General features: G+C 44.7%; 3 protein-coding genes across 6 annotated transcripts; 1 reads left to right on the top strand and 2 right to left on the bottom strand.

Annotated features, from left to right (window-relative positions):
* The first annotated feature begins 42,838 nt into the window (after positions 1 to 42,838).
* LOC109751215 (uncharacterized) lies at positions 42,839 to 46,833 on the top strand. 4 transcript variants are annotated; one of them, XM_020310105.4, is made up of 4 exons: positions 42,839 to 43,084; positions 43,539 to 43,620; positions 45,264 to 46,407; positions 46,492 to 46,833. In XM_020310105.4, exon 3 carries the CDS (start codon positions 45,270 to 45,272, stop codon positions 46,389 to 46,391), a length of 1,122 nt encoding a protein of 373 aa, XP_020165694.1. In that variant the 5' UTR covers positions 42,839 to 43,084; positions 43,539 to 43,620; positions 45,264 to 45,269; the 3' UTR covers positions 46,392 to 46,407; positions 46,492 to 46,833. The 4 variants fall into 4 exon arrangements, with proteins under 4 accessions (XP_020165694.1, XP_020165693.1, XP_040257218.1 ...); XM_020310104.4 differs by having other exon boundaries at positions 42,842 to 43,084; positions 45,269 to 46,407; XM_040401284.3 differs by having other exon boundaries at positions 42,875 to 43,231; positions 45,269 to 46,407.
* Positions 46,834 to 48,799: 1,966 nt separating this feature from the next.
* LOC109751221 (uncharacterized) lies at positions 48,800 to 55,923 on the bottom strand. The gene is made up of 8 exons (XM_020310110.4): positions 55,583 to 55,923; positions 54,587 to 54,725; positions 54,427 to 54,494; positions 53,506 to 53,913; positions 52,305 to 53,366; positions 50,922 to 51,134; positions 49,759 to 49,947; positions 48,800 to 49,207 (listed from the first exon to the last, which is right to left on the bottom strand). Exons 2-8 carry the CDS (start codon positions 54,723 to 54,725, stop codon positions 49,154 to 49,156), a joined length of 2,133 nt encoding a protein of 710 aa, XP_020165699.1. The 5' UTR covers positions 55,583 to 55,923; the 3' UTR covers positions 48,800 to 49,153.
* Positions 55,924 to 68,269: 12,346 nt separating this feature from the next.
* LOC109751227 (probable indole-3-pyruvate monooxygenase YUCCA9) lies at positions 68,270 to 70,279 on the bottom strand. The gene has a single exon (XM_020310115.4). The coding sequence runs from the start codon at positions 69,986 to 69,988 to the stop codon at positions 68,723 to 68,725; it is 1,266 nt and encodes a 421-aa protein (XP_020165704.3). The 5' UTR covers positions 69,989 to 70,279; the 3' UTR covers positions 68,270 to 68,722.
* Positions 70,280 to 72,089: the final 1,810 nt, after the last annotated feature.

Here is a 72,089-nt window from a genome sequence, read left to right as displayed (position 1 = left end):
TAGCTCATAAAGATTTAAGTGAAGCATAGAGAGCAATTCTAACAAGTCATGGCATAATTTTGGCTCTCTCAAATAGGTGTGTCCAGCAAGGATTCAAGACTTAAAATAAAAAGCAAAACAAGCAAAGACTCATATCATACAAGACGCTCCAAGTGAAACTCACAGTATGTGACGAATAAAAATATAGTTCCGAGTAAAATACTGATGGTCGTTAGAAGAAAGAGGGGATGCCACTTGGGCATCCCCAAGATTAGTTGCTTGCATCTCTTTGGATAATATCTTGGGATGCTATGGGCATCCCCAAACTTAGGCTCTTCTTACTCCTTATTCCTTCATCCATAGTAACATCACCCAAAACTTGAAAACTTCAATCACAAAAAACTCAACAAAACCTTCGTGAGATCCGTTAGTATAAGAAAGCAAATCACTACTATAAGTATTGTAGAAAAACAATTCATATTTTATTATTGCATTATATATACTATATTCCAACTTTTCTATGGCAAAAACTCTTCAAAGAAAACCAAAGAATAATCAAAACAAGCACAAAATGCAAAGAAAACAGAATCTGTCAAAAACAGAACAGTCTGTAGCAATCTGGATATTTCGAATACTTCTGTAACTCCGAAAATTCTGAAAAATTAGGAACACGTGAACAATTTGTATATTAATCTTCTGCAAAAAGAGTTGGTATTTTATCACGCTCCTGTTAAAAATGAGAATTATTTTCGTGAGTGCAAAAGTTTCTGTTTTTCAGCAAGATCAAATCAACAATCACCCAAAATGATCCTAAAGGCTTTGCTTGGCACAAACACTAACTAAAACGCAAAAAACACAATCATAACAGTATCATAATTGTGCAAACACTCAAGACTAGAAAGCAAAAGACAAAAATAAATTTTATTCATTGGGTTGCCTCCCAACAAGCGCTATCGTTTTACGCCCTTAGCTAGGCATAAAGCAAGGATCTAAGTATTGTCATCTTTGTTTCTAGATCCATAAGATGCCCTCATGATTGATTCATATGGTGGACTAGTTCTTGTTCTAGGGAAGTGTTACATACCCTTAGTGGAAATTGAAACTTAATGTTGCCTTCTTTCATATCAATCACGGCACCAATATAACGTAAAAATGGTCTACCAAGAATAATTGGACAAGACAGATTGCAATCAATATCAAGAACAATAAAATCTATGGGCACATAATTCCTATTTGCAAGAATAAGAACATCATTAATTCTTCCCATAGGCTTTTTAATAGTAGAATCTACCAAGTGAAAATTTAAAGAACATTCTTCGATATCGGTAAGACCAAGCACATCACAAAGAGATTTCGGAATTGTAGAAACACTAGCACCCAAGTCACATAAAGCAAATTTAATCTTGACTTTGATAGTAGGTTCCCACTCATCATGTAATTTTCTAGGAATTGAAACTTCTAATTCCAATTCCTCTTTCAAAGCTTTCATCATAGCCTCAACAATATATACAATAAGTTTTCGTATATCTATCCGGCGCTACTAGCTACATATATAAAATATAAGATCTCTTACAATCCCTAACATCTGAAGTCAAGTTCCACATGGTATTCTCTGGCTGGATTGATGACGTGGTCAGGAAAGAATCCCGCCAATTCCTCTTGAATTGCTCGTATCCGATCTTTTGGTAGGAGTTCATCCCGCATCTGCCAGATCTAAATTGAAGAAGAGGGTCAATACATGTGTATAAATGAAACTCAACACAAATGATGGTAATAAAATAAAATTGTGAATATTTTTGCTTACGCACTTCATATTGTTTTACAGAGTAGCCCCGCTTATTAGAGGCCGTCGCGTTGTAGATGAACTCGCAAACATAGTATCCACAGATATCATTCCCGGCTTCCTACAACAAGCACTTTACGAGAAATAGAGGTCAATCAAACTGATAAGCAAGCATGCTAAATGGTATTGATGAAACTAGCTAGAATCAATGGGAGATGCGCGGAACTAGGTAGTACTTACTTTCGGGTGTTTAAATCGCAGCTCGGTCGGCAGTCCCGAAGAAATTGCGGTGAACTCTTTCCAAACCCTGCCAGACAAAGAAAATAATTACTTGATATCAGGAAATGAACAAAGTTGTCGATATGGTGCGATAATGATCGATTAAACTTACTTCTGGAGCATTCGAGTCATGTCCGCATAGTCCTCGGGATCTTTTCGTCTCGTGTCTAAGACGGTTACTTCTCCCCGCTCAAGCTTAATCTCTAGGAGAATAAAGTGGAACCTGCGCACGCATGCATAACTCATCAGTTACATTACTATAACCTTGAGCAATAAGGGAAACCGAATATGCACAAGACAGTAACACTCACTTGAAGTTGTAAGGAAAGAGTATTTTATCTTTGCTTTGATTTTTGAGCAACGATTGTAGCAAGTTGTCCTCGGTTTCTGAGACATTGCGTTTAACCATCCATTCATGTATGACATTTGGGTTAATGAACCCAATGTCATAGATTTGTGCTTTTTTGCATTCAACGATCTTCAATCTGCATAATATAGTGAGGATAACTACAATGAAAGTGCTGAGCTATATATAGAGACTTAATTACAGAAGTAGTACTTACAGACAGTAGCAAGCCACGAGTGATTTGTCGATGGCCTTTTGATTGTAGAACTAGAAAAACTCATCAAAATCAACAGTAATTAGATCTTGTCCAACGAAGTCATGCTCCTCTTTAATTCTCATTGTCAAAGCATCCTTCCCAGACTTGCTGCAGGTTTCCATGTACCATTCATGGAATATTCGCATCATTGTTATTAGAGCAGGACTTCCATCTTTGACAAGAGGCTTCCCGTACTGGTATCTGAATTGGTCCACTTCCATTGTATCAAAATGTACATCATCGCCCAGGTAATCACCAGGATTGGTACCGGGCACCATCCCCGGCAAATTTGCGACAATATCGCTAGACACCTTGAGCGGGGGGCACGATTGGTTCGCCTGTTCGCCGAGCTGGGGAATTTTTTTCCCACTTCTTCGTTCTGCTAACCTTTTGTCACTTGAAGTAATTCCCGACTGGCGCGCATCTTCTAATGTCTTTTTAAGAGCGCGGACATGGTTGTCATCCGGTGAAGGCGGTGGTGGTCGCTTCAGGGCATCGATAGTGCGCTTCGCTTTCACCGGATCTATCGTCTCCTTCGGTGATGGAGGTTTCTTTGCAAAAAAGTCCCTCACACTACTGGAATCAGCTAATTTGCCATCTGCCAGATCTTTGCCGTCTGCTAGCTGACGGCAAAGAAGCTCTTTGCCATCAGCTACACATAAACAGACGGCAAAGAAAAGGCTGACGGCAAACACACTCTTTGCCATCTGCCTGGTCTTTGCCGTCTGCCAGCGGACGGCAAATAATCTTTGCCGTCCGCTGGCGGACGGCAAAGAGTGTGGTGGCCCCACCCCCCGCTCGTTTGAAAAAATCCTAACGGCCCACCTCTTTGCCGTCCGCTAGCGGACGGCAAAGAGGCAGAAAGGCGGACGGCAAAGGCTGGCGGACGGCAAAGAGGGCACTTGCCTAACGGCAGGTACCCCCCGCCCGTTACTCACTTCGTCCTCGCCTCGCCCTTCTCCTCCCACCCCGCCGCCGCCGCCGCCGCCCGCCGCGCGCCGCCGCCCCGTCGCCCCCGCCGCCCCGTCGCCCCGCCGCCCCGGCTCCCCGCCGCCCCACCGCCCCGTGGCCCCCCCCCCCCGCCCTTGCCCCCCGCCGCCCCGCGCCCCACCGCCGCCCCGCGCCCCACCGCCGCCACGGCCCCCCGCCGCCTCCTCCACTGCCCCGCCCCGGCCCCCCGCCCCCCATCCCCCCGCCGCCCCGGCCTCCCGCCGGCCGGGCCCCCGCCGCCCCGCCTCCTCCACCGCCCCGCCCCGGCCCCCCGCCGGCCGGGCCCCCGCCGCCCCGCCCCGGCCCTCCGTCGCCGGTCCCGCCCCGGCCCTCCCCCACAGTGAGCCCCTCCTCCCTTTTTTTCTGTTTTTTTGTTTTTTTTTCTGTTTTTTTGTTTTTTTTCTGTTTAAGTTTAGGTTTCATTAGTTTAAATAGTTTAGTTTTAATTAGTTTAGGTTTTTAGTTTAGGTTAGTTTAGGTTTAGGTTAAGTAGAAGGGGGAAGAAGAAGAAGAAGAAGAAGAGGAGGAGGAGGAGGAGGAGGAGGAGGAGAAGAAGAAGAAGAAGAAGAAGAAGAAGAAGAAGAAGAAGAAGAAGAAGAAGAAGAAGAAGAAGAAGAAGAAGAAGAAGAAGAAGAAGAAGAAGAAGAAGAAGAAGAAGAAGAAGAGGAGGAGGAGGAGGAGGAGGAGGAGGAGGAGAAAGAAGAAGAAGAAGAAGAAGAAGAAGAAGAAGAAGAAGAAGAAGAAGAAGAAGAAGAAGAAGAAGAAGAAGAAGAAGAAGAAGAAGAAGAAGAAGAAGAAGAAGAAGAAGAAGAAGAGGAGGAGGAGGAGGAGGAGGAGGAGGAGACACCCCGAAGCCCCGACCCCGAAACAGCACCCCGACCCCGACACGGCACCCCGACACCGACACGGCACCCCGACACCTACACGACACCCCGACCCCCGACACGACACCCCCGACACCCCGACCCCGAGAACCCGACCCCGACCCCGACCCCGACCCCGACACCCCAACCCCGAGCCTGACCCGACACCCCGACCCCGACACCGACACGGCACCCCGACCCCGACCCGGCACCCCGACCCCCGACACCGACACGACACCCCGACCCCCGACACGACACCCCCGACACCCCGACCCCGAGACCCCAACCCCGACCCCGACCCCGACACCCCGACCCCGAGCCTGACCCGACACCCCGACCCCGACCTCGACACCGACACCCCGACCCCGAGCCTGACCCGACACCCCGACCCCGACACCGACACGGCACCCCGACCCCGACCCGGCACCCCGACCCGACACCCCGACCCCGAGACCCCGACCCTGAAAAGGTGTTCTTTGGCCTTCCAGAAGCCGATGGGGTCATATATTTGTGAATTATTAGTTAGGTCATATATCTTTCGATTTTGTTATGAAAAACATCATATATAATTGTGTTGATCGGGTAGTTTTAAATGTGCAGTTGTTTCATCGCTGCGAGGTTTGGTGTTCGACGACCTCGCCGTGCGTTTGACGAGCTCTGCCCCTTCGTTCGTGGGTGAGCACAAATGACATGTCCTCCTCCCCCATTAATTATTTGATCTATTCCGATGAAACTTGATAGCTAGATATATATGTGTCTTGAATCATCAGTATGCGTAACCAATATGTGTCTCCCGTTCGAAAGCGTCATAGTTATAAATATGCATGCATTTGCATATTTATAACCTTGATTCTTTCGAATTGTCCAACGCTATCCATGGACAGCCCGAGTATGTTTAGATTGGGTTCGTTTTCCCATATGCTTTGCTCCGGATCCGACGCATAAATTTCGTCAGTGCCTCCCCTGTTGTTCTCCGGGTACACATCCTCTCTGTTTATTGCAGAGACGTGTATCAGGAGAACAGCGGGGAGGTGCTGCCGAAATTTTGCGTAGGATCCGGGGCATAGCATGGGAAAACGAACCCAATCTAAACATACTCGGGTGGGATTAGGACCTATCATTACCTATTAGAGTGTAGGTTGCATGGACGTAATAAAATTGACAAAGTAGATCAACTGATGAATACATACATGGTGAATTATATATATATATATTTGTTGTGTGTCTAGTAGCTCTGAAAGTCAAGATGAGTGATCGTGCGTGGATGTACACCGGTCACACTGGTCAGAACAAATGGAGCACTGAATGGTTCACAAAAACCAAGGGGTTTGTGCGAGCCGCATTTGCAAATGGCCAGAGGAAAACCTGGTGCCCCTGTTTACGGTGCGGCAATTGGGAAAAGAGGACAGAGGCTGAAATGGGCAAACACCTGCAGAAGAGTGGTTTTACGCCCGATTATACGGTGTGGACATTTCATGGTGAGTCTGCCCAACGTGACCGAGCTGAGGTGGATCGTCGTCGCACCGACGAGCATGGTACCGGTATGGAAAACATGGTGCAAGACTTTGATGATGCTCAGGATTCGGACGAGGAGATGGAGGAATCTGCAAAGGCCTTCAATGAAATGTTGGAGTCTTCAAAACGTCCGCTCCATGAGCACACTGAGCTTTGTCAGTTGGATGCCATCTCACAAGTAATGGCTCTGAAGGCTCAGTTCAACTTGGGCAGAGAATGCTACGATGCAATGATGACAGTATTTGGACGCTTTCTACCCAAAGGCCATGTAATGCCTGCAAACCTGTACCAGTCGGACAAAATCCTCCGTGCACTGAAGATGCCCTATGATAAGATACATGCCTGTGAGAAAGGATGTGTCTTGTTTAGGCTTGACTATGCGGACTTGAACTGTTGTCCCATTTGCAAGTCTTCCAGGTATGTTGTGGTAGACAACGGTATGGGTGAGAAGACACAGACCAAAATCCCCGTTAGTGTTCTTCGGTATATGCCAATCGTACCAAGACTTCAACGTCTTTTCATGGTCGAAGAGACGGCCAGACAGATGACATGGCACAAAACGGGCAAAAGAACCGAACTAGATGCAGATGGGAATCTGATGATTGTACACACATCTGATGGTGTTGCGTGGAAAAAGTTTGATGAATTACATGGTGACAAAGCGGCAGATCCGAGGCATCCTCGAGTCGGCATCAGCACGGATGGGTTCAGTGTGTTTGGTATGACGGCAGCCCAATACAGTTGTTGGCCCGTATTTGTCTTTCCACTCAATCTCCCCCCCGGACAGATTATGCAAAGAAAGAACATTTTCCTGACGTTGATAATTCCAGGGCCCAACTATCCGGGGAAAAATATGAATGTGTACATGCAACCGCTTAAGGACGAATTGCAAGAAGCCTGGGATAATGGGTTCAAGACATACGATGCCTACAGCAAACGGAACTTCATAATGCGTGTCTGGTACATGTACTCGACGCATGACTTGCCGGCGTATGCGCTATTCGTTGGCTGGTGTGTGCATGGAAGGTTCCCGTGCCCCACATGCAAGGGAGCTCTTGAGTTTCGTTGGCTTCAGGCCGGTCGCAAGTTTTCTTGCTTCGACATGCATAGAGAGTTCCTGAATCCTCGCCATAAGTTCAGGAAAGACAAGAAGAACTTCATCAGAGGTAGAGTTGTCAAAAACTCTGCACCACATGCATTGACAGGCCAACAGACCCTGGATCAGTTAAACGCTCTCGAGCCAGATCCCGAGCGTCCAGGGTACTTCAAGGGGTATAATTCTCAGCACGCCTGGACTCACAAAACATGCTTATGGGATCTGCCTTACTTCAAAGACCTCCTTTGCCCACACAACATCGACGTGATGCACACTGAGAAGAATATCGCCGAGGCACTTTTTGGTACATTGTTCGGCATAGATGGGAAGTCAAAGGATAATACTAAGGCTAGAGTCGATCTGGAGGCGCTATGTGATAGGCCGTTACAAAACATGAAAGAACCGAAAGGAAAGCAGAACTGGACGAAGCCAAAGGCATGGTTCAATCTTGGAAGGCCGGCTATGAGGGAAATTATCTTGTGGGTGAAAATGCAGTTGATGTTCCCCGATGGGTATGCAGCGAATCTACAGAGGGGAGCCAGTCTTGATAAATTGAAGATATTTGGTCTCAAGAGTCATGATTGGCACATATGGATTGAGCGGGTAATGCCGGTGATGTTGCGTGGCTTCATCCCTGAGGATGAATGGCTAGTACTGGCAGAACTCAGCTATTTCTTCCGTGTTCTTTGTGCGAAAGAACTATCGCCTAGCGTGCTAGAAGAAATGGAAGAGTTGGCGCCGGAGTTGATCTGCAAGTTAGAGAAGATCTTTCCACCGGGCTTCTTTAATCCAATGCAACATTTGATTTTGCATCTCCCGACCGAGGCAAGATTGGGGGGGCCCGTGCAAAATCGTTGGTGCTACCCAACTGAGAGGATGCAGAAGACGCTTCGACAAAAATGTAAAAATAAACGTAGAATTGAAGCATCGATGGCTGAGGCATTCATCACTGAGGAGGCGGCAAACTTCGTGACAGCACACTACGAAGCCAAAAATCGTCATTTGCATAATCCGAAGCCTCGGTACAATGCTGACGACCCTAAAAAGGGTGGATCCAACCTCAGCCTATTCAAAGGGAATCTCGCACCAGCCAGTGTTTCAAATCCAGTATCTTTGGATAACGAACAATGGCGGACCATTTCGTTGTATATCTTCAACAACCTGATAGAAGTGCGGCCGTACATCGAGTAAGTTCTCGGTACATAGTTTCGCAACTTCTATTTCCTTTGAACTGCTCTTATTCCTGGATATTTCATACAGTCGATACGTCGCCTTATTCTCGTATGGAGCGGTGATCCAAAAGGATTCTGTCGAAGAGTATGAGCTTCTCGCAAAGCAAGGTGGCGGCTATCCCGGTTTCATCTCTTGGTTCAAACAAACGGTAATTTCTATTAGACTTGTAGGCTAATTTGTAGGCGGCTATCCCGGTTTCATTCGCTAATTTGTGTGTAATGCAACAATCCTTTCATATTAAACTTGTAGGCTAATTCAGAGTCTATGGACGCCGAATTGAGACAAGTCGCTAATGGTTTTGACTATAAGGTCCGTTCATTTGACAAATACGACATCAACGGGTATCGCTTTCGTACCTATGGCAAAGAGCTATCTATGGCCGACCGAAAGTCTACAAATTGTTGTGTACCTGCTATCGGCGAAGGAGGTACCGAGTATTATGGGAGAGTTGAAGCAATTTATGAACTTCTATTCTATGGTGAAAACCCACCGAATGTCGTAGTCTTCAAATGTTATTGGTTTCAGCCGAAGGAGACTAGAAGAACTCATGAACATATAGGGCTAGTTGAAATCAACCAAAGCACCCATTTAGATGTTCCTGATGTCTATATTACGGCTCAACAGGCGACCCAAGTATTCTATCTACCGTGGGCCTGCCAAACTAATCCAAATCTGAAAGGTTGGGAAGTCGTTTATGAAGTGCCGCCACGTGCTAGACTATCTCCCCCAAAGGAAGAGGATTATGAACCTCACATTAACCCAGACACATATGAAGGAGAATTCTTCCAAGAGACACGTCTTTCCAAAAAGCGTTTCAAGAACCGCTATACTTCACCCCAAAACATTGAAGTAGACAGTGACAGTGAATCCGACATCACCCCAGAGGAGGAACAAGAAGAGCCGGAACAAGAAGAGGTTACTGCTGCGGATGACCTGTCATTGCTTGACCGATTACGTCAAGGTGGCCTTGCATATGTTGATGCCACTGAACCCTATGAGCCCGTCATTGATTATAGTGATGATGATGATTATGCATTTATTGATGATACTGATCGAGATTATTAGTAGTGTCAGGTATTAATTTTTTTAATGTTGTACTTGATGATGATACACTTAAGTGATACACATATTATTATTCATGTCGGTCTTTTTTTTATGTTGTACTAATTTCGTTTACTGTTTGTCATGGCAGGTGTTGAAAGATGGTGGGCGCTGGTCGGGAGCGCGCCAAGGCCCCTTCTTCCTCGGCGCGTGGTCTGAGGTCTTCGATTCCAGACGTACCTCTTCGCCGAGCGTTGCTGGACAGTATGTCCACACCGCCGGGCCCTTCTTCGTCCACCGCGGTGCCCAGCAGGGGACGAGGTAGGAAGAGAGGAGGTGGGGCACGTGGTCGCGGGAGAGGAGGTAGGGTGACTGCTAGGGAGCCTTCCTCGCCGCCACCCCCAGCTGTTTCACCCGAGCACGTGACTGCTAGGGTGGACTCGTCCGAGGAGGAGGCTACACGGACTCCGGTCCACGAGCCTCCGGTCCACGGGTCTTGGGCCCACGAGCCTCGGGTCGACTGGCCTTCGGCCCACGAGAGTTCGGCCCACGAGACCCCGGAGGAGCACACGTCCGGATGGGGTACCTGGCCGGATCAGCCCGAGGAGCCGAGTGGCCATGCTGATGATGGCGGGGAGCCGACTGATCTTGAGGAGGAGGGTGGCACCGTCTACCAGCGTGGTGCTACACGACTCCCGTCCGTGCCGGCGACTCGCGAGCAGAGGTGGTTGATCTTCCCTGATGGGGAGAGGTACGTAAGTGCATTTAATATTTTTGTACCTTCTGCATTCACGTTTCTTCAAATAACTAATGCGTTGGCCTTGTCATGCTGCAGGGGTTGGGACCACCATCATAGTGTCCGCCGGCCCAACTCCGTCCTTGGAGTTCTTTGCCGGCAAAACTTCCCGGGGTTTGTCACGTTGCCTGGTGAGGGTCGGCTTCCAGAGCTTGGGTTGAGCTGGGAGCACTACGTGGCTGCCCCGGCCCCGCCGGATGTCATTATCGACGGTGTCGTGTGCGACACGAGGGCAGACATGGTGATCAGGACGTTCTGGGTAATTTCTCCTTTACACATTTCAAAATCTTCAACTAGCTAGTTATTAATTGTACTAATCAATATTGTCTCATTTGATTGCAGACATTCTACAGGTGTGAGGAGGGATACGAGGAGGAGTGCGCAAATGTTATCGAGAACGTCTGCAAGCGCCTACTCCAGAACTTACGGCACGAGGCTCGGGTGCAGGCTGTTCGAGACTACTACGCCTTGCGTGGTATCAAGAAGACCAAGCCGGCGTGCCGCGATAAGTTCCTGAGTAAGGAGCAGTACATGAAGGTAATTCTTAAGGCCTTCTACTTAAGTTCCTTCATTTAGTAATTCTTAGCCGTAGCGCTCAAGTTTCTATTTGCTAACTTAGGCGCCTCCGAGATGGTGTGCGGATCGGATGGATTGTTGGGAGGTGTTGGTCGATGAGTGGTGCTCACAAGAATGGCTAGCCCTCCACAACCAGGCCAAGGACAAACGTGCCCAAATGGAAGGTGTGCCACACCATCAAGGCAGCTCCAACTTATATCAGTTCGGGCGCAACTGGGTATGTGGTTTGCTTCATGATTCATGCAATTCATTCATCATGCTAGCTTGAGCCCTTTAGTTACTAATTTTCATTGTTTCTCTCTTTCAGGCACGCCACAATAAGGCGGATAAGGTGCCAGAGGTGTACGACCTGTATGCCATGGCCCACACTGGCTCTTACAAGAAAGTCAAGGCTTTCTCTCAGTCTGACCTCGATGATGCAAACAACTTCACCAACAACTCCTCCCACAACAAGCTCGTGAGATATAGAGATGAGGGGAAGGCGAGGAAAGGGGAGGACTTTAACCCGAGCCAGGGTCCCATTGATCCAGAGCTGGTGATGATATCTGGTGGCGGGAGGTCCCATGGCTCCATAGCCATTGGAGATGGACTTATCCGTTGTCCTAGCACTCTCCCAGAGATCAAGGCGCGCCAGTCGAGCTCCGCTCCTGAGATAAGGCCTCGTGAACGGCCAGTGCAACTCGCCATCAAGGTTAGTGATACGTACTCAGCTATCTTTCTCCATTACATTGTGTGCGCTTCCATCAATGATTACAAATGGTCATGTGAGTGGTGTTGCAGGCTGCTATACAGAGTGAGAGAGATAGAACGGAGAAACTTCTGGCGGAGGCGGCGGAGAGGCAGCGGGAGTTGGAGGAGAGGACGACAAAGATGATGGAGGAGGAGAGGGCACGGAATGACATGCAGGCAAGGGCCATGTACGAGCTCCTTGTGGTAAGTTTCTTCTGCAGATTAGCCAAAACATTCATGTAGTGTTTGTCTCATTACTAACTAGTATGACTGAGTCGTCAAAACCAAATGTGCAGTCTGTGTGCGAGAAGACCGGTCAGACCGCTCCGCCGATGCCAGTGATTGCTCCTGGGACCACGGTGAGTTTAATTTGAATGGACATTACTTGCTAGTCTTAACATTTGAGTGTCATAATGCTAACGAGACATTGGAAATGATCTTTGGTGCAGCTTAACTCCAGAAACGCATCGCATGATCCTTCTCCAGCTACCGGCACTAGCCAGCCCGCTCCTACACCTCCCTGATCACGGTAAGTTTCTCTAGTGTTTTGCTTAACAAATGCATAAAGACCTAGACTTAGCTTTATTTCCTCCAATATGCTTACCATAATGACCTAGAGTTAGCTTCTTTTCCTCCAAAATGACTTAATAAGCTTACTGACCTCATAAACCATCCATTTTACCTAAGTTAGCTCTAAAACGATATGTACTTAGCTTACTTATGTCAAAAATTGCATAATTAGCTCATAAACGACCCATTTCACCTAGGTTAACTCATAAACGACCCATTTCACCTAGGTTAGCTCATAAACGACCCATTTCACCTAGGTTAGCTCATAAACGACCCATTTCACCTAGGTTAGCTCATAAATGACCCATTTCACCTAAGTTAGCTCAAAAAGATCCATTTCAACTAAATTAGCTCATAAATGATCAATTTCACCTAAGTTAGCTCAAAAACGATCCATTTCAACTAAATTAGCTCAAAAATGATCCATTTCAACAAAGTTAGCTCAAAAACGATCCATTTCAACTAAGTTAGCTCAAAAACGATCCATTTGACCTAAGTGAGCTAAAAAAGATCCATTTCACCTTAGTTACCTCAAAAACGATCCATTTCAACTAAGTTAGCTCAAAAACGATCCATTTCAACTAGGTTAGCTCCAAAATGACCCATTTCACCTTACTTAGCTCAAAAACGATGCCCTTCACCTTAGTTAGCTCATAAACGACCCATTTCAACTAAGTTAGCTCATAAATGATCCATTTCAACTAAGTTAGCTCATAAACAACCCATTTCAACTTAGTTAGCTCATATATGATCCATTTCACCTAAGTTAGCTCATAAATGACATATACTTCTTGTTCTAGTCTTCTTCTTGTTCTAGTCACCTATTTCTAACTTTCTTATTTACCATTTTGCAGATTTCATTCACTTGATGGAAGCTAGCTTGCTATGATGGAGTGCCTTTGATGAAACTTTGCATTGTATCTAGCTTGCTATCTTCATGACACTTTGCATTGTAATATATATATGGATGGAACAATGTGTATGGATGGAACTTCCTTATGTATGAACAATGTGTATGGATGAAACTGATGTGATATGTGATATGTGCTGGATATGTGATATGTGATATGTGCTGGATATGTGATATGTGATATGTGCTAGATATGTGTTGGATATGTGCTGGATATGAAACTTATATATGTGATATGTGCTGCAAATTGTGGGATTTAATAAAAAACAGAAAAAACAGACAATATGCAGGCTCTTTGCCGTCTGCCACCGACGGCAAAGAGCCTTTGCCGTCTGCCGCGGACGGCAAAGAAGCCACGTGGCAGCCAACTGTGCTTCCTGGGAGCTGACCCATTTGGTCAGTTTGCCTACAGTGGCAGACGGCAAAGACTTTGCCGTCCGTGGCAGACGGCAAAGAACCTGCACTTTGCCATCAGTGGCAGACGGCAAAGAACCTGCCATCTAGTGACGTGTACATGACATCATAAGGCGGACGGCAAAGACCAAAGGCTCTTTGCCGTCTGCGGCGGACGGCAAAGGTCTGCCGTTAGCCACTTAACGGACTGACAGCGCAATTATTGCCGTCCGCCCTCTTTGCCGTCCGCCGCGGACGGCAAAGAGCCTTTGCCGTCCGCCGCCAGGAAGCAGACGGCAAAGCAGCTGTTTACCGTAGCCTTCTTTGCCGGAGCCTTTTGCCGTCCGCGGCTGATGGCAAAGGTCTTTGCCGTCCGCCTTTCGAGCCTTTGCCGTCCGCCATGGCAGACGGCAAAGTAGCTGTTTCCTGTAGTGTCACTTGGGCTTGAGAGATCTCTGCATTTTCCTCATCGGTCCTCTCGTATGGTAACTTATCTAGAGGCTTGAGAGATGGACCGTATGTGTATTGCCTCCTGCCTCTAGCTGTACTGCTAGCCGCCGAAGTGGCGGTGTCTCTCTTCCGTCGTTGTTTACGAGGCGGAGTGCTCCGACGCGCCGGAGCAGCCGAAGCGGCGGCGTTTGTCTTCCGCCATTGCTGACGAGACGGAGGAGGAGGCGGACTGCTCGGACGCGCCGGAGGAGGCGAAGGAGGAGGCGGAGTGCCGGCCTCACGCGCCAGAGCAGCCGGATAAGGAGGTGGAGTGCCCTGATCACTCGCCGGAGGAGGAGGAGGAGGAGGAGGAGGCGGAGGTGTCCAGTTCGGAAGCTTGATGTGCTCCTTCCGCCATAGACATGGAGTCTTCAGAGCAAGACCCAGCTGAGTCTCCCCTTCACCTGTAGGGTGGTCAAGCTCGAGCTCCTCAAATCCCTCCGTTACTTCATCCACCATCACAACAGCATAGCCATGTGGAATCGGACGGCAGTGAAAAGTTCCGTCGGGTTGAGGAGGTGCAACAGAGCCGGCAGCCGCCTTGACTTTGAGTATCTGCCATTACATCATAAGCTGGCAATGTTGAGCCTCCGTGATAGCATCCATGGGGTAGCTAGGAGACGTGAAGTCAGGCTGCTGAACGAGCTCGGTGGAAGCCACGCTGCTTCTCTGCTGAGATGGTGGGGTAGCTTCTAGGGTAGCTCCAGCAGCTCGCTGGCTCTCAACTTGTTCTTCTAGCTTTTGTACTCTTGCATTCAGCTTCTGCATTTCGCTCAGCTCCAATTTCCTCTTCCTCTCCCGGGTTTTGTAACTGTCTGCGCCGGGAAACCCAACCTTCCACGCAACAGAGCCTGGCGTGCCTCGTGTTCGTCTAGGGTGCTCAGGATTCCCGAGGGCCTCGGTCAGCTCGGCATTCTCTCTGTCGGGAATGAACGTCCCTTGTTGCGCTACAGTAATACACTTCTGAAGCTTCTTGACGGGTATTGCAAGTTGCTCGTCCGTCCAAACGCACTTCCCTGTTTCAGGGTCCAAGGTTCCCCCAACCCCGAAGAACCAAGTCCTTGAACGGTCTGGTCAGTTCAATGTCTCTGGTTCGACCCCTTTAGCAAGCAGGTCACTCTCAGCTTTGTCCCACAACGGACGGGCTTTGAGGTAGCCACCTGACCCCGTGCGATGGTGAAACTGCTTCTTTGTAGCATTTATCTTGTTTGTCTCTGACATCTTCTTACTCTTGTCTGATGTCTTGTAGGCCACAAATGCGGGCCAGTGATCTCTTATCTTCTCAAATCGGCCGGTGAATTCTGGAGTCTTCCCTTTGTCGACATACGTTGATTTCAACCCATTCTTCCACCTCCTAAATAGATCTGCCATCTTCTTAAGAGCACACGCCTTGACCAATGGCTCTATAATTGGCTTATTCGGATCCTCCTCTGGCGGTAGGGTGAAATTTGCCTTCAGCGAGGTCCAAAGATCATCTTTCTGTCTATCGTTGACATAAGGAACTTGAGGGTCTTCGTTCTTAGGCTTCTTCCATAGCTGGATGCTGATCGGGATCATGTCCCTAACAATAGCCCCGCGCTGAGCAGAAAATGCTTCCTTGGTCCGCATGGGTTCAATCGGTTGGCCATCGTCCGAGATTGCTGTGATCGTGAACCTTTCATCCTGGTGCAACCTTTTCTTCGGGCCTCATCTCGTTACCGAAGTTTGGATCGATCCGGAGGGCTATAAAAGAAGAAAGAAGAGTTAATATATGTGCATACCAAAACAATTAATGCATCAATTAGCTAGTCAGCACAGGATTAATTAATATATATACCTCGCCGGACTTTGCAACAGCTCCCTCCTCCATACGGTCACCAGAGCCATCATCATGGTCTCCTTCTTCCACCGGCATTCGGTCACCGGAGCCATCATGATCATGTCCTTCCTCCTCCATTGTTCGATCACCGGAGCCTTCACCCTCTCCTTCCGGACCATCGGTGTCGTTGAGATGCGACAAGACATCACCTCCGCTGAGGATTATGTCCCCCAACAACTATTCTGTTTCCAAGTCTCATTGCTCCATAGTTTCTGCAAATATTACAACATGGCAATTAATATACAAACATGAGAGATGGATATATTAGTGGCAAACATAGACCTAGCTAGCTAATCACAACAAGGAATATTAATTAGTGGCCTCGATGCTTCTACAGTTTGGGGTGGCCTCGACAACGCTTCTAGGGTTTGGGGTGGCCTCGACAACAATGCTCTTTTAACTTGGTAAGTTTGGGTGGCCTCGGAAACGCTTCTAGGGTTTGGGGTGGCCTCGACGTTCTAGGGTTTGGTCGGGCGAGAGGGGGTTGATCGACGTCCCCCCTCATGTTGAAGAGTTACCGGAGTTCTCTCATGAATGTCCGACGTCCAGACCGCCTCTCTCATGAATGTCAAACACGGGATTTGACAAAATGGCGCCATTCTGGATGTGCAGAAAATGGTCCATATTTTTCCTGATCTCATCTACCCTTCTATATGTCACATTGTCTAGTGTCAAAGGATTCAAGAAAACCATGGCTTCATCATTAGCCGGAAGTAACAGGCGCATAACGGTACGAAGCTCTCCAAAATTATTTTGGTACGACGTCCCGGATAGGATAATTAGCTTTTTGGTACAAAGTTCAGCAAGAGCGTTCCGAATATCGCTATTTGAAAGGCCTTTGCTGAAATTCGTACAAAAAAGCGAGTTATTCTATCCGGAACTGCGTTCCGAAACAACTTTGAAGAGCATCGTAGCATCATACGCCTGTTACTTCCTGCTAATGATGTAGCCATGAATTTCTTCAATACTTTGACAGACAACGTGACATATAGAAGAATATATATAGATGAGATCAGAAGAAAAAAAATTGGATCAACTTGTGCACATCCATAATGGGGGCATTCCTGATAAATCTCGACCCTCGACCCCTCGACGACCCTCGACCCTTGACCCCTCGGCGACCCTAGACCCTCTACCCCCTAGTTCCTGACCCTCGACCGCTCGGCGATCCTCGACACCCTCGTTCCAGATAAAAAATAAGAAGAGGAAGAAGAAGAAGAAAAAAGAAGCTATTCCTTCTTCTTCTCCTCTTTTTTTTCTTCTTCTTCCTCTTCTTATTTTTTCTCCTCTTCTTCCTCTCCTCTTCTTCTCCTTCTTCTCCTCCTTCTTCCTCTTCTTATTTTCTTTTTTCCTCTACTTCTTTTTCTTCTTCTTCCTTCTTCCTTCTTCCTCTTTTCTTCTTTTTCCTTATTTTCATTTTTCCTCTCCACTAACCTAAAATGCACTAACAACAACTAACCTAAAATACACTAAATCAACTAACCTAAAATGCACTAACCTAAATCAACTAACTCAACATATGAATTTATAAAGTGCACTTGATATGTTTCGAGGACTCCTCCCCCCAAACACGAGAACATTTTAACTTAGTAAATTTCTATGAACAAAAGAAATCATCATCGAACAAACTTAATATGATTTTAACATAGAACATTCATCGAGCAAGATCATCATGAACAAAAATATCACACTAATTTCTATGAAAAAATTCTCTTCCATCTCATATCATCTCCACGAAACATCTATCTATCACATCTAAAATAACATAGCACATTTCAAAATTTGAAACATCATGCATATTACATTTCATCCATCTATCTATTCTTTAAAAAAAAACATAGCACATTTCCACATGACATCTCATACATCTCACCTCATCTCATCTAAAAAAACAGAGCACGTATATCTATCTATCCATCTAACATGCATCCATCTATATATCTATCTATTAGATCCATCTATCTAATAAAAAATTAATAAAAAAGCACTGGCATATGAAAATCCATCTATCTATCCATCTAACAGAGCATATGAGCAGTGGCGGCGACGGTAAGAGCACGCAGCGGCGCCAACCATGAGCACGGGGAGGGGTGAGCTCACTGAGGGAGGTGATGCACGGGGAGGCCGCCGGACATATTGGGCACGGGGAGGAGGGCTCGGGGACGATGGCGAGCCCGGGGCGGCACTGGCGGCACGAGCTCGAGGGCGGCGCGGGCTCGGGGGCGTTGCGGGCTCGGGGCAACGCGAGCTCGAGGGCGGCACAGGTTCGGGGGCGGCGCGGGCTCGGGGGCGGCGACAGCGAAGAAGGTCCGGCGACGAGGCCGAGCGGTCTCGGGGGCGGCGATGCACGGGCAGCCTGGCGGCGTCGTCAAAGGAGAGGACGAGGAGATCGATCGAAGCAACTGAGAAGAAAACTGCTAAGTGTTGCTTATATACACAAAGCATTGGTCCCGGTTCGTGGCACCAACCAGGACCAATGACCCCCTTTAGTCCCGGTTGGTGCCACCAACCGGGACCAAAGCTCAGTTTTCAGCAGCCCAAAGGGTGGGAAACAGGGACCTTTGGTCCCGGTTGGTGGCAGCAACCGGGACTAAAGGGGGCATTGGTCCCGGTTGGTGCCACGAACCGGTACCAATGCACCCCTTTCGTCCGGGTTGGTGCTACCAACCGGGACCAAAGGCCTTGTGCTGGCGCGGTGCAGTGGGATGTTTAGCCCCGCCTCGCTAGTTGAGAGAGCTTGAGAGTGGTTTATAAGCGTTGTTGCGCCCACCCTCTCGAGCTCCTCTCAACAGCAGGCTTTCGGGCCTAATCAGTCACTCCTTGCATGTGGGCCTAATGGGCCTGCTGCGGGCCAGAATCCTGGCCCATGGTTGGGTTTCTAGTCGTATTCAGGCCGTGGTGGCCCAGTAGGTGGCATTTTTTATTTTTTTTTCCAGATTTTTTTCTTTTTTGCTTTATTTATTTTATTTTGTTTCTACTTAGCAAAATACTTACTGTTTTTCAGTGATGCTTTTTGCTTTTAGGTAATAAAAATTATAAACTTTCTGCTAGTGCCATTAGTTTTCCAATTTGAATAGTTTAAATTTGAATTTTTTGAAATTTGTGTGAATCACTAGTTTGTGAATAACTTTACTATAAAATAGATTTTTGAGTGAGTCTTTTTCCTGCTATTTAACATTACTGTGTTTTGTAGTTATATTCAATTTGGTAATTTTTAGGTTATTTGAAATGTCTCTTTTGATCAAAAACAGATTTTGCTATTTTAGTTTGCTATTAAAGTTTCAAACAAAAAATTCTTTATGAAAAATCTTTTGCTATTAATGTTTTGAACAAAAAATACTTTGATAATTTTAGTTGCATAAAATTTATATAATTTTAGTTTCAAAAATACTATAGGTTTAAAAAAGCTTTTTAGTTGATTCCTTTTGCTATTAGAGTTTCATTAAAGTTTTCTAGTTCATTCTTTTTGCTATTAGAGTTTCATTAAAGTTTTCTAGTTCATTCTTTTAGTTCATTATCTTTGCTATTAGAGTTTCATAAAAGTTTTCTAGTTCATTCTTTTTGCTATTAGTTCATTCTTTGAGCTAAATGACCCTGAAATTGAAAAGCACTTCAAATGAACTCTGAAGAGGTTGAAATTTGGCATGGTATCATCATTTCACCCACATAGCATGTGCTAAAAAGTTGAGAGGGTTATGGCAAAAACTGGATGCCCTTCTTGTACAAAATGGACAATCTCTTTCGAAGTATCAGGGTTTCGGACGAAAACTCATCTGTTACAAAGGGATTTCTTTTTTTTGAACTTATTTGAACTCCAGACTTTTTGTGTGTTCAAAATGCACCATTCGCAGCCACATCATCAATTTTCAACCCTTTTTGACTTCATTTGTTATTTTTCATGCATTTACTGATTTTTTTTAGCTATATGACCCTGAAATTGAAAAACACTACAAATGAATTCTGAAAAGGTTGAAAGTTGGCATGGTATCATCATTTCACCCACATAGCATGTGCTAAAAAGTTGAGAGGGTTACGGCAAAAACTGGATGCACTTCGTGTACAAAATGGATAATCTCTTTCGAAGTATCAGGGTTTCGAACGAAAACTCATCTGTTACAAAGGGATTTCTTTTTTTTGAACTTATTTGAACTCCAGACTTTTTGTGTGTTCAAATTGAACCATTCATAGCCACATCATCAATTTTCAACCCTTTCTGACTTCATCTGGTATTTTTCATGCATTTACTGATTTTTGTAAGCTAAATGACCCTGAAATTGAAAAGCACTACAAATGAACTCTGAAAAGGTTGAAAGTTGGCACGGTATCATCATTTCACCCACATAGGATGTGCTAAAAAGTTGAGAGGGTTACGGCAAAAATGGATGCACTTCGTGTACAAAATGGACAATCTCTTTCGAAGTAGCAAGGTTTCATACGGAAACTCATCTGTTACAAAAGGCATTTCATTTCTTCACATGTAACTGCAGTGATATTCTAGATCAAAGGAATCATCATAATAGTTGTGGAGAGAAAGTCTTCACTTTTTCTTCGCTTGTGTCCTTTGCTTATTGCGTCGTAACCATGGATAATCTTCATCGTTTTACGGGGTGCTTGGGTCAGCCTTGACTTTGAAGGGAGGAATTTCATGAAACTTTTCATAATCTTCAGACATGTCTGTCTTGCCCTCCAATCCCACGATGTCTCTTTTTCCTGAAAGAACTATGTGGCGCTTTGGCTCATCGTATGATGTATTCGCTTCCTTATCTTTTCTTTTTCTCGGTTTGGTAGACATTTCCTTCACATAGAGAACCTATGCCACATCATTGGCTAGGACGAATGGTTCGTCTGTGTACCCAAGATTGTTCAGATCCACTGTTGTCATTCCGTACTGTGGGTCTACCTGTACCCCGCCTCCTGACAGATTGACCCATTTGCACTGAAACAAAAGGACCTTAAAATCATGTCCGTCGTCAAGTTCCCATATGTCCACTAGTAACTATAATATGTGTCCTTTCCCCTCTTGGTTGCTGCATCAAAGCGGACACCACTGTTTTGGTTGGTGATCTTTTGATCTTGGGCGATCGTGTAAAATGTATTCCCATTTATCTCGTACCCTTTGTAAGTCAATACAGTCGAAGATGGTCCCCTGGCCAACGAGTACTACTCATCAGAAACAATAGTGTCACCCCTGAGATGTGTTTCAACCAACTGCCGAAAGTCCTGATGTGTTCACATGTAATCCAGTCGTCACACTGCTCCGGGTGTTTGGAGTGTAGAATGTTCTTGTGTTCATCGACATATGCGGTCACCAAGGTAGAGTTCTGTAGAACTGTGTAGTGTGCTTGAGACCAAGAATGCATGTCCCTACATATTATTGAGTCCCCTCCTAGCGTGCCTTTTCCAGTCAGTCTCCCCTCATAGCACGATTAAGGGAGACCAATCTTCTTAGGGTCAGGAATGAAGTCAACACAAAACGCAGTGACATCCTCTGTTTGATGGCCCATGGAGATGCTTCCTTTTGGCCTAGCGCAGTTATGGGCCTATTTATTTAGGACTCCCATGAACCTCTCAAAGGGGAACATATTGTGTAGAAATACAGGGCCCAGAACGACAATCTCGTCGACTAGATGAACTAAGACGTGCGTCATGATATTGAAGAAGGATGGTGGGAACACCAGCTCGAAACTGGCAAGACATTGCGCCACATCAGTCCTTAACCTTGGTAGGATTTATGGATCGATCACCTTCTGAGAGATTGCATTGAGGAATGCACATAGCTTCACAACGGCTAATCAAACATTTTCCGATAGAAGCCCCCTCAATGCAACCGGAAGTAGTTGCGTCATAATCACGTGGCAGTCATGAGACTTTAGGTTCTGGAACTTTTTCTCTAGCATATTTATTCTTCCCTTTATATTCGACAAGAAGCCAGACGGGACCTTCATACTGAGAAGGCATTCAAAGAAGAATCCTTCTCTTCTTTGGTAAGAGTGTAGCTTGCAGGACCTTCATACTAGTTTGGAGGCATGTCGTCTTTTTCGTGCACACGTTGCTGGTCCTCCCGTGCCTCCGGTGTATCTTTTGTCTTCCCATACAAGCCCAAGAAGCCTAGCAGGTTCACGCAAAGATTCTTCGTCACGTGCATCACGTTGATTGAAGAGCGGACCTCTAGGTCTCTCCAGTAGGGTAGGTCCCAAAATATAGATTTCTTCTTCCACATGGGTGCGCGTCCCTCAGCGTCATTCGGAACAGATCACCGGGACCCTTTCCAAAGATTACCTGTAAATCATTGACCATAGCAAGTATGTGATCACCGGTATGGATGGCGGGCTTCTTCCGGTGATCTGCCTCGCCTTTGAAATGCTTGCCTTTCTTTCGACATTGATGGTTGGTCAGAAGAAATCGACGATGACCCAGGTACACATTCTTCCAGCATTTGTCCAGGTATATACTTTCGGTGTCATCTAAAAAGTGCGTGCATGTGTGGTATCCCTTGTTTGTCTGTCCTGAAAGGTTACTGAGAGCAGGCCAATCATTGATGGTTACAAACAGCAACGCATGCATGTCAAATTCTACTGTTTGTGCTCATCCCACACATGTACACCGTTTCCATTCCACAGCTGTAAAAGTTCTTCAACTAATGGCCTTAGGTACACATCAATGTCGTTGCTGGGTTGCTTAGGGCCTTGGATGAGAACTGGCATCATAATTAACTTCTGCTTCATGCACAGCCAAGGAGGAAGGTTATACATACATAGAGTCACGGGCCAGGTGTTGTGATTGCTGCTCTGCTCCCCAAAAGGATTAATGCCATCCGTGCTTAAACCAAACCATACATTCCTTGCGTCACCTGCAAAGTCCTCCCAGTACCTTCTCTCGATTTTTCTCCACTACGACCCGTTAGCGGGTGCTCTCAACTTCCCGTCTTTCTTACAGTCCTCTCTGTGCCATCGCATCAACTTGGCATGCTCTTTGTTTCTGAATAGACATTTCAACCGTGGTATTATAGGAGCATACCACATCACCTTGGCAGGAACCCTCTTCTTGGGGCGCTCACCGTCAACATCACCAGGGTCATCTCATCTGATCTTATACCGCAATGCACCACATACCGGGCACGTGTTCAAATCCTCGTATGCACCGCGGTAGAGGATGCAACCATTAGGGCATGCATGTATCTTCTGCACCTCCAATCCTAGAGGGCATACAACCTTCTTTGTTGCGTACATACAGTCGGGCAATTCGTTATCCTTTGGAAGCTTCTTCTTCAATATTTTCAGTAGCTTCTCAAATCCTTTGTCAGGTACACCATTCTCTGCCTTCCACTGCAGCAATTCCAGTACGGTACCGAGCTTTGTGTTGCCATCTTCGCAATTGGGGTACAACCCTTTCTTGTGATCCTCTAACATGCGATCAAACTTCAGCTTCTCCTTTTCACTTTCGCACTGTCTCTTTGCATCAACAATGACCCGGCGAAGATCATCATCGGGCACATCGTCTGGTTCCTCTTGGTCTTCAGCTTCCCCCGTTGCAGCATCACCGTATTCAGGGGGCACATAGTTGTCATCATCCTATTCTTCTTTGCTGTCTTCCATCATAACCCCTCTTTCTCCGTGCTTGGTCCAAACATTATAGTGTGACATCAATCATTGTAAGATCTTCATCACTTTTATGAAAGCAATCACTAGAAAACGCTTTTTCTAAAAATTATCTTCTAGCTCTAAGCATAGCGGTTCTTTTCTTACTTTCATCCATAGAAACATAAAGAGCTTTAATTGATTCCTCTACCTTAGGCACAAAAATTTTCATCTTGAGATTTTCCACATCATGAGAAATTCTATCAACACGTCTAGACAAATCATCAATCTTATTCAACTTTTCTTCCATTGTAGCATTGAAAACTTTTTGAGTATTGATAAATTATTTAATATTATTCTCAAGATCAGAGGTGTTCCTATTATTATTATAAGAAGGATTACCATAGGAATTACTAGGAAAAGGCCTAGGATTAAAATTACCTCTATAAGCATTGTTATTGAAATTGTTTCGCGAGATAAAATTCACATCTACGGCATCACTATTTTGCTCAATCAAAGTAGACAAAGGCACATCATTAAAATCAATAGGAGCACTTTTATTAGCAACCAACTTTTTCACTCAAAGAAGAGATTTCTTCAACCGTATTGACTTTTTTACTAGTAGGAGCTCTTTCGGTATGCCATTGTGAATAATTTGCCATGATATTATCAACCAATTTGGTGGCTTCACCCAATGTAATTTCCATAAAAGTACCACCCGCGGCGGAATCTAAAAGATTACGAGAAACAAAATTTAACCCCGCGTAACAAAATTGTATGATCATCCAAAGATTTAACCCATGAGTTGGGCAATTCCTTAGCATCAATTTCATCCTTTCCCAAGATTGTGCAACATGCTCATGTTCAAGTTGCTTGAAATTCATGATCTGGGTTCTAAGGGAAATAATTTTCACGGGCAGAAAATACTTAGTAATAAAAGCATCTTTGCACTTATTCCAAGAATCGATACTATTGCGAGGCAAAGAAGAAAACCAAATTTTTGCATGCTCTCGCAAAGAAAACGGGAATACTTTCAAATTCACAACATCATTGTCCACATCTTTTTTCTTTTGCATATAGCATAATTCCACGAATTTGTTAAGATGGGACGCGGCATCCTCATTATGAGTACCGGAAAATTGATCTTTCGTAACAAGATTCACCAAAGCGGTATTAATATCACAAGTCTCCGCACTAGTGGCGGGAGGAGCAATCGGAGTGCTAAGAAAATCATTGTTGTTGGTATTTGAGAAATCACACAACTTGGTGTTCTCTTGAGTCATTGTGACTACGCAACAAGATTGCACTCAAAAATAGATCCGGCAAGAAAACGGCGAACGAAAAAGAGGAAGAATAAAACGTCAAATTTTTGTGAAGTTGGGGACAGGAAAACGAGAGGCAAATGGCAAATAATGTAAATTGCAAGGAGATGAGATTTGTGATTAGGAACCTGGTAGATGTTGATGATTTCTCCCCGGCAACGGCGCCAGAAATTCCTTTTGATGTCTGCTAGAACTACGTCGGTATTTCCCCAAAGAGGAAGGGATGATGCAGTACAGTGACGGTAGGAATTTCCCTCAGTGATGAGACCAAGGTTATCGAACCAGTGGGAGAACCAAGCAACACTACGTAAACAGCACCTGCACACAAATAACGAATACTCACAACCCAACGTATTAAAGGGGTTGTCAATCCCTTTCGGCTAAAGGCGCCAGAAATTGGCAAAAGGACGGGGTAAAGTTGTAATAGGTTGGATAAATAGATCGGAAATAAAATAAAGTGCAGCAAGGTATTTTTGTATTTTTGGTTTAATAGATCTGAAAATAAAAGCAAATAAAATTAGATCGCAAGGCAAATATAATAAAGAAGAGACCGGGGGGGCGTAGATTTCACTAGTGGCTTCTCTCGAGAAAAATAGCAAACGATGGGTGAACAAATTACTGTTGGGCAATTGATAGAACTTCAAATAATCATGACAATATCCAGGCAATGATCATTATATGGCATCACGTCCAAGATTAGTAGACCGACTCCTGCCTGCATCTACTACTATTACTCCACACATCGACCGCTATCCAGCATGCGTCTAGTGTATTAAGTTCATGGAGAAACGGAGTAATGCAATAAGAACGATGACATGATGTAGACAAGATCTATTTATGTAGAAATATACCCCATCTTGTTATCCTTAATAGCAACGATACATACGTGTCGGTTCCCTTTCTGTCACTGGGATCAAGCACCGTAAGATCGAACCCATTACAAAGCACCTCTTCCCATTGCAAGATAAATAGATCAAGTTGGCCAAACAAAACCCAAATATCGGAGAAGAAATACGAGGCTATAAGCAATCATGCATATAAGAGATCAAAAAAGACTCAAATAACTTTCATGGATAAAAAGATAGATCTGATCATAAACTAAAAGTTCATCGGATCCCAACAAACACATTGCAAAAAAGAGTTACATCATATGGATCTCCAAGAGACCATTGTATTGAGAATCAAAAGAGAGAGAGGAAGCCATCTAGCTACTAACTACGGACCCGTAGGTCTACAAAGAACTACTCACGCATCATCGGGGAGGCACCAATGGATATGATGAACCCCTCCGTGATGGTGTCTAGATTGGATCTGGTGGTTCTGGAACTTGCGGCAGCTGGAATTGATTTTCGTCTACTCCCCTAGGGTTTCTGGAATATTGGACTATTTATAGAGCAAAGAGGCGGTGCGGGAGGCCACCGAGGTGGGCACAACCCACCTGGGCGCGCCTAGAGGACCAGGCGCGCCCTGGTGGGTTGTGCCCCTCTCGGGGCACCCCCCCCCCCCCCCCAGATGCTTCTCCGGCCCACTGGATGTCTTCTGGTCCAAAAAAATCCACAATAAGTTTCGCTGCGTTTGGACTCCGTTTGGTATTGATTTCCTGCGATGTAAAAAACATGCAGAAAACAGCAACTGGCACTGGGCACTATGTCAATAGGTTAGTACCAAAAAATGATATAAAATGACTATAAAATGATTGTAAAACATCGAAGAATGATAATATAACAGCATGGAACAATCAAAAATTATAGATACGTTGGAGACGTATCAATGCGTTACTCCGTTCTTTATGAACTTAATACTCTAGATGCATGTTGGATAGCGGTCGATGTGTGGAGTAATCTCTACTATTAAAGGGGATCGAACGTCGTGATGGTTCGACCTCCCCTTGTGGTTCGACCACCACGTTCCATCCCCCGCCTCGTACGACCATCTCCTCCCTTCGTCCGACCTCCTCCCCGCGTAACGAAATAGGGCGAGAGAGAAAAAGAAACAGAGGGAAAATGAAAAGGAAACCACGAGCACACAACCCGACGATCCAATCCCCGACGCCCTCGCCCCGAGAGGCCGAGAGAAATCTCCCTGCTTCAGGTTCCGCCCTGCGGTCTTCCAGTCGCCGTCGATTGTCTCTCGTCTCGTCCAGTCCATGGGACTTTCGCCATGCCCGCGATGCGCCAGGGCCGGGATCAGTACAGCGCCTGCACAGAGTGGTATGAGCGCAGCGCAGCCGTCGCCTCCTCTCCACCTGCCGCCGGTGAGGACTCTGAGGATGGCTACCGATGACGGTTTGCGCCTTCCCTTGTCGTTCCTCCCATGACCTCCTCCTGTTTCTCACTGCCACTCCTCCTTCTATGATGATCAGGTCTCTTTTCATCATACAGGCAAGGAGACCATCGATCGGAACCGGTGCATGATGTGTGGCATGCCATTGGAGAATAGCGAAGCAAGTCCATGGATGAAGAATCCTTAGCACCGGCCTATGTGGCAGCATTAAACAGTTCGTGTGAAGGGACTCATCATTGCTTTGACACTGATTCAGTAGGAATCACCAGTTCACCACCGCCGCCGCCGTTGAAAGCGTGTAGAAATAGTGTTTTTTTTCTATTCTCCTCATTGGTGTTCCCGTCCCTTCATATCGACTCATGCAGATTCCCGACATGTCCGTAGTTTTGTTTGTTCAGATGCAGGTTCTCTCCTAGGTTTGGTGGTGCAGAAGCCAGCAGCGTTGGCGCGCTGCAGCCTGCAGGTCATGGATGTGAAGAAGCAAGCACGAGGCCGGGCTGTCTAGCAGCAGGACACTGTATTTCTCAATCCTAAATCCCGCTCTCCTTTCTGTATTTTTTGTCGCTTGATCTGGATTGGCGATTGGGATCAATTAGAAAATGTAGACCAATGTAGGAATTACTCTTGCTGTATATTGTTAATGTAGCAACTAAAACGAGTAAATTACCTGATGCATCTCATTTGGACGGAGAACATATTTATATTTGGAGGAAGAATACACATGAGAACAGAAAACATCTCTCCCTCTCACACAGTAACAATATTTATAGAGATGGTAGAAAGACGTCTTGCAGACATTTGAACAAACATGCATGAGCAAAACACTAATTTTCATGCAGATGCAAACATCAGTTCTAAGCAACGGAAAAATATATGTTTTGGCGAGTTCCCAGTTTCCTACACGCCTAACATGGTTGCATATTTAAGTCGAAAGAGGGATCGACCTTCAACGTTGCCTCGTCAGGTTGTTTAGTTCCAGCGAGGTCTAAATCCATTCCCCCGTCTTGTGTCGATTGCCTTCTTAGTACTAATGTTTCCCCTTAGTGACATTGTCTATTTGGTGTCTTTTTTTGTACAAAATTACTTCATGATGTTCATCCTGCTAAGCTGCAAGGGTAATAGTGCTTCCAGTATTTGTAATTTTGAATCACAGTCATGGATCAGATGGCTTAGTAATTAGTATGTGACAGAGGCTCTTTGCTCCAATCAATGTCGAAGATCAAATAGCTTAAGCTTTCCGTACACAATGCAATGTAACTAGAATAGTAGTCTTTATCTTTTAATCACTTCCCCAGTTATATTTCTTCTAGAATTTAGTTTACTTTGTGATTTATTGGCATTTTGTTAGATGATACATGCTTCTAATTACAGTACAGATCAGGTCCAAAATCAGGATACATGACAGCTGCAAAGCAAATATATCAAAGTTGCTCGGGTGGATCCATTGTGGTTCAAGACTTCAAGTTGCTCAGGTGGATCTAATCAAGACAACTTTTTGACCATCTTCCATTTCAACTGCAGCAATGTGGGGTGGTGCATGTGGAGTAGGAGGCAGAAGAGAAGATGGAGAAGGTGGTTATTCCGGCCTTACGTTGAGTGTTCAATATGGGGTATATGAAAATACTTGAGTTGAAGAAGATCCAGTACTGGAGATAAATGATTGAGGAGACGCATGACTTAAATAAAAAGAGTTGTGAGAATATGAAATGAGGAAATTACTGTTTCTGATTGAGTCTTAATCTAAAGACGACATTTGTATGACGCTTGCATTCACGAATTGAAGAAACTGCTGTCGAACACCTTTGTTGGTTGCAATTATCCTACAAACATCATCATTTCAAAAGTAGCAACACATATTTTATTCTTAAAAAACATATGTATTCCATCTAAAAACATATTTTTATTCCGTGGCAACGCACGGGCAGCCAACTAGTAGCAGTAGATGCAGAATTGTTTCGGTCTACTTGACACGGACGTGATTGATACGTCTCCAACGTATCTATAATTTTTGATTGTTCCATGCTATTATATTATCTATTTTGGATGTTTTATATGCATTAATATGCTATTTTATATTATTTTTGGGCTAACCAATTAACCTAGAGCCCAATGCCATTTTCTGTTTTTTCCTTGTTTTAGAGTTTCCCAGAAAAGGACAACCAAACGGAATCCAAACGGAATGAAACTTTCCCGATGATTTTTCTTGGAACAGAAGACATCCAGAGGACTTGGAGTACACGCCAGGGAAGCCACGAGTCACCCACGAGGACGGAGGGCGCGCCCGGGGGTAGGGCGCGCCCCCCACCCTTGTGGGCCCCTCGTGACTCCACCGACCTATTTCTTCCACCTATATATTCTCAAATATTCCAAAACCTACCAGGAGAGCCACGAAACCACTTTTCCACCGCCGCAACCTTCTGTACCCGTGAGATCCCATCTAGGGGCCTTTTCCGGCGTCCTGCCGGAGGGGGATTCGATCACGGAGGGCTTTTACATCAACATCATTGCCTCTCTGATGAAGCGTGCATAGTTTACCTCAGACCTACGGGTCCATAGCTAGTAGCTAGATGGCTTATTCTCTCTCTTTGATTCTCAATACCATGTTCTCCTCGATGTTCTTCGAGATCTATCCGATGTAATACTCTTTTCTGGTGTGTTTGCCGAGATCCGATGAATTGTGGATTTATGATCAGCTTATATATGAAAATTATTTGAACCTTCTCTGAATTCTTATATGCATGATTTGATATCTTTGCAAGTCTCTTCAAACTATCGATTTGGTTTGGCCAACTAGATTGGTTTTTCTTGCAATGGGAGAAGTGCTTAGCTTTGGGTTCAATCTTGTGGTGCTCGATCCTAGTGACTGAAGGGGAACCGACAAGTATTGTATTGTTGCCATCGAGGATAACAAGATGGGGTTTTCATCATATTGCTTGAGTCTATCCCGCTACATCATGTCATCTTACTTAATGTGTTACTCTGTTCTATGAACTTAATACTCTAGATGCAGGCATGAGTCGGTCGATGTGTGAAGTAATAGTAGTATATGCAGGCAAGAGTCAGTCTACTTGATGCGGACGTGCTGCCTATATTCATGATCATTGCCTTAGATATCGTCATAACTTTGCGCTTTTCTATCAATTGCTCGGTAGTAATTTGTTCACCCACCGTAATATTTTCTATCTTGAGAGAAGCCTTTAGTGAAACCTATGGCCCCGGGTCTATTTTCCATCATATAAGTTTCCGATCTACAATTTTATTTTCCGATTTACTTCCTTTGCAATCTTTTACTTTCCGTTCCATAAACCAAAAATACCAAAAATATTACTTTACCGTTTATCCATATCTATCAGATCTCACTTTGCAATAACCGTGAAGGGATTGACAACCCCTTTATCGCGTTGGGTGCAAGTTGGTGTTTGTTTGTGCAGGTATTCGGTGACTTGCGCGTTGTCTCCTACTGGATTGATACCTTGGTACTCAAAAGCTGAGGGAAATACTTACTCTACTTTGTTGCATCACCCTTTCCTCTTCAAGGGAAAAACCAACGCAAGCTCAAGAAGTAGCAGGAAGATTTCTGGCGCCGTTGCCGGGGAGATCTACGCCAAGCCAAGACGTACCAAGTACCCATCATAAACTCTCATCTCTCGCATTACATTATTTGCCATTCGCCTCTTGTTTTCCTCTCCCCTACTTCTAAAATGATTTTTGAAAAGATTTTCCTTTTCTTCGCCCCTCTTCCATTCGATCTTTTGTTTGCTTGTGTTACCATGTGCCTTCTTTTTACTTGCATCTTCGCTTGCTAAAAGTTTATGGATCCTCATCCACTTGCTAATCTTTTAAAGAGATCCAATTATGATGAACCAATTCCTAGTGATTTGAGTGCACTAGATTATCTTTATGAGGTTTTGCTTGAAATCCATGAATCTGAAAATTGTGATGAAGTGCTTTATGAAGTGATTCATGATAGATCTTTGAATAAAAAGCATGATTGCAATGATGTTATTATAAATTCTATTAATGTCAATTGTGTTAATGATATGCAAAACCCTAAGCTTGGGGATGCTAAGATTGCTATGTCTACTACTTGTTGCAATGGTCATGATTGGGGTGATTCTTCTTATGATCTTGAAAATTTATTTAAGCCCCATGATGAATATGATATTGATAATAATGTTTGCAATAATATTGAAAGTGGGTTCGGAGAGGTCATGACTTTATTTTATGATAATCCCACTATTTTGGAAGAGTGTCAACTTTGCATGCATGTGGTTCATAAAGAGAATATTTTATGTGATAGTTATATTGTTGAGTTTGAATACGATTCCACATGTAATTATTATGAGAGAGAAAAATATGGTTGTAGAAATCTTCATGTTACAAAATTACCTCTTGTTATGTTGAGATTGCTATTGTTTCTTTCTTCTTCCTTGCATATGGTGGTTTTTGCTTGTCTTGATAATTTGTTTGCCTATAATATGCCTATGCATAGGAAGTATGTTAGAATTAGATGTGTTTTTCACATGTTTTATGATGCTCTCTTTATGTTTCAATTGCTATCTTTCATGTGAGCATCATCGAAATTATCAATGCCTAGCTAAAAAGGCTTTAAAGAAAAGCGCTTGTTGGGAGACAACCCAATATTTATCCTTGCTGTTTTGCAATAAATAATTCATCTAGCTCTGGTTAGATGTGGTTTTGTGTTTTAATTAGTGTTTGTGCCAAGTAAGACCTTTGGGATAGCTTACGGTGATAGTTGATTTGATCTTGCTGAAAAACAGAAACTTTTGCGCTCAGTCCCAGAATTGTTAAAAATCACAGAAGCCTGATAAAATACTGATTCTTTTGGAAGAAGATTAATAAAGAAAATTCTTAGGTCATCCTAATTTTTCAGAATTTTTGGAGTTACATAAGTATTCGAAATATCCAGATTGCTATAGACTATTCTGTTTTTGACAGATTCTGTTTTCTATGTGTTGTTTGCTTATTTTGATGAATATATGGCTAGTATCGGGGGGTATGAACCATGGAAAAGTTGGAATACGGTAGATATACACCAATATAAATAAAGAATGAGTTCACAACAGTACCAAAAGTGGTGATTTATTTTCTTATACTAACGGAGCTTACGAGATTTTCTGTTGAGTTTTGTGTTGTGAAGTTTTCAAGTTTTGGGTAAGGATTTGATGGACTATGGAATAAGGAGTGGCAAGAACCTAAGCTTGGGGATGCCCAAGGCACCGCAAGGTAATATCCAAGGATACCAAGAGCCTAAGCTTGGGGATGCCCCGGGAAGGCATCCCCTCTTTCGTCTTCGTCTATCGGTAACTTTACTTGAGGCTATATTTTTATTCACCACATGATATGTGTTTTTCTTGGAGCGGAGTCTTTGCTTTTTAGTTTGCCACAATCATCCTTGCTGTACACACCTTTTGAGAGAGACACACATGAATCGTGATTTATTAGAATGCTCTTTTGTGCTTCACTTATATCTTTTGAGCTAGGCAACATTGCTCTAGTGCTTCACTTATATATTTTTAGAGCACGGTGGTAGTTTTATTTTATAGAAATTGATGAACTCTCGTGTTTCACTTATATTATTTTGAGAGTCTCTAAATAGCATGGTAATTTGCTTTGGTTATAAATTTAGTCCTAATATGATAGGCATCCGAGAGGGATATAATAAAAAACTTTCATATAAAGTGCATTGAATACAAAGAGAAGTTTGATTCCTTATGATTATTTTGTGATATGAAGATGGTGAGATTAGAGTCATGCTAGTGAGTAGTTGTGAACTTGAGAAATACTTGTGTTAAAGTTTGTGATTCCTCTAGCATGCACGTATGGTGAACCGTTATGTGATGAAGTCGGAGCATGATTTTTTTATTGATTGTCTTCCTTATGAGTGGCGGTCGGGGACGAGCGATGGTCTTTTCCTACCAATCTATCCCCCTAGGAGCATGCGAGTAATACTTCGTTTCGATAACTAATAGATTTTTGCAATAAGTATATGATTTCTTTATGACTAATGTTGAGTCCATGGATTATACGCACTCTCACCCTTCCACCATTGCTAGCCTCTCTTGTGCCGCGCAACTTTCGTCGGTACCATACACCCACCATATACCTTCCTCAAAACAGCCACCATACCTACCTATTATGGCATTTCCATAGCCATTCCTAGATATAGTGCCATGCAACTTTCCACCGTTTTATTTATTATGACACGCTCCATCATTGTCATATTGCTTTGCATGATCATGTAGTTGACATCGTATTTGTGGCAAAGCCACCGTTCATAATTCTTTCATACATGTCACTCTTGATTCATTGCACATCCCGGTACACCGGCGGAGGCATCCACATAGATTCATATTTTGTTCTAAGTATCGAGTTGTAATTCTTGAGTTGTAAGTAAATAAAAGTGTGATGATCTTCATTATTAGAGCATTGTCCTATGTGAGGAAAGGATGATGGAGACTATGATTCCCCCACAAGTCGGGGTGAGATTTCGAACGAAAAAAAAGAGGCCCAAAAATGAGAGAAGGCCCAAATAAAAAAATGAGAGAAAAGAGAGAAGGGGCAATGCTACTATCCTTTTACCACACTTGTGCTTCAAAGTAGCACCATGATATTCATGATAGAGAGTCTCCTATATTTTCACTTTCATATACTAGTGGGAATTTTTCATTATAGAACTTGGCTTGTATATTCCAATGATGGTCTTCCTCATATTGCCCTAGGTCTTCATGAGCAAGCAAGTTGGATGCACACCCACTTAGTTTCTTTTTGAGCTTTCATAAACTTATAGCTCTAGTGCATCCGTTGCATTGCAATCCGTACTCACTCACATTGATATCTATTAATGGGCATCTCCATAGCCCGTTGATATGCCTAGTTGATGTGAGACTATCTCCTTCTTTTTGTCTTCTCCACAACCACCGTCTATTCCACCTATAGTGCTATGTCCATGCTCACGCTCATGTATTGCGTGAAAGTTGAAAAAGTTTGAGAACATCAAAAGTATGAAACAATTGCTTGGCTTGTCATCAGGGTTGTGCATGATTTAAATATTTTGTGTGATGAAGATGGAGTATAGCCAGACTATATGATTTTGTAGGGATAAGCTTTCTTTGGCCATGTTATTTTGAGAAGACATAATTATCTTGTTAGTATGCTTGAAGTATTATTGTTTTTATGTCAATATTAAACTTTTTTTTGAATCATACGGATCTGAACATTCATGCCACAATAAAGAAAATTACATGGATAAATATGTTAGGTAGCATTCCACATCAAAAATTCTGTTTTTATCATTTACCTACTCGAGGACGAGCAGGAATTAAGCTTGGGATGCTTGATACGTCTCCAACGTATCTATAATTTTTTATTGTTCCATGTTATTATATTATCTGTTTTGGATGTTTTATATGCATTAATATGCTATTTTATATTATTTTTGGGACTAACCTATTAACCTAGAGCCTAGTGCCAGTTTCTGTTTTTTCCTTGTTTTAGAGTTTCACAGAAAAGGAATACCAAACAGAGTCCAAACGGAATGAAACTTTCGCGATGTTTTTTCTTGGACCAGAAGACATCCAGAGGACTTGGAGTACATGTCAGGGAAGCCACGAAGCACCCATGAGGACGGAGGGCGCGCCCCCCACCCTTGTGGGCCCCTCGTGACTCCACCGACCTATTTCTTCCGCCTATATATTCTCAAATATTCCAAAACCTACCAGGAGAGCCACGAAAACACTTTTCCACCGCTACAACCTTCTGTACCCGTGAGATACCATCTATGGGCCTTTTCCGGCGTCCTGCCGAAGGGGGATTCGATCATGGAGGGCTTCTACATCAACTCTATTGCCCTTCCGATGAAGCGTGAGTAATTTACCACAGATCACGGAGGGCTTCTACATCATTCGAATCCCCCTCCGGCAGGGTGCCAGAAAAGGTCCCTAGATGGGATCTCACGGGTACAGAAGGTTGCAGCGGTGGAAAAGTGTTTTCTTGGATGCCTCTGGTGGTTTGGGAATATATGTGAAGATATAGGCGAAGGAATTAGTTCAGGGGAGTCACGAGGGCCCCACAAGGGTGGGGGCGCGCCCTCCCCCCTTGTGGCCGCCTCGTGGCTCTTCCGACTTGATCTCCAAGTCTCTGGGGTGTCTTCTGGTCCAAGAAAAATCATCGTGAAGGTTTCATTCCGTTTGGTATTCCTTTTCTGCGAAACTCAAAAATAAGGAAAAAAACAGAAACTGGCACTGGGCTCTAAGTTAATAGGTTAGTCCCAAAAATAATATAAAATAGCATATTAATGCATATAAACATCCAAAACAGATAATATAATAGCATGGAACAATCAAAAATTATAGATACGTTGGAGACGTATCAAGCCCCTCGAGCATCGGGACGAAGCGCGGGCCGGCGCACAGGGAGCCTCGTCGAGGTAGAAGCCAAGGAGGACGGGCGGGTGCAGCTCGCAGAAGCGGCGAAGGAAGGCCGGCTCGGAGGCGAGGCCGGGCCAGCGCCTGCAAGTGGCGGTCGCAGCGCAGACGATGCCACCGGGGCGGCCGACGCGGAGCAAGATCTCGACCAGGAGGTCGTCATCCTCCAACACCCTGGACACGACCGCCTCACCATCCATTGCTCCGTTGGTCTCGTCGCCGGTGGGGTTTGGTCTGGGCGCAGGCAGGCAGAAAGGGGATCCTTTTTGTTGACTGCTACTCTGTTTTTTAGACGTTGCTAGGGAGTGCTCGGGCGCCATGCATTTATTTGGGGTTAAAAAAAAAATTAAAGCCATAACTTTTGATTCGTTTATCAGAATTCAAATCTGTTTTCACAGTTGGGTTTCTCATGAAGAATTCTTCAAAAGTAGATCCCTTATGGGTAGGTTTCATCAAACTTTTTTTGTGAACAACTTTGGATGCAATGGAGGCAGCTTTAGTGCCATAGGGAAGCAACTTCTTCTTTTTGGCCTAATAGGACTGCCTATTAGGTTGGTTGCATAAAAATGAGAAACGTCACACAAAACGTGAGGCACCTTTAGTGTTACATACAAGAAACTTCATTGCACTATGTGTATTTGTGAATTTTGCCAACGTTATCCTAACTTGCCTATCTTGGCTGCTCCGTTGCCTATTGTAGATGGTCCGTTGCCTGCGGTTGATGCTTAGTTGCCGATAAATACTATAAATTGCCTATCATTGATGCCTAGTTTTTGGCTATTGGTAGGTTCCTGTCATTGCTGCTCAGTTGGCTAATTTTGCAAAAAATAGTTGCCTACAATATTGTGAAGTAGTTGCTATCAATGTATTTCTAAGTTGCTTACAATCACTCTGAAGTTACCCAGATTCAAAACCAAGTTTCATACCATAACCATGCTTTCAAAAAAAGTTGCCTACCATAACTAGAAGTAGCGAACAATAGAGCATCAATGGTAGATGACTTCATAGTATTATAGGCAATAGAAATAACGACATACGAGTATGAACAATAGACAACTTAGAAGTACCGGTGAAGAAGTTAGGAGAATGTTAGAAAAAGTTAATTAGGACACAAAAGGTAGTGAAGTTTCCTATTTTTAGCACTAAAGTTGCCTCTCATAGAAGAAAAATTACTTATGAAGGTGATGTGATGTTGTCTCTATTTCGAAGTTGTTCACTATTACTAGCTAGTTAGTTGCTTATTGTTGCTTAATTAGTTACTTCTAATGAAGTGAAGTTGCTTATTGTTGATTTTATTAGTTACTTTTAATATAGTAGAAGTTGATTTTATCTAGGCGTGCGGGTGTAGTTTTGAAGAGGTCGTCACGACTTGGCAGAGTCCCCTGAAAAAGGGAACCACAAGGATCTCATACCATCCATTCTCACATGGTTTCAAAATTTGGAATCATCATAGACAAGTTAAGTCCCACAAAAACTTTCGAGGTTGTAGGCAACTTAGGTCCTTTGATAGACAACTTCCATAGTATTGTAATTGAGGACCACTACTTCGTAGCGATGTTGCAACTTGGTTTCTTAGGTAGACTACTTAGAAGCCATGTTAGACAGCTTTCCACTCTACGGTAAGCAACTTTTATATTATGTTAGGCAACTAAACTATTTACAGCTTAGTTTCTGATATATGCAACTTAGCAACAATGATAACCATCTAATTCACTACTATACACAGCTAATTGTGAGGCTACTAAGCGAATTCACTAATATACACAGTGCAATTCATCTAGCATTAAAGTTACTTCTGTTTATTACTGAAGTTGCCTCATATGGTATCTAGTTTTAAAGATCTCGTCACAAGGAACCCAACGGTCAAAACGGTTCTTCGTTATGTCACTTGGTTCAAAAGTTGTAGCTTTTTGAAGAAAAAAACGGAATAAATAGGTGACGTCGACACATGCAGGCACACAGATGTTGTCTATCCACATGAACGCGGATGCATCCGTGCACACTGCCACTATCTAATTTTTTTCATACTCACTTGCGTCATACCTGTGCTGACTCTTTTCATTTGGAGGTGGACGAAGTGTACGCCAATTTCTCGGCAGCGCGTGCACTCATGATGACAAGAAAGCGCAGCTACACTTTCTAGCATTTAGGCTGTTTTTTTCAGTTCAGTCGCATGCTTACTTTTTTGCGGATGAGCTGCTTACATTTGCACTGTTTATTTAAAACATGTACCATGGTAATTTATTTAAAAATAATAATTTCCGACCAGTATTGAAATCCTTTGTTGCTATATGTAGATTGCCCAAAAATGAATTCGGGTCCGTCGACCGAAGACGGCACGGTTTGCTGCGTCATGGTGGAGGCTTGACAGGCGTATGGTAGGGAGCATGTTCGCATTACATTCCTGCTTGGATTGGACCAAGCAGCCGAAAGAGGAAGAATAAAGAACCATTCTCATTGGATCTTAATCCAACGTTCTAGAAATCGACCACCGCATTTTTCCCAGCTTCGTCATTTGACCATATTATTTGTCGGCCACATTCGCTTGTGAATTGAAATGCCAGCTCCCTTGTTTTTTTCTTCATCGGGAAACAATAGGAAAGAAACCTACAATTTTTATCTATTCTAACTGTGAAAAAGATCTTCTTAATGGAAAGCTCCTAGATTTAGATCAAGAAAATTTGCAGAAGTAGGTTTTATTGATTTTTTGTACATTTATCAAAGTTTGAACATTTTTTGAAAATTACGAGTACTATGAAAAAAAAATTGCCATAAAATGAGAACAATTTTTCTAAATTGAGAAAAATTCTTAAAATTTCGAAATGTTTTGCATAAAATCAACATAAACAAAATTTGAATTTCGTGATTTCTTCAAATGCGATTTTTTTCAGTTGTGAGCATTTTTTTCAAATCATGAACATTTATTGCATTTGTGAGAAAAACAAAACTATGAGACTTTTTGAAATTCCATTTTTAAAAATCCAACCTAAGTTTAATGTTTTTGAACATTCATGAACTTTTTGTACAATTCTGAAATTATTTAAACATTTTAAAACACGAAAAAATAAAAGACAAAAGACAAAAGGAAGACAACTGAAAACACTTGCCCACAATTTGACGCATCGAGCATCAAATACAAAAAGGCACTATTTCTCGCCCGTTGTGAGTTCTTTTATTTTAAGACAGTCTCTTGCAAGCTGAAGGTGGCTCTTGCCTACAGAACATGGTTTATTTTATTGGAAGAGTTTTCCGGACACGTGTTTGCTCTTGACCCTTCTGGTCGGTTCCACATGCGTGCGTTGTATTCACCATATTTGTAATCAATGAAACATATGGTTACCCTAAAAACAAATGTGGCCCAGTTATGCATTCAGGCAACTCATTTCCTACCTTTTCCCACTTTCCTCGTTTTATTTTTCTCTATTTTTTCGGATAAAATACAAGAAATATATATTAGAGACACATGGGAATTTTCTATAAAAAATAATGTACTTTGAAAACGTATCAGATTATTTTTTAAAGGGTTTCACACATTCATGCAAAATGTTTCTACACTTGGAAAATGTTCATTGTCTATTAGAAAATATTGTGAATAATTTTTAAAACAATTATGCATACTATATAAAAATGTATAGAAGTATTTTTCTTGTATTTACAAAAAAAAAATAGTGTAGGCTATCGCTGCTTTCTATTTTGGGCCCTGTTCTTGCTCTTGGATCACTGCAGATCAACAAGCTATTGAACTACTCCTAGAAGGCATGATGGGACATTCCCAATCTGTTTTAACATTTGTAGCACAAATGTGATATAAATAGCACACCCACACAATTGGGATTTGATGAAATAGCTAGTCAAAAAATGTTCATCGCATACTAAAAAGAGTTATCATGCATTAGGAATTGTTCATGATGCACTAAAAAGATTTACTATATATTAAAAAATATTTATAATGCATTTTAAAAAGTTTATTGTGTAGTTAGAAAATGTTCATCATGCTTTAAGTTTTTTATGACAATAAAAAATCCATACCATTCAAAAAATATGTTAATCACATTTAGAAATGTTAGAATGTTAAAACTTGTTCATCAAAAAAATTAGAAAATTTTATTGAAATTTTAAAAGATTGTTCTTAACTTTTTTTGAAAATAATGTTCATGACATATAAACAATAGTTACCATGTATTTAAAAAAATATTCAAACATGTATTAAAAAAGTATTTAATGTGAATTGAAAAAATATTCAATGTGCGTTTGAAAAATGATCAATGTGTATTTAAAAAAGAGAAAATAAATGGAAATAGAAAAAGGAGAAAATAAATAAATAAGAAAAGGAAAAACAATAAAATGAAAAGCCAAAAGAAAATGAAAATACAAAAAAAATTAAAATGATTAAAAAATCGGAGGGAACCTTCCAAAACTATAACACCACATCCACATGGTCGGGTCACGACCATGTCGAATAGCCAGAGGCGAGAGCTACGTTCGTCTCGCAAGAGGCGACATATAGCATTTGCCCTTGCACATAGGTTCCCCGAGTCTTGTCCATGATCCATTGCGACGGTGAAAGACAGTAGGCGGCAAGCGCAAGTGGCAGCTCCCCATGGCAGTTTGAACTGTTTCACCGCACAACGCCCGATGACAATGCCGAGCGAAAGCTATCGTCCTACATGAGTTCTTTCTCTTTGTGCAATATATTCTACTTTTTTTAATAGTGCGGCTTTGATTTACTAATTTAGGCTATGCTTATTTGCACGTTTTTATTGCTGAGTGTACATAGAAATAAATAATTGTTTTTTCTGATTGGTTCTTCATGCCATACGAAAGTATTATATTAATTATGTATTGAAGAATATTAATTACAAAGATATAGTTGAATAATCCATTTAAGGTAATACTAGAAAAATGATGTTTTTGGTATAACATGAGGCGGATTTATTGCTTTACAATTCACTTTCAGTGTAGTATTGACATAGTCACATCGGGAAAAAAGGCGCTTGTGTCGCTCTACCTGGAGGGGGGAGGGGGTAGAACGGGTGAACTCATGTCGCTGCCCCTCTTTCCTTCCTACTATCCCGCTCTGGAACAGTCGGATTAGGCTGGCGGCGAGCTCCTCCTGGTGTGGCGTGTCGCCTTGGCCGACATGGCAACTCACGAGCGACGGATCTGGTGGTGTCCTTGCTCGGTGGCTCATCAGGGGGATTGAGTGTGCAGGTTTGGGTACGTCAGGACTCATGATTTGATTTGGGGGAGGGACTCACAAGCACTTGCATGTGGTGGCTGCCTGCGGGTGCCCGCCGCCGCCATCTTAGTAGTCGTCACCATCGCTTATAACCATTCCCGCACCTCTTGCCCGCTGGTCGATGGCCTCGCCTCCTTAGTCTCACACCATCTTCGTTGATTGCGCCATCTCGTCACATCTGGACCTCTTTCAGCGTCTAGGTTGAGACTGTATTCCGGTTAGAAGAGGAGACACGCTCTATACCGCATGTCGAGTGGTGCCTGGCGGTGTTGGACGCCTTGTAACCATTCATGCACCTCCTGCCCGCTGGTCGATGGCCTCCCCTCCTTAGTCTCTCACTATCTTTGTTGATTGTGCCATCTCGTCGCATCTAGGCCTCTTTCAGCATCTAGGTTGAGGTTGTGTTCCGGTTAGAAGAGGAGACGTGCTCTGTACCTCATGTCGAGTGGCGTCGGGCGGTGTTGGACGCATCGACGGTTTCAATCGGTGGAGTTGGATCGTTTCCTATTTTTGGTTGATGTCTGTCAGCACGGTCAGAATTGCCAGTTTCCTCCCCACCGAATCGCAAAATTACAGATTCACCCCTCGTTCTTTTTTTCCTTTCCTATAAACCCACGTCAACAAAAGAGACGGACAACACCGTCGTAGTAGTTGTCACCAACGCCTTATAGCCATTCCCGCACCTCCTACCCGTTGGTCGATGGCCTCGCCTCCTTAATCCCTCACTATCTCCGTTGATTGTGCCATCTCGTCTGTCTCTTTCAGCATCTAGGTTGAGTCTGCGTTCCGATTAGGAGGAAGCACGCTCTGCACCACACGACCGAGTGGTGTCGGATAGTGTTGGACGCAACGACAGTTTCAATAGGTGGAGCTGAATCGTTTCCTATTTTTGGCCGAAGTCTGTCCGCGGGATCAAAATTGCCGGTTCCTCGCTACCGAATCGCAAAATTACAGATTCATCCCTCGTTCTTTTTTTATTTCCTATAAACCCACGTCAACGGGTGAGGTGGACAACACCATCGTAGTAGCCGTCACCATCGCCTTATAGCCATCCCCTCACCTCCTGCCCACTGGTCGACGGCCTCGCCTCTTTAGTCCCTTGCCGTCCATGTTGATTGTGCCGCTCGTCGCGTCTGGGCCTCTTTCAACGTCTAGGTTGAGGTTGCATTCCGGTTAGAAGAGGAGACGCGCTCTGCACCGCATGATCGAGTGGTGTCGGACGTTGTTAGACGCATCGACGATTTCAATCAATGGAGTTGGATCGTTTCCTATTTTTGGCAGGGTCAAAATTGCTGGTTTCCTCCCCACCGAATTGCAAAATTACAGATTCATCCCTCGTTATTTTTCCTTCCATATAAACCCATGTCAACGGAAGAGGTGCACAACACCGTCGTAGTAGTCGTCACCATCGCCTTATAGCCATCCCCTCACCTCCCGCCCTCTGGTCGATGGCCTCGCCTCCTTAGTCCCTCGTCATCCATGTTGGTTGTGCCGGCTCGTCGCATCTGGGCCTCTTTCAACATCTAGGTTGAGGTTGCATTCCGGTTAGAAAGGAGACGCGCTCTCCACCACACGATTGAGTGGCGTCGGGCGGTGTTGGACGCAGCGACGGTTTCAATCGGTGGAGTTGAATCATTTCCTATTTTTGGCCGAAGTCTTTCAGCAGGATCAGAATTGTCGGTTCCTCCCCACCGAATCGCAAAACTACAGATTCATCTCGGGTTCCTTTTCCTTTTCTATAAACCCACGTCAACGAAAGAGGCGGACAACACCGTCGTAGTAGTTGTCATCGTCACCTTATAGCCATCCCCCCACCTCCTGCCCGCTGGTCGATGGCCTCACCTCCTTGGTCCCTCGTCATCCATGTTGGTTGTGCCGGCTCATCGCATCTGGGCCTCTTTCAACGTCTAGGTCGAGGCCGCGCTCCGGTTAGAAGAGGAGACACATCGACGGTTTCGATCGGTGGAGTTGGATCGTTTCCTATTTTCGGTCGGCGCTTGTCGGTGGGGTCAACATCGCCAATCTCCTCCCCACCAAATCGCAAAATTCTAGATTCATAACTCAGTTATTTTCTCCTTTCCTACTAAACCCATGTCACCGTAAGAGGTGCACAACACATACACAAACTTGTACGCAACATTGCATCTTTCATGAGGGCCTTTTTTCAATGCAATCCATCCACATCCATCCATCCACCCAAACAAAGATGACATACAAAGTTGGAGCTTTTCGAAGGGTTCAAAGATAAAAATCGAAGCTTTTCGCATAGAACAAAAACCGCCGTCTCCGGAGCAAAGGAAAGACGGGGCCTTTCACTCCTCTTCCTCTCCCCCTCTCCAGAGTCGTCCTGAGTCCTGACCTACCCAAGCCTCCAATCCAATCCAATCCGGCCGCCGCGGCGTGGCCTAGCCTCGCCGCCGGCCACTCACCCCTCCGCCCCTCGCCCGCGTCGCCGTCCCCGTCCTAACCCCCATCGCCGTCTCCGCCCGCAGCCTTGGGCGGTTACTATTTGAGGTATGGCCCCTTGGCTGTCCGGCGGTTGCTTAATCCCAAACTAAACCGGCGCAAATCGGTGCCCGGCGTCCAGATCTGCCCGTGGATCTGGGCGATTCCGCGACCTCCATGGCCTTGGAATCGCCGCCTCGTTCTCCCCGGGATAAGGTTGGGGATTTTTTGGTAGCATGGGACGGGGGTTATTGAGGTGTTAGGGTTCCATGGAGATAGATCGGGACTTTTTTGTTGTTGTTGGATCATCTCCATGTGCTCGCTAAAAGTGGTAAACGAAGCAACCTGATGTGCAGTCATTTGCTGCAAGTTGAAGAAAAATAAATCTGACACTTTAGAAGGGGGGACATTAATTCAAAGAAAATGCGTGCCGATTAGTGGGAAAGCCATGCGAGATTTAAGTTTGTTTGAGCATCTGTAACCATGGATGACAAACCTTTTTCATTGTGCAATGCAAATACAGGATCGGCGCCGGAGTCTGAGTTGAGCGCTTTCCGCAAAGGTTTCGGATTGCCTGTTTGGGTGTTCTTCAAGATTGAGCCCAGGTGAGAACTTCAAAATGAATGAATTGTATACAGCTGTTGTGCATGTCCAGCTGCACCTGGGTGAATTCAGTAATGCTATGAGCACAGCTTCGATCATGATTAGTGCTATTTTGAAGTGTCAACACATCATAGGTCTCAACCAGCTTGTTCCGGTGGATGCAAAGATCATGCCGTGCTGCATAATGTAATTGAGTAGCACTAGGGATAGTTTTGCAATAATGCTATGTATTTATTGTATGTCTTGATTCATTTTAAGGTACTCCAGCTCCTTGATCTGTTCCACTGGGTCAAAAATTTTAAGCAGGTGATGGTACATCATACAGGCTGTGCTTGATGTGAATATTGGAGATAGTACTTGCTAGTCTTAGTACGAATGATATGAGTCTGTTGAGAAAGCTAGCATTGGTGTGTGGGTGATTAGGGAAACATGTTTGTTGAGAATTCTGACATTGTCGTGTGAACTGTAGCATGGGTCTCAGCCGTTATCATTTCAATCAGTTTTTTTGGTGCTGCTGGTGAAAGATGTACTGTTCCATTCACTATTGCAAAGTAATATAAAGAATACTGTTATGTTACTTCGGCAAATGAAAAATGTTGTTTATGTTTTTTAAGGTAAACATGCTGTATATGGTTAAAATTATCTACATCGTTTGTCCTAGTATTGGACATGGATAACTTTTATAACTTTCTGATGATATATCTTATAATTTACTAATTACTACTACTCCCTCCGTCCCGAATTAGTTGTCTCAAATTTGTCTAGATACGGATGTATCTAGACACTTATACATCCGTATCTAGACAAATCTGAGACAACTAATTCGGGACGGAGGTAATACTCCCTCCGTCCGAAAATACTTGTCATCAAAATGAATAAAAAGAGATGTATCTAGAACTAAAATACGTCTAGATACATCGCCTTTTATCCATTTTGATGACAAGTATTTCTGGACGGAGGAGTAGTATTTTAAGGTGAACGGAATCTTATCAACCGTTTCCTTTACTTATTTGAAGATCATACGATGAGTTACTAAAACAAGGATAAATAAGTTCAAATAACATGATTGCAATTACACCTTTCAGTGCTTTTGCACATGTAGTTTGTGCTGCCACTTCATCAGACTAGGACATATATTGAACCGGAGCACCTAATTATACAGGTCTTGGACATAACAGGGGGCTAGGATATATCAAATCATCTAGTCTCTTGTATTAATCTCATCAGTTCTTGTTAAGAGTTTATTTCACCGCTCTGGTTAGTGTAATATGATTGCTGTTGGTTGAACATATGAATCAATTGGATAGTTAGATTCAATATCTGCAAGGTGCAAATTAATTATCTTAATTGATTGAAATCTTAACTGTATGTAAATTTTATATATAACTTGGACCGCATTGACTGAAGCTCAAACTTGTTAGTTTATTGATAACTTGGATGAGCAGAAAACATATAAATCAATTTCGTACCTTCACTGTTGAAGCTGGTTAACATAAGTTTTTTTCCCTTTGGCTGCCTTTCTGCTTTCAACATTTTCTGAGTCTTGTGTATATATCTCGAATAATTAGACTCAGTAAAGATGTAATCATTCCTAGATATGTTTCGATGTTAAATTGACTAGTTATGTTCTTCTAATTGGTCCCAGAACAGCATGTCCAAGATGCCAAATCCAGAGAAGAAGTTGTTCAGGATGCCAAGCGCAGATGCCGAGATGGCTGCACTGCACAAGGAATGGGATGATGCTCGGTGTCCAATTTGCATGGACCATCCTCACAATGCTGTGCTTCTGTTGTGCAGTTCTCATGACAAAGGATGCAGATCCTACATCTGTGATACAAGCTATAGACACTCAAATTGCCTAGACAGATTCAGGAAAATGAAAGTGAACCGCATGGACAGTTCATCACAGCCAAGCTCTTCCTTGCCTGGAGATACAAGTAACCAAAATGTTTCAGAGAGATCCCGTCTCGGTCCCAGTAGAGGGAGCCCCAGGCTGTTAATAGATGTACCTGAATTCCGTGAAAATCTCAGTCATGAACATGTCCGTAGCCCTGCAGCCGTATCTGGACAGCAAGAAGGAACTAACTATAATCAAGGTCCAGTAACATTGGAAGCTCTTATGGGACAAGTGACTGGGCAAGTTGAGTCAGCTGAGGCATCCAACTCGAATGAATTGATGTGCCCACTGTGTAGGGGTGCTGTGAAGGGCTGGGAGATCATCAAAGATGCCAGACAGTACTTGGACGAGAAGCCAAGAAGCTGCTCGCGGGAAGCATGCGCATTTTCTGGTACCTATGGTGCGCTCCGTAGACATGCCAGGAGGGTGCACCCCACTACCAGGCCTGCTGATGTGGACCCGTCAAGGCGACGCGCATGGCACCGCCTGGAGAACCAGCGGGAGTATGGTGACATAATGAGCGCAATCAGGTCGGCTATGCCTGGGTCAGTTGTGCTTGGAGATTACGTCATTGAAGGTGGGCCAAGTGCAGACGAGCGTGAAGACGGTGGGCCAAGTGAGCGAAGCGGGTCTCTGTTGACGACGTTCTTTCTATTCCATATGATGAACAGTGGTCCGCTGAGATCAGGAGATGAGCCAAGATCCTCATCAAGGGCCCTGAGAAGGCAGAGGCGCCGCTATCTGTGGGGAGAGAACTTGCTAGGCCTCCAATATGACGACGACGATGATGAGGACGAGGATAGCCTAGACGAGGAGGTTCAGAGGCCCAGGACTCGCAGGAGGTTTGTGAGGTCAAGGTCGGAGGAGCGGCGCTGACGCGTGGGCGACCATGGTAACTAAATCCTTCATCCACCATGAAGTTCTTTACCCCGTGAATTAGCGATGACCCCTTGCGCGTGATCTTTTGCCATTCCAGCCAGGGCGCTGGGTGACGTGCTGCTTCGAATGCCTAAAGTGCAGCACGGATCCTTGCACTGGAAGATCCAAGTCAACCGTGTCGCGTTTAAAGGGTTGGATGGTTGACCGCACAAGGCATGGCCATCCTCAGGGCATATGCTGGAACATGTGCTCGCTCGCTGTTGTGACCGAAGCTGCTCTCAATGCACCTCGCGTTGTTTGCTCAGCGCGTTACCTATATCCGTATCTATTGTATATATAGTGTTGGAAGCTAGTACCATTTACTGAATTCGTGCATGTACTGTCTTGCACTTGGTATCTTTGTTCAATTGAAGCTGGTAGGGATTGCATTTGGCCCTGATGGTTTTATGTGTTATGCTGGTTGTTCTATCTGTTCCGGTTATCGCGCTCCATGGTCTCCTGTCACAAATCTTTGGAGTGCCTAGTGTTGTTGGCTGATGGTTGTCTCTTTTCATTCTATTGGAACCCTTGCAGGATTATGCTCTGCCTGCCGGAAGTGGAGTTTTGAGCTCGGTCTAAAATCGGGGAAAAAATCAATAAATAAATGAATAAAATTCTGAATTTTTTTTTGGTGAAAACATCGACAAAAGTTTTACGTGCTCATGAAATCTCATCTTGAAATCACATTCTTGGAAGTCATGGCAAAGAAAACAAACTGATGCTCCAAAAGTGTTATTTTCGAAAGCATTTTGGAGTGTTCTTTTTTTTGCCACGACTTCCACGAATGTCTTTTCAAGATGAAATTTCGTGGGCACGTAAAACTTTTGTCAATGTTTGCACAGAAAAAAATTCAGAATTTCTTGACTGTTTTCTCTTTTTTCCTTTCTAATTTTCCTGTTCATATTTGAGCTCGGGAGCTGACTTTCCCTGCCTGTTCTGTTATTTTGCCTATTTGGAAAATAGAGGTTGACCCTGCTCCGGTCTCTACTTGCGAAAGTCCTCTTCCTACTCTGAGCTCCGGATGAACAGTAAATTCTAGGAAAAAAATTAAAACTTATATAATTTTGTTGGTGCAAACTTCAAAAAACACATTCGTGGAAGTCTTGGCAAAAAAAAGGAGCACTCTAAAATGCTTTCAAAAATAGCATTTTTGGAGCGTCGATTTTGTTTTCTTTACAACGACATCCAGAAATGTCATCTTCTGATAAATTTTTGCAAGCACACAAAACATTAGTCAAAGTTTGCACCAAAAATGTTCAGATTCTTTGAAATTATTTTACTATTATTTTTCGATTTTATTGCTCATTAGAGAGCATTTGAGCTCGGGAGTAGATACTCCGCCTTAGTTGACCTTTTTTAAAAATGTGCTTCCCTATTTGGCCTATAGAAAAATATTTCTTCCCAATTTGACACTATTAGTAATTTTGTTCCCTATTTAACACTTACATTTGAAATATGTGCAACTAATTTCACTTTGTGCCAGTACGTGTTAGTATGTCACATAGTGCACTAATGGTAAAATGGTTTTTCACATCACATTTAACATTGGTAGTGGCAAAAATGGACGGAAATGTCATAGGAAACAAGCAACTGGTAGGATCAAATAGGGAAGAATTTCTTTTTTGGGGCCAAAAATGGAAGCACGTTTTAAAAATGGGCCTCTAACATATACTTCCTATGTTGCAAAATATTTAATCCCTCCATTCCAAAATATTTAAAGTTTTAGTTTTGTCATAAGATAAACTTCTTTAAATTTAATCATGTTTATAGAAAAATATACAAACATCTACAACACCAAATTAGTTACACTAAATTCATCATATTATATATACTTCGTGTTATAGATATTACTAAATTTTTCTATAGACTTGTCAAACTTGAAGGAGTCTAGAACTTCAAATATTTTAGATACTCCCTTCCTGTCAGAACAGAAGACCCAGCCGTATTTTTAGATCATTAGTTTGACAAAAAAAAACTGAAATATATATTAATAACCAGTACACCATCAAATACTTTCTTCAAATATGAATTCAATTATATACTCCCTCCGTTCCGAAATAGATGACTCAACTTTGTACTAACTTTAGTACAAAGTTGGGTCATCTATTTTGGAACGGAGGGAGTACCTTTCATACAATATAATAGACAAACCATTGGTTAAATTGATGATATGTAAACACATGCCAAGTTTTGCCTATATACCGAAGCATGATCAGTAATATATTTGATCCTTTTAGCTTGACAATTCATCATAAATTGTTCTTATTTGCAAATTTTCACGCACTCCTCCATGAATTATTTGCCGGGTACTACGTATATTTTCCCTTTAGCAAACATGGCAAGGAAAATAAGCTCACAGAAAATGATAAACCCTAACAGGCATGCTACGTGCAGCCTTAGATATCATTTGCTGGTTCAATCCTTCTTGTCAACCAAAATATTCCATCAGCCACATACAACCAACCAAACGGACACACATGGCAGTCACCATAAGATTGTTGTACCGATTTGTAAAACTATCTTACCCCGACGACGGAAACTAGATATATATGGTATGTGTTTACCGGCAAACTATATATGGTCCATACAAAGTACAAACATTCTATAGCATATTTCAGGTTAACTTGTGTAGTAGCGCCCACTCGTCGGATCAAACGTTTCTCGTTCGACCGCGTCAATGGCTCGTTAATTTTTTGCGACATGGTGAAGAACCATCCGGATTAGTCCCAAGGCTCGTGGAGGTTCAGGCTCTCCATGTTCGCCTCGATGTCTCCCTGCGCACAGAAACAGGCATGGTCAGGAAATATGGCATGACAATGCAATGCAGCTGCAGGGTTCGGGTTCACTGTAAACGACCGCAGCAACTAGACAGTTTCCGCGGGGGTGGGGGGATCACCATACATTATATTTCAACCTTTCATACTGTAGCTTGTATGTTACTAGAATTGATGGATCATCAATAATACACATACTGGATTGAGATGGTGCAGACGACAACATTAGCCTGAACTTTCTGAATATTGACTGACAGCAATTAAATAACAACCGCTCTCTTAGGGAATATATGTGCATGTTCTCGGGTTCTACATCGTTTTTTAGATATTTGCCGGTTGCTACATACTCCCTCCGTCCCAAAATAAGTGAGACACTTATTCTGGGACGGAGGGAGTATATCTGAAGAACAGCTACAGTCAAAACGTTCACAAAATGCCCATGGTTCTCTTAAAATAACAGGACAGCAAAATATTACTCTTTCAATGTCTCCATCCATACAAGTATTACTTAGTAGCTTACCACACTACTGTAAAGAAAAAGATGTGCATACCATTGATTTCAAGTCATCTGTTCCAAAGTACGATAGTCTGGCTTCATGTAACGAGTCTGCATTTATTCCCTTGCGTGCACAGCGAGTGTTTTCCTTTTCTTCATAGAAGTCAAAGTCATCCAGAATTGATGTTCCATGGCGATAAGCCTTGAAAATTTTCAACACTTCCAGACCCTGGGGCAGGCCAATCTACATAGAAGAAATAAAGGATAAGATGAAAAGAAGAGAAAATATGTACAATGAGAACCTGAAGTTAAGTTGCAACAAAGCATATGACAAGAAATAAACTTGATATTAGTCGATTTATCGACAAATACAAACATAAGAAAGCAGTAAACTGCACGCGTTCCCATGTGCAATTATTTGCAGCTAGATTGCTACTAATCTCCACTGCGGCACTGCACCGATATCCAAGGTGTCTCTGGTGTATGGCGTGATGAGTTATCAGGAATTATCAGTGGATTTCGATATTTTACCCTTTTTAAACTTGCAGACACTTTTTAAGTTTGAAAGGTCGTAGGTGAGAGGTTGAACTAAAATTATTTGTCCAAACTCCATAGTTGCATCTCCTAACTGAATATTAGTTGCTACTCAGCTGCACATATGAATATTAGTTGCTACTCGGCTGCACATTCTTTGCAGTTAAGAACTAAATTTATCATTTACCGCCAACAGGCCAATACATATGCAATATTGATTTATTTTGATATGCTTGTTGTGTTGAACACAATAGTACTTGGCATTTGGAACTGAGGAGTTCAAATAGAATGTGAAATGGATGCACGGCATAGGAGATAACATTTCAACCTAGCAAAAGAAAACAAAATAGATCCATGTAGTTCTACTAGGATTCTGCTACTTTACTATACCTGCACTAGAAAATCGCTCGTGTTATTTTTTAGAAGAAACACAAAGTCAGGAAAGAGAGAAGTGGCCGTGTAAATGACAAAGGAAAGGCAGTAGTGTTAGCGCTATGCAACTAGTAGCATGTTAGATGGATCCAAGTAATATACTGATAATCGCATAGGAGTAGCACCTTTGTTCACAGGAGGAATTTACATAATCCTGCTACTCTGAACCACCCAAAGTAGCAACTTTTTCTTGAACAATTATTTCTTTCGAAAAAATTTACGGTGCAGAACAAGAAAGGCGAATCATGGTACCTCTTGAGTGTCCCTGCTGAATGTAACAGGTCTGTTGTCATTATTTTCTAGAGTGATATGTTTGAAGAGCCTATTTGGAATGTCCTTTACAATGTGCCAAACAACAGGGAAAAAGCCATTCCATTTATTTTGTTGCCAGAAGTCCATGGTCTTCTTGAAATCAACAGGACCTAACATCTCAGCCAATCCTACAAACTGCCCACTGGTATTAACCTGAAACAGAGAATACAATGAAAGGTTGAAACACCTGTCTCAAAAAAGAAAAAGAAAAAACAGTTCGTACAGCAGCATTACAACGAACGATATATTTCATCGTTTCATTCGAAAATAGTGAGGAGCATCAGTGAATTAAATGCATCTGCTTTGGATAAAATCATTGCTCAGGGCCTCTTTGATTCGCAGGATTCTAAAAACACAGGAATATGAAAAACATAGGATTAGAATGTCATGCTCATCTCAATCCTACAGGGTTTTGGTTTGTGTTATGACCGGCATATACTACAGCCCAGGCAGTTAGGGGCCTGGCCCAGTTATCTTATCGTTATTAGGGGCTTAGCCCAGTTATCGTATTTGGAGATTATATAAACTCATGTAAGGACCCGTTTTGAGATTAAGCAGAAGCAATCATATTTGCTCGGCTTCCCGAAGGGAGCCGGGAGACCTAACCCTAGCCGCCGCACCCTGCTCTCCCTCTCTCTCGCACACGTGACGACGGCGCCCCAGCGCCGGCGACCTCGCCCTCCTCCTCGCCAAGCCCCCTTCCACCCCTACAACCTACGAGCTAGACCTGGTAGGATCCCAGCTCCTATCAGTTTGTTTGATTGCATCATAGGAAAAACAAAGGATTCTTTCAGAGGTTTGAGTGGATGCTAGAAATCCTTAGGAAAAATTCATATAGGATTCAATCCTATGAATCAAAGAACCAACATAGGAAAAATTCCTAGGATTCTAATCCTCCAAAATTCCTATGAAAATCCTTTGAATCAAAGGAGCCACCAATCTGATGGCAAGCCTGTGGAGGGCACATTTCAGGGAAATTTGACTTCAGGAACTGGAAATACAGCACATATTTGATATAATAAGCCTACTGAACAAACAAAACAAAGGGTAGAATGCATATAAACATCACACTAGTAAGTATTACCTCCGAACCAAAATATAAGACATTTTTGTAGGCTAAACTAGCCTACAAAAAGCGTCTTAGAATTGTTTACAGAGGAAGTAAATCTTAATAGTGAAATAGGCTATCATTAACTACTAGTCTTGCTTGATTATCTCAGTTGAACATATAAGTTATGTGATACCAGGGCACTTAAATGCTTTTGCTGCTCTGAAGTGGAAAATAATAAACAATTAGAAGAAGGGCCTTTAAATATTACTCACCGAAAACAAGAGGAAGACAGGACATTTTGTACCCTTTTCCTTCATTAAAATCTGGGCATCATGGAAAGCGGTATCCAGCTTACTGTTCCCATTTGGTGTACTTGCCCAAACATTGTATTTGATACCTTTATGAATATCATCTTCACTATATGACTTTATCATGAAGAACTTGGCCTGTTCATACTGAATTGAAAAGTCTGATTTGTTAAATTGGTCTCTACGGACCAATGGGCTCAAGATATCTTTCTTCGCAGTCGGTGTTGATGTGTTATTCACTTTGCTTGCACGGGGACCACAGACTTGGTCCCTTATTTCCTCAGAATTTCTCGGTGGGTTATCCCTCCTGCCATTTCTGTAGTTGCTAGTGCTGTTTACAACTCTATTAGACACCCGTGGTCTTGTGCCAGTATGTCTGGTTGCAGTCATCTTGACTTGCTGATTACTAACAATACCATGGGCAAAACTGTCTCTTGGCTGCCTGTTCCCACGAAAAGGACCTTGCTGGTAGCTTGATAATCGACGTGCCTCAGCATCATGGCACCTCTGACCAGAATACAAAGGTATCTTATCTCGGCAGCGCCAATGGTGAGACATTGTTGGAACCTCCTCACCATAACCTTGTCTACTTGAGAACGAGGGGATGTCTGCACCATACTGCTGCCACTGTCTTGGGTATGAAATGCCATTAGACTTTTGAGAAGACAGAGAAGGGATCTCATCACGATAACTCTGTCTACGTGAGAGGGAGGGGATTTCAGCACTGTAGTTCCAATGATTTGAGCGTGAAATGCCATTAAACTTCTGATTAGACAGAGAAGGGATTTCATCGCCATAACCTTGCCTACTTGAGAGCGAGGAAATTTCAGCACCATAATGCCATTGGCTTGAGCGTGAAAGCACCCCACTGCCATTACACCTCCGACTAGACAGAGAAGGGATCTCATCGCCATATGTCAGCCCTCCAGGTAGTGAAGAGCCCCGGCCCCCATTTTCGAAGCACCATCGACTTGAAAACGAAGTAGCCTCGTCAACACAGCGGCCCCCTCTGGGCATATCAGCTATCTGTATCAATGAGAATTCGTCAACAAGGGATATATCTATACACAAAAAGGTTTTGACTGTTTACTACATATGTCAGATACACAACAATATATGCATGTAATCTTTGCTTTCCAGTGCAACTAATGGTCCAAAGATATACCTCACTGCGGCATTCAATAGATTGACCATTGCAGTTTGCGAAGGGAGTAAATCGATCCAATCCTTTGTAGTGCTGCTCTGAGTGACAATCGAAGCTACAATCAACTTTAGCTGCTTCAGTATACGATCTTCTCATGTGAGGACCAGTAGTAGGACATGACGCAAGATAATCATGCCTTGGCGCAAAGATATCACTTTTGGTTCCGCCTTTTGCCATTACATGACCTGATGCATCTCGATTGCCTGACATCGCTTCCAGTGATGAAGAAGAATCCCAAGAACAGCTCGATAAAGGAAGGTAAGGGCGCTGCCTATCATATTCACTTTGTGGTGACATTGCTTCCTTGGGATATACATGTGACCCAATGTCAGTAGCATACTTGCACTCCGAAGACTCTGCTTCATAATCCTGAGAAGGGAGGAGTTGTTTGAATCTCGGTAAACAAAACCATCCAGTGTAATATAGAGCATGTTATTCACAAAGTGCATGGCTTCATTAAAACATACTTTACTTTGCACATACTTGTCGAACAAGTGAACAATAACTCTATTCATTGTGCTATGTTAAACAATGGCACATCTGAGCACATGCATAAAATGCAGCAACATCTCGCACTTAAAAGACCCATGAGAATGTGAATGCATATTCCGCTCCTGAATTAAACTGAGTGTTCATATCATACTGACAACAAGCTGAAATGTCAAATAATCTTGGTAATAAATACAATGTCCCTGGGTGTGTTATGCTTGAGTAATTAAAGATTCAATATATTTATCTAGTCAGTTGGACTATAGCAAATATTTTTAGTTCAGAAAAATAGAACCCAAATTAGAGAAGAGGTAGTGTTTGATTCATTTTTTTTATAAAATAGACAGTGCTGTAAAAATGTACGAGTAAACAACAAAGGGTATACACTCATACCAGAAACGACAAAGCCCTGTTTGCATGAGAAAGAAAATCGGCATCCTCTTCACTCTTCACACCGTCCCCTGCAGGATGAGAAAGGAATTGACAGCAAAATAAGAACCAAGAGCCGAAAGGTTGCCTAGAGACTTGATCAGATTATAACCGGTACACATACACGGCCAAGGCGAGGAATCGTCGTCTCCCTCGGCAGCCGCATCACTCCAAATGTTTTTCCTCGTGAAGATGGAGGCGCCGTTATCTGCTTCTGGCGTTGCTGCTGCCGCCGAGGCGGGCGGATCAAAGGCTTCCTTCATCTGCCAAACAAATGCGGCTTAGTAAATGCAAGAACTGATGCATGTATCATTGGATAACACTATGAAGTCCTGGTTCATTTGTGAAGTGCTGCAAATGGCCAGTTCAAGGGTGAAGTACTCAGCATGTCACAACAGCTACATATCCTTGGATCATTTGCTTGTACTTGTAAAAAAAATCCCTGACGACGGACGGCCGTGTGCATGCGCATAACTTGACACACATTACATGCAGGATGCAGGCAAATGCTTCTGGTTTGTTTTGCTAGTATACAACAGTCATCATCACCTCACCTGGTCATCAGGTGGATCTATCTAAGAAGATGCCACATTCATTCATTCATTCATAAAGGTGGCATCAAGCAGCCATCAGATGGCACCCCCTGGTACAGGTAGATGGATGTTTTTAATAAGACCAAACCCTGACAGACACGGGGCAGATATTCTAGTAGTACCGATAAAGACCATCAGCCATCCATCCAGCCAGTGGGTCAGTGAGTGAGTGAATCGATCCACACTGCCGCGGACAAAATCTGACCCCGCCGGAAGACGAACATTGGAGTCTTTCTTGGCCGCACGCATTCCCGGCGGCCGTCGCCCGGCCTGACCGTCCGTCTCGATCAGCACGCGCACACAGTGCTGGGGGGGACTTGATGAGGAAAAAAAAACAAGCCGCGCCTGGCACGGAACCCTAGGACGGACGGACGGATTCGGGGGCGGGGCGGGGGAAACCGCCGGCCGGACGCATTGGATTGGATTGGATATATAGACATAAAAGGAAAGAAGAAGAAGAAAAGGCGGCCGCGCGGCGGGAACTGGTGGAGAAAAAAAGGGGGACGGGCCAGCACGATCCGGCGTACCTGTGGGCGAGGGGACGGAGAGGCCGGCGGCCGATCGATCCCCACTCCGTGCTAGCCCAGTGCCAGCGCCAGCGGAAGAAGAGGAGAGGGACCGCCGCGCCGAGGGATGCACGCACGGCGCCTGGTCTCAGCTTGCGGGAGATGTCGCCGGGGGGATGGATTTGTTTGGGGAAGGGAGGAGGGATTTGGGGAGGGGCCGATAAGACGGGACGGACGGAGGCGAGGAAGAAGGGAAGAGTGGGAGCGAGCGGAGAGTGCGTGCGTGCGCCTCCCTCGCCGAGCTTCGGTTACCCTTCCTGCGCTACTCGGGCCCGGCCCGGCCCGCCCACACGACCCTCGGCGGTCGTGCAGCAGAGGAAAGCCAACCATCATCATCTACTGGACCGGGCCGGGTCGTTCTCTGGGTATAAAGAAGCACGCTAGACTTCCCTTTTTTTTTTAAGGTGACCAATGCCTTTTAAGAGACCACGGAAACAGGAAAGAAAAGATTTGCAGTCTAGCAAGAAAGCGGATGCGCTAACGCGCAACGGCTTTCGCGCTAGCTGCTCAATCGGTTGCTTGTTTTGCTCTAGCCAGCCGAGGGGTAAGACGAGATCCTACGATTCACTTTTGTATCTTTAACATTCCACTTCACTCCACAAGGGGGATCATGCATGGATGAAGCAAATCATGACAAGCTGGGCCTACTCCTTCCCAACCTTCTCGACCTCCACCGCGTTTTTGATTCTTGGCGATTTGACGGTGCAGCGGCCGACAGGGGGTCGAGGGAGAGGCGGGATGGAGAACTATATATGGCGAGGCGAGAGGCCGGCGTCAGACGTTTGAAGGGGAGTCGAGTGAGACAAGACAAAACGAGCTGGCTCGATTCGTTTTTTTCGTGCGTCGGTGTTGGGCCCAAATGATAGTTTGCATGTAATTCGCTGCTCTAATAGGGGTAGGGACTTAGCATGTCTATTTAATCCCAGTTGATTCTAAAAAAGAAGTTAATTACAATTTTACCCTAAGAATAGTTCATTCCAATTCAATAAGTTGAGAAATGGTCCAGATTTTTGCCGCAAGACTTTTCCTTCAGGTGCTGGCTGTTAGGGTTTTTCCTCACGTCTATGTTGAGATTGTCTTAACCTTGCTGATTAAGGAGCGGCCTTTGCACCGCTTCCCGGCCTTGGAACTTTTGTTAGGGTTTCCTGATTTGTTCATGAGTTTCTCTTGCGATGGCGCTTCGTCGTCTGGTATGGCGGAGTAGGAGGATTTAGAGAGTATGGTGAAGATCATGTGCCTCAGTGCCTGACAGAGGAGGATCTGGTCGAAGTGATCGTCAATGAGGATGCCTTGCCGCATGAGGTTTGGATCAAGCCGCTGGATGAGAATCTATATAGTATGCAATTCTCCTGGCTCGGAGATTGGGAGAAGGTGATGAATGGTGGCTCTTGGACCTTTCGCGGCAATAGCATTCTCATGGCACCATATGATGGTTTCACTAAGCCGTCGACCATTGAGCTCAATCACCTGACACATGTGGATCCAGATTCATGATTTTCTAGATGGGTACAACCATTTGGTGCCCTCCCTGGCTGCAAAGGTCGGGGAGTTCTTTGCTACTAAGGGAGCTCCTTTGATTTTGCAGTTTTTTTCTACACTCGACTAAAGATTGATGTGTGGAAGCCACTCGCTGGTTGGGGGAAGCAAGAGGGAAATCTACAGGGTAAGAGACTCCTGGATTAGTGCGTTGTTTGTGGGAAGTTTGGTCGTGTATAAAAGGAGCATGTTTTGACGGGGTTTATTCACTGTCGGCAGTCATTTTCCAAGACATCCGAGTTGCGTGGGGATGGAACCCTAATTACCGAGGTGGCAGAAGAAGGTACCGAGAAGGGAGACGCGAGGGCAGTCAGGCTGGTAGCGGCTCCATGGATGAAGACATGGAGTATGACTCTGAGGGTGACCACACTTCACGGGTGGTGATGATCCAGAGAAGCTTGATGCAGATCTGAACAAAAATAGGGGGGTCAAAGCAAGAGGATCCACTTTCCGCAACCATGCATGGGAAGATGGCGGCTATTGTACGCTCTCTTGCTAGTGCTCTACAAGCCTTACCAGCTCCACAGGTTCTACCAAGCCCTTCCTCAATCCGTGACTCAAATAGGGTGAATATGGGACAAAGTGAGAAGTGAATGACAAGTACAAGAATGGATTGGCGGGTTCCCGAGGGTGGAGGGGGGGTGGTCCTGCCAGGACCAATTAATCTTCTAAGTAGGGATTGTCGCGATTCAGGCAAAGCCAGGGTAGTTCGAGAGCTTCGTGAGATCACGAGGAAATTTCCTCCTGTCGTGTTCTTTGCATTCTTCAAACTCAAAAAAGCAAGTAACATGTAGAGAATTTAGCAGGTACTCTAGGCTACATGTTAATGTTTATGCAGTTGGTAGCACCAGTAGGAGCGGTGTAATTTGTGTGTTTCGGAATAATGGTATAAATATGCAAGTTCTTGGTTACTCTCGTTACCATGTTGATCTTTCAGTTAATGAGGCTGTCAAGACCCATGAAGACTCATATGTATCTATGGGGGAAGCTCAAACTCAAGATATATAGAAGAGTTGGGACGTCCTCAAAAGTATTGTTGCTGAAGGTGATCTTTCATGTTTATGCATTGGAGACTTTAAAAAGATCTTGCAGACCAATGAACAGGAGGGCATTGGGCACATGAGTCAAGCCCAGGTCCAAGGTTTTGTGATTGTGTCGATGTTTGTGGCCTGGTTGAACTTGGGCATCATGGTTACTTCTGGACTTTCAAATAAAGGGGGCTGGAGGGGTCATACACTGAGTTTGGTTCGATATAGCTTTGGGATTGGTGTAACAGAACACTCAGTTCCCTCTTAGTTCTCCGAGACATCTTACGGGTGCCCATTATGTTACGTGTTGCGGATGGGGCTGATTGTCAGTAGCAACACGGTATTAGGTGATGTGGGAGTCTCATCTGAAGCTTCAGAATACTGTTCATTCAAGGTGGACATCTCCTCCTCCTTGCGCGACGCAGTTACACACAAAAAATGCAAGGGCTCACGGGTCGTCTTGACAAATGAAATTATAAGTATTTCAGCAATGTCTGACAGGAAATAGAAAGGACTCGAATCTGAAATGGAGACATTGAAAAACTTACCGACCAGGGTTGGATCATCACATGCCAAGATCAAAATCAATGATCATTTGGTCGAGCTCTATCACCATGAGAAGGTTATGTGGCGTCAACGCTCGAGAGTAGTTCAGTTAATTTGGGACTTAATAGAAACACGCGTAGTGTCGTAGCCTCTGAGATTCAGGTCGGAAGAAAAATGGCTGACCTGAGGATCGAGAAATCTTCTTCATATGACCTGAATAAGTCAAACTGATGGGCATTAGCCCCCGGTCTTATACTCGTTTTGATGGTGCTTCTTCGCATCGTCGGGAGCCGTGTGGAGGGTATTGTGTCTCCAGATCCGATTCTCTGGGTTGGGGTTTTTCCTCTGCAAGTTTCTCTCGATGGAGCCATCTTAAGGAGCGGATTGGGCGGCTGTGCGCATTGGTCCTCTGGCTCTAGTCCGAACCGACGAAGGTTGGCTAATTTCGGAGAGTTGCGTTCTCTAAGTCTGTCTGGCCGAACCTGGGGGCGTTACACATGCCCTTCCTGGTGGTTTCTTCTCTGGAACGGCGATTCGCTACACAGATCGTGGCTGCCGCATCTTCTGGTCTACATCGATGAGTTTCCCTGCCGCTGCTTCAGTAAGCTCATGGAGTTTCAAGAAGTTTACTCCACTAAGACGGAGGCCCGAAGGCGGTACCAAGCTTTCTCATGATGTGTCCCGGTGAATGCAGGGGTAAGAAGACTTTGCCAACCCAATGATTTGGATGTATTTTCCGATTTCTATACGAGTGTTCTTGCAAGGGTATGTGTGCTATTTAACACGTGGCCCTTGGCCCTTGCCGCAGATCAAGGTATAACGTACGCACATACCGAATTTTAGTAGATGGCTGGATATTTTCAGAAAACACATTGACCATGTGATCTCGAGACCCCAATAGGAATTTCCACGTTTCGGTGCGGCTTAATATGATGCCGACACGTCACCCCAGCACATGGACACACGCACGCCCTTGCATGCATGTCACTTCAGATATGACTCGCCGGATATACTCCGGCAGGAGCACCGGCATACGGCGCCCATGCTAAAGCTAAACCATCCTGATCCTGCAGTATGATGTGCACAACGGAAATGTGTGTGGATCGGCCACTACTCGTGATGGTGATCCATGCAGCAGCCGTCTCTTTCTGCTCCCAACAAAAATATAAGGTTTTCAGATAACGAAAGGGACTCACCGGTCTGCATTTTCCAGACTGAGAAATGCGCATATATACACAACAATCTTGTGTTGTTAGTGTTAGAAGGGATAGGGAGAGAATTGATGGAGGGCAAGAAGTCTCTCCTAGAGATAAGGTAGGAGACGGATTATAAATCATATAATACCAAATACAAGTAACCCAAATATATCTCTAACATCCCACGCAGTGGTAGCGGTAGCGTTGCGAACAACAGAAGCGTCGCGGACGGTCAGACTGGAGAGAATAGCAGCCGACGGCCTGACACCTCCCCGCGGTCGCAGCGGGAGCGTCGAGGACGGTGTTGCGTCGCGGACGCATGGACTGTAGAAGAAGCCGATGAGTTGCTAAAGCGAGGTGATAGCCCTTTGTGCCATTGTCTGAGGTAGCCGAGAGCATGCGTAGTGTAGCCGTGCAAGGAATGCCGTGGTCGATGTCGAGTCAGGGTGGCCGGTGTCGAGGAAATCGCCGTGGAGCCACGGGTGCAAGGAGGCGCCGAGTTAGTCATGGGCGCAGTGGTGTCGAAGTAGTGGTGCGCCAGAAAGAAGACGATGTTGACGAGGCATAGCGCCGGGTTTGCCAAACCCGGGGACACGCCATGGACGAAGGCACGCGGCGTTGTTGCCACCACGGGGCATGCGTAGACGGACGATGGGCCACTCCAGGCTTGCCAGGCCTGGGAACACATCGGGGACGAAGGCACGCGTCGGTGTTGCCAGCATCGCACATGCGTATATGGGGACCTGCACAAGCTGTACGCCACTGATACGTCTCCAACGTATCTATATTTTTTGATTGTTCCATGCTGTTTTATTATGAATCTTGGATGTTTTATAATCATTTATAGTCATTTTATATCATTTTTTGGTACTAACCTATTGACATAGTGCCAAGTGCCAGTTGTTGTTTTTCCATGTTTTTTACATCGCAGGAAATCAATATCAAACGGAGTCCAAATGCCACGAAACTCCACGATGTTTTTTTATGGGCCAGAAGGAAGGCAACGGGCCATGGTTGCACCAGGGGGGTGCCCCGAGGGGGGCACAACCCACCAGGGTGCGCCAGCGCGCCCTGGTGGGTTGTGCCCACGTCGGGTGCCCCCCGGACCGCCTCTTTGCTCTATAAATACCCCAAAAATCCCAGAACCCTAGAAGCGTCAACGAAATATTCATCCAGCCGCCGCAGAGTCCAGAACCACCAGATCCAATCTAGACACCATCACGGAGGGGTTCACCACTTCCATTGGTGCCTCTCCGATGATGCGTGAGTAGTTCTTTGTAGACCTTCGGGTCTGTAGTTAGTAGCTAGATGACTTTCTCTTTCTTGCTGAATTCTCAATACAATGGTCTCTTGGAGATCCATATGATGTAACTCTTTTTGCGGTGTGTTTGTTGGGATCTGATGAACTTCGAGTTTATGATCAGTTATATCTTTTTTATATCCATTAAAGTTATTTGAGTTTCTTTGATCTCTTATAGCCTCGTATTTCTTCTCCGATATTTGGTTTTGTTTGGCCAACTTGATCTATTTATCTTGCAATGGGAAGAGGTGCCCTGTAGTGGGTTCGATCTTACGGTGCTTGATCCCAGTGACAGAAGGGGAACCGACACGTATGTATCGTTGCTACTAAGGATAAAAAGACGAGATCTAATATCTGCCGCAATAGATAGATGGATCTTGTCTACATCATGTCATCGTTCTTATTGCATTACTCCATTTTTCCATGAACTTAATACACTAGATGCATGCTGGATAGCGGTCGATGTGTGGAGTAATACTAGTAGATGCAGGCAGGAGTCGGTTTACTAATCTTGGACGTGATGCATATGTAATGATCATTGCCTGGATATCGTCATGATTATTTGAAGTTCTATCAATTGCCCAACAGTAATTTGTTTACCCATCGTTTGCTATTTTCTCGAGAGAAGCCACTAGTGAAACCTACAGCCCCGGGTCTTCTTCCTCATATATTTGCCTTGCGATCTACTTTTCCTTTGCGTTTTTGTTCAGATCTATTAAACCAAAAATATAAAAATACCTTGCTGCACTTTATTTTATTTGCGATCTATTATTTAAATCTATTACAATTTCCTCCCATCTCCTAGCCATTTCTGGCGCCGTTACCTGAAAGGGATTGACAACCCCTTTAACACGTCGGGTTGCGAGTGGCTGTTATTTGTGTGCAGGGGCTGTTTACGTTTTGTTGCTTGGTTCTCCTACTGGTTCGATACCTTGGTTTCATCACCGAGGGAAATACCTACCATTGATGTGCTACATCATCCTCTCCTCTTGGGGGGAAATACCGACGTAGTCCTAGCAAACATCATCAGCCACGTCGGAGGAGTCGGAGGGGCCAACAGAGGAGGACTCGACGACGGTTGCGGCGCCAATCGGCATGGGGCCTATGTCACCAACGGTGGTCGAAGTAGACAAAGTGGTCGGGGAAGATGACGGCGATGCTAGCAATGAACTGGTGTTGGACAAAGATGAAGGCCGGGGGTGGACGACAGTGCAACACGTGTGAGCGAGCGGCAGCGGCGCCGGCGCGGCGGCGATGCTCGAAGTAGGTGGGGAACAAAGCGTGACGAAGACCGGTGCGGACGATGGCGTTCCTGCGCCAAGGGAGTCGATGGGTCATGCGGGGACGGCAGAGTGGACCGCATGCCATGGCGCTACGGCCCGAAGGGGCGACGCAGCGGCAGCGTGCAGGTCGCGGCGACAATGGGAAGACCTTAGGGCGGCGGTGTGGACCGCATGCCGCGGTGCTAAGTGGTGTGCGGGTCGTTGCAGCCACGGGGACGGCCTCGGGCGGCGGCGGGGACCACTCTAGCTGCCCTGCACTGCAGCGTTTGATGCTTGTTTTTGGAATAGGAATCCATATCCCTTGTCTCAAAATAAAGTCGTCTCACCTTGTAAGCATTGGAATTCATTTTGAAGGACAGGAGCTCATCATCGAAGACGCCCCTTCACTTCAAAGGTTGCTCCTTAATTGTTGTTATAAACCTTCACAATTAACTGTGGTCTCTACGCCTAAACTGGAGACCTTGGGTGCAATTAGTGATCCATTTGAATGGTCCGAGATGGTGTTTGCCTCCACACCTATTGAGGTATTGTATATTATTCACGTACACTTTTGTAATTTGCATTTTTCATTTGTGCGCATAAGTTAAGTATCATCTTGGGGTACACTTTCAATGCTAATATTATGTTCTATGCTCAATGAAGCGCTTGTCCATCCTATCAGTGGTGGTGGATTCTGTCAAGACCTTATATATCACTATGTGGTGTTTTGATCTCAACATCATTATTGCCTTGCCGCAATGCTTTTTATGTCTGGAGAATTTGTATATGAAGGTGATGATTTCACGCACATTGAAAGCCCATATATAATGTACTATAATTAATCATTCAACTATCACTCTTTCAACATAATCTTTTTTAGACATTAACTGTTTTCAATCTTCATCTCTATTTAGGCACTAACACATGGGAAAAAGGTATAACCAATTGATGGTTAAAGAAGCACCGGGATTTTCTCAGATCTCATGACATTCGTTTGAAGACGGTAACACTGGAAGGATATGCATCCAACAATGCAAACACTAGCTTTGTCACATTCTTCATGTCGAATGTGAGGGCACTATTGTCCGTGAGGATTAAGTTTTTCAACAAGAAATTTCTTACGGCTGCAGGTGTTGAACAACATAAAAAGAAGTTTCATGTGGACCTAAGGGCTTCTGATCGTGCTCGGCTTCTATTTACAACAACTTGTCATCATGGACCAGTAGAATTTCTGGCCGTTGATCTTGATTTTATGGATCAGACCGATCCATTTGATTGTGACTGCCGAAAACTTTGGTTGAGTTAGATGTCATTGTCCTGTTCAATCTGGATTTTGTCTAAACCTAATGAGCAATTAATCCTCGTGCTTTTGTATTGTTTGTTCGCTGGAGTTAGATATTGTTGCCCTTTTCAACTCGGCTTTGACCCATATTTTCTTTCATATTGGGCCAATGGCTTGCCATTTCTTTAATTAATACATAAATATTATAAGCATTCACAACATAGGCAAAGAACATCACTCTCGCGGGATCCTTGAGATCTTTGTTCATTACAGAACCACAAGTTTTTAGTGCCCACCAACACCCACAAACTTATTTTCAGCTTGCACACCAAGGGCTACAATTCTTAATAAGAAAAGCTGCATGGTAGCCACATATTTGGATTTATCATTTGGGACCCACGAGGAAAAAGCCTATCCAGGGCAGTGCCGACTCGACAGTAAACATTGAGAAACCTGGTTTTAAAATTACTATAAATCCAAAACTCGCCTTAAAATCATGAAACTTGGCATGGTGTTATGTTATAGCACCAACATGTTGTGGTAAAAAACTAGTCCAATTTGGGTCAAGTTTTGGTACAATCTTCTTACAAACCGGAGCCATTCTAATTATTGTGGTAATTTCTAGCTTATTTCTCTTTTTATTGGTTAACCCGTCAAATACTTTTTATATATAATAGATGTGTGTGCCCGTCTAGCGCACACACGTTAATTTATCTAACTGTTTCAGTTACTGTGGCTAATCGCAAACAGTTCATCCATGTAAAGTGTATGCCATCAATCGCAGACACTTTGATCTGGCTGACCGGTTTCTATTCTGTTGCCTAATCGCAAAAAGTTAATCCTTCTGAAGCGTATGCCCTCAATCACACACACCTTGATCTGGCTGACCGTTTCTTTTGTGTTGCCTAATCACAAACGGTTCATTCGAGTGAACCGTATGCTCTATATCGCACACGCCTTCATCAGGCTGCCCATTTCTTTTGTTCCGCCTCATCGCAAATAGTTCATTGGACTGAACTGTATGCCCTGGATCGCACACGCAACTAAAATCTGAACCGTGTTTGATGGCTCCGCCATCGAAAACGTTTTGCACCTTTTTTGACGGTTCTTTTACACCACCGTTTGTGATTATTGCACCGCACACAGTTTCGTCGAAGGGTCTCTGATCGTAGTGTCGTGTTAGCAGCATCCTGCGGTAGTGGGTACTAACCTAGTCGACCGATAGTCCTCGGGTTGGGCCAGTGGGCCCACACTCTCACTAAGGAGGACTCCGGAAGCTACACGCCTGGAGGTGATCAAGACTGTGCCTGTCGAAAACTTGACATATACTCCAAGACATCTCCTACCGCCTCCATGCGATCCCCTGGATACCGACCATGTAACCCTAGATGCCCTACCTTGTGTGTATATAAGCCAAGGGGTTTAGCCCGTAGAGGGGACTTCAACACAATTGCATTCACCTAGCCCTAGAGTTAGAATTTAGAACACAACTTACGATCTCGAGGTAGATCAGCTCTGTACTTGATACATCTCCATCAATATAAACAAGAGCAGGACGTAGGGTTGTACCTCCACCAAGAGGGCCCGAACCTGGGTAAACATCGCCTTCCTTGTTCCTGTTACCACCGATCCAAGATCCACAGCTCGGGACCCCCTACCACGAGGTCTGCCGGTTTTGACAACGACACTCGGTATTTCGCAGGAGAGGCGCGGGCGAAGAGGGGGATGATTTTTGTGCGACCAGATCTTTGGCTTGGAAGCAACATTCAATGGGCCTTTCTATTAAGTTTGGGGTAATTTGTACTTCTGGTGAACCTTTCGAACGGCTGGTGGCGCACGGGTATGCCCGATCTCTCGCGGGAGAGACGCGGGCTAAGAGGACAAAGTTTTCTGTGCGACCAGATCTTCGGCGTACCGGCAACATTCGGTAGGCCTTTCTACTAAGTTGTACTTCCGGTGAACTTTCAAACATATTAGTCTTTTCACCCAAAAAAATTCCAGTTCTCTTCTAGGGTATTTCTAACTTTGTTACATGCTAGAACCAAGAAGGTATCAATTAGAATCAGAGGTCATGAGTTATCTTTTCTTTTTCTTGAAAAGGAGGCTCACCCTCGGCCTCCGACTCCGAGAGGTCTCGAGCTGGAGACCTTCTGTCGACAATCATCGTCTTAGCCATCAGAGAACCCCACTTACAATCGACTTCCTAGACATGATTGGGAACTTCACTTCTTACAATCCACGTCTTGGACACGAGAGAACAAGACGTGAGTGGAAGTGTCGAAATGCGAGCATATCGCCAACATTCGCCATCGCCTCGAGCTTCTGGGTGCATATATGCAATCGACACCGGCCACTCGATCCAAGAGTGATTCTCAAGAGATTATACATCACTACTGTGGACCAAGTCTTTTTTGCGAGGGATCAGTGTGTGTGGACCAAGCGTAACAGGTGGTCTTAGTACATATCGCTGGTTCCCATCCAGATACAAGAAAAAAGGCCGTGACTCTTGTTCATTGAGATTGGAGGTCCCCCTTGTTCTGCACAGTGCGCCGCTGCTGCAGCTGCAATCACTGGAGTTGAGTGCCCCATTGCAACATGAGAAAAAGTGCATCCTGCTCCTGTGCTGTGCAGAATATTTCAGGGTAGGGCCGTTTTTCATCGTTGACAAGTCCCTTTCCGGTGGATCTCCTGCTTCCCATCTTCTTCACTTTTACTATTATTAACAATCAAGCTAGGGATCAGGGATGAAAAGGAGAACAAAATGAACAAAGATTGAAGTTATGAAGTCCATTTTTGTAGAAAAAACAGAGCAAGGTCCTGTAATAATAATATGAATCAAACCGGTTTTCCAAATAATTGAAAATATTATGTGCGGCTGTCCCATCGACAAAGCCTACGGTCGGACCAGCGAAAGTGTGGAACCAGCTACTCGACCGGTTCGCTCATCGGTCCGGTTTCGAAAACTATCGGGCCCGACATCACCAGCTAGCATGAAAAAAGGGGGGGAAATGTGAACTTCCCAGCACCACCCAAGGAATTCGGACAAGTTGATGGGAAACAAAGGGGTTGAACTTTTTCTGCCATGCGGCAACCAAATCTGTCGATGCAGTGAGTGATGGATAGCTAGCTGGTGATGGAGAGATCTGAAATGGCCTGTGATTCACTGGGGTCTCCTCTTGTTGCTGCTGGGCCTGGGATGGGATCTTCCTCCTAGTTTTCCCTGGGATCTTCTCAGTGCTCAGTGGGGGCTTCACGCCCATCTACCTGGGATACAACCCACACCCAGCTCACGCATAATTATGCTCTAGTTAATTATGCCCAGATCGCCATCACATTTCTCTTTTTGTTGTTGTTGCTGTTGAGAGATTATTCATTCATCACATAAACTCAGCTCATCTCTAATGATTTTCTTCTTCTTCTTCTTTCTGTATTTTGTTGATTTGTTCATGGGTTTGATTGGAGAAATTAACTAGGACTTTTGATTCTGGGATGATTATTGTTGGCTATTAATAGGGACAGATCAGAGCAAACGGGGATCGGGTTGTACCAAGTATCATTCTATAAAAGAAACTGTGGAGTGGTTTCAACTGAAACTTTTGCATCATCCCTTTTGTGTATACAAACAGCAGCAGCTAGCCCAAAGAGATCACCACAATATCGATCAGCCGGTAGTATATATGCACCTAATTAGCAACTATGGCATAATAATTGGGGTGCATGCCTAACCCCCATGATTAAGTCCACCTTTCTTTTTGAGAAAAGAAGGAAGATATTGAGCTTGCAGGTAACTAACTGTACTAACTGTGCATGTGAAACTTGAGAGTTTTGACTTTCAGAGCTAGGTGTGCATGCATGCATGCATGCAGATGCAGAGCTGTGAGAACTAAGTAACCAACTGTGGCTTAGCTAGCTGATCAAGCGATTTGTTTAGTGATTGACTTTGGGGTTAATGACTGGTGGAATCTTGGCAGAGGGCCACCAGGCAGCAGGTGGTGGCAGCAGCTGGTGGAGCATGAAGCAGAGGCAGGGTGAGAGTGAGTGAGATCTGGTTGATTCTGATTTAACTTCCCAGAGCACCAGGAGCCAGCCAGGGCAACTGGGATGGCCATGGCCAGATCCAGTCAGACAGCCAAAGGACAAGAGCCAGGGGATTCCACATCCCACACCACCACCCTGCTCTGCTTCCTCTTCCCCCAATGAATTCCTTGGCTCCCTCAAAGGGACATCACTACTGCTTCCTCAGTAAGTGGTTTATCAGATGCTGATGCTGATGCTAATGCTAATGCTAATGCTACTAGTAACCCTAGAGAGAGAGAGAGAGAGAGAGAGACTGAGATCTAGAGAGAGAATGAGAAGGAGCTGTAAAAATGGTGTCGACAGAAAATTATTGGCGAAAAGGAACTGTAAATTTTTGTTTTCAAGGAACTGTGAATTGTTTTCAAGGAAAATAATCGGTGAAAAAGAAAGGCTGTAAAAATTATGAGACAAGAAGAACATGTTACTAACAACATTGGTCATGTATATTCACTGAGGGAGGGTTACACAAAGACAGTAAAATAAAAATTGGAAAAAAAAGGTATTTTTACAACATGGTCAAATGAGCCTCATCTTTCATCACTGGGTAAAGCTAAGTGTCTGATGACTGTCGCGCTGTACAGCAGTGACCATGGCGCCCCTTAGCTACAGTAATAAAAATCCCGGCCCTAGGGGCTCACTCCGCTTCCCCACTGACAAGAGGGCTCCGCTTGTAGTATATCCTCCTACCCTTACATAGTGTATAACCTAGGTAATTAACATCTTTTTTTTTCACATCACACTCACTCACTCACTCACTCTCTCTCTCACTCTTACTCTTACTCTTACAATGAACGAAATCAACATCTTCATCATCAACAAAGTAATCAAGGGGATTTGGTTAGTCGTCGCCATCGTCGTCCGGCGTTGTGGTTGTTTAGAAGATGACGGAGATACAGCGCCTGTGGCAGGCGCCGGCGGCCCGCTTGGTGGTGGGCTTGGTCTCCTCGCGCCACACCTGCCCGAGGTCCTTGGCGATGCGGACGGCGTCGGCGGACGCGCCGGAGAGGCCGCGCCGGGTGAAGCCGACGGAGTAGAGCCCGGACTGGCCCTTCCACCCGTTGGGGAAGGCGGTGGTGGGGTACCCGTCCTTGCCGAAGAAGTCGGTGCCCTGGAGCCACTGTGGCACGTTGCTGCGGTACCCGGTGGCCATCACCACGGCGTCGAGGTCGAGGGCAGTGCCGTCGGTGAGCTCGGCCCTGCTCTTGGTGAAACGGGACACCCCGGGCACGACGGTGATGTCGCCGGACCTGATCTTGGCGAGCGCGCCGGTGTCGAGCACTGGTGTCTTGCCGTACTTGTTTTTGAGCGTGAGCGGGCCGATGGCCGGGCGGCGGATGCCGAATCCGGCGAGGTTTCCGAGGATGAGCCAGGAGAGGAAGACCATGACCTTGTCGACGAACCAGAGCGGGAGCCACGCCATGAGCAGCGTGGCGAGCTCGAAGGTGGACTTGCCCATGACCTCGCGCGGGAGCACGTGCACGGCGTCGCGCACCACCATGGACGGGAGCGCGCCGTGGTCGCAGAGGTCGAGGGAGACCTCCATCCCCGAGTTGCCGCAGCCGACGACGAGGACGCGCTTGCCCTTGTACTTCTCGCCGGACTTGTACTCGCTGACGTGGGCCACCTCGCCGGCGAAGCCGTCGAGGCCGGGGATGTCGGGCACGACGTTCTCGGCGTTCTCGCCGGTGGCGACCACGAGCCAGCGGCCGATGTACTCCATCTCGCCGGAGGCGGCGGAGGAGGAGTGCACGCGCCAGAGGCCGGAGGTCTCGTCGTAGCGGGCGGACTGCACGGTGCTGCCGAACTCGGGCTTGACGTCGAAGGTGGCGGCGTAGCTCTCGAGGTAGTCGATGAACTGGCGGCGGGTGGGGTACTCGGGGTAGTCGGCGGGGAAGGGCATGCGGGGCAGCTGGCAGAACTGCTTGGGGAGGTGGAGCTTGAGGCGGTCGTAGGTGCGCTTCTGCCAGAGCGAGGCGATGCAGTCCTCGCGCTCCAGGATGATGTACGGCACGCCCTGCTCCCGCAGGCTGGCGCCCACGGCGAGCCCCGAGGGCCCGGCGCCGATGATGATGGGCCCGTTCACCCACACGCACCGCGGGGAGAAGAGGCTGTCCAGGCGATCGCTGGGGAGGAGCACCATGGCTAGCTGCTTGATGGGTTGCTTTGGTGCTGCTGGTTGAGAGAAGGTGGTGAGGATGCTGAGAGGTTGAAGAAGGTGTTTGCTGCTGCTGTTGTTGTTGCTGCTGATGTGTTGTGTGTTGGTGGTTTGGGAGGAGGGGCTGATGGTGCTTAAATAGGGGAGGAGGGGAGGAGAGAGAGAGGTTAGAGAGAGGAGGTGTGAGGAGAGAGAAAGCAGGTTGGGTGTGTGCTGATAGGTAGAAGAATCATGGAGGGAGCAAATGATACTGGGGGATTGATAGGATCTAAGTGCCATTTTTCAAAAACCCCAACTTCTTCTTAGTTTACTAATATGAACTTCTCTCTAGGGATAGATACACTTATGAGAGAGAAATTCGATTTTGGTTTTTGAATTTATTTTTTCTAGAGATCAGAGGGGACTGCATGGTGCAGCATGCAAGATTCTGGCGGGTGAGGACACATGCAGGGATACCATTACCCGTGGAGAACATGCAGGAGGCCACACCACCACCACCCGCCCGCCCGGCGGGGACGGCCCCTTGTTTCCAGCTCGGGGAGGTTGAAGAAGCACGCCGGCCGCCGCGCGCTTATCTGCTGCTGCGTGCACGCTGCCGCATCGAGATCTGTGCCCTTGCACGCCATGAGACTGGCATTACGGACTAATCTGGTCAATTAAGGGAAAAACCATGCACGACGTCAAGGGTTAAGTATACTAGTCTTGTGTCATTAATTACGACTGTCATCTTACATGTGGGGGCAGCAGAGGAGGATGACAAGTGGGACCTTGAGGAAAACTCTGGTGGACTCGTGATGCCACTGTCCTCCTAACCATCCAACCATAGGTTGGTTGGCATAACATATTTTTTTTAGAAGCTTTAAAAGTGAGAGAGTTGGCTACGTACATTGAGTAAAATAGAAGAAACTTCTACTAAATGGAGTAAAACTTGTCACAAAAAGCTTTAAGGGTAAAACTAGAATGAACTCTTTGAAAGGAAGCATGACCCCGCCATGGTGACCTGATTCCGATCAAGTTCAGAATAATTTTAAACTGAATTCAAATTTACTAGATACCGAAAGAATTTTCAAATGTTACGAAATTTCAAACATAGGTCGTGTGGCATCTGAGAATGTAGAGGCCGGAAGGCTCACACTTCCTTTTGGAAAAAATGTTACTGCTTGTTTTTATTCTCATTGGTCCATGTTATTCTTTTCTTTACGGAAAATCCAATGGCCATATATTAAGCAGAATAGACTCTTACAAACACGTCCCTATAAAAATGAAAAATACACACAAAAAATTTTTGGAGGGGGGGGGGGGGGGGATAACGAAGTTTTCTTCCTTCTACATCCATAGGTGGCGCACCATAAGCAAAGTACGTTGTCACCTCAAGGCCTCCGTCCCAGTAGAGCAAATTTGTTTAAATCCAGGAGCTTGTAGAAGCAGTGGCCGAAAACTCGTCGATGTAGACCATAAGATGCAATACAGTATGATTAACCCAAGGGATTAAGCGTGCCGTGCGCATCCAATGCAACATGTAAGAGAAACTACACATTCTTTAAAAAAAATTAAAATGCTCCTAAATATCAGTTGATAGGTTGAATCTAAGTAGTGTGTGAATTCATTGCCGGTTCAAGGGTTTGGATCCCCCATAAATATGGGAGGTCATGAAAAGAAATGAGCATTAGTGCGACGCTGAGTGAACCTCGGCCGTCGGATCATGGAGGAAGGAACGGCTAGCACGAATAGTGGTGCCAACTTGTCATGTTGACCAAATAGTCCACAAGAAACTAATTATTAGCAAATAAGTACACAAAACTAAACACTTGTTGCCATGTTGTTAAAGTGACCCAGCATCCAAATTAGCCAGTCACCAACTTCCAAGTGGGCAAATCACTTTACAGTGCAGCGCCAGCATACGTACACACACGCACGCCGGCTGCATGTGAGAGGCCCTATGCCTTTTGGCGCGCTACTCCCCACGGCTAGTTAATCAAGCTACGTGTAACCACTAATATCTTCACTCTCTGAGGATGAGCTCGCCACCTCACTCACTTCACTGACACACCAACTTTTTTGGCTTAGCTAAGCCATCACATTAGCT

This window comes from Aegilops tauschii, chromosome 2 (assembly GCF_002575655.3).
Source record: "Aegilops tauschii subsp. strangulata cultivar AL8/78 chromosome 2, Aet v6.0, whole genome shotgun sequence".
Classification (NCBI taxonomy): domain Eukaryota; kingdom Viridiplantae; phylum Streptophyta; class Magnoliopsida; order Poales; family Poaceae; genus Aegilops; species Aegilops tauschii.
The sequence above is the reverse complement of the archived record's forward strand: the minus strand, read 5'-3'. Positions and strand labels throughout refer to the sequence as shown.

Coding starts and splice junctions, on each gene's coding strand:
- LOC109751215 (XM_020310105.4), top strand. CDS start 45,270: ATGTCCAAGATGCCAAATCCAGAGAAGAAGTTGTTCAGGATGCCAAGC.
- LOC109751221 (XM_020310110.4), bottom strand. CDS start 54,725: ATGAAGGAAGCCTTTGATCCGCCCGCCTCGGCGGCAGCAGCAACGCCA. Junction 53,914..54,426: donor ACAGGGCTTTGTCGTTTCTG/GTATGAGTGTAT, acceptor CTCCCTTCTCAG/GATTATGAAGCAGAGTCTTC. Junction 53,367..53,505: donor CTATTGAATGCCGCAGTGAG/GTATATCTTTGG, acceptor TCATTGATACAG/ATAGCTGATATGCCCAGAGG.
- LOC109751227 (XM_020310115.4), bottom strand. CDS start 69,988: ATGGTGCTCCTCCCCAGCGATCGCCTGGACAGCCTCTTCTCCCCGCGG.